The following is a 72,089-nucleotide window of genomic DNA, read 5'->3' on the forward strand; positions in this document are numbered from 1 at the left end:
AGCCCTTTCACAATGATGAAACAAGTGTTCCCCCAAACCCTGGAACTTGTTAGTCAGAATTCGCTAGCAGAAAAAGCTAGATGTGGGCAGTTTGACTCAATTAGTGGGTAGGTCTGACGTTTCTCAGCCTAAAGGCCTCTGCATGATCCACCATGGGACAAGGAGAACCAGGCTAATGGTGTAGGTCAGTGTTCTCTGCCCAGAGAGTTCAGACCTGGGGGTAGGATGTGAGACCCAAAGGAAATGAACATTGTGATAGGAGGACAAAAGAATACCGTCACTTCACCCGGTTGACACAGTGAAATTGTCCTTTGGAGTCCAACTAGCCCTCTGACAGCTATTGAATGTAGAAAGGAAACCTGGAGTCTCCTTGGGGTTCTCAATTCCCTAGACATTCTTTCTCAACACCATTGGACTCCAGATCTCTTTAACCTATTAAAAATCATTAACTACCTTCTAAGAGGTTTTGGTGTGTATGTTTGTGTGTGTGTGTGTGTGTGTGTGTGTCTGTGTGTCTGTATGTGCGTGCGTGCGCTAGTGCGCATGTGCACACAGGTGCCCACAGGCATGTGTGTATATACTTGAAATAAAATAATAGTTTACAAAGAGGAAAACTAACAACAAAAGCATGCCTTCTTTACACACTAGTAAGACTGTTTCATGCCTGTCTTAATGGAAAAATAATAGAATTCCCTCTTGAGCTTTACATCCAGTCTTTTGTGATATTGTTTTAGTTCAAGCTTGACTAAAAGCTCTGACCTAATACATAGATAAAATATGTGATTGGTGGAAAGAAATTATTTTAAAAATCTTTTCACATGACCAGGTGACCATGGGACTCCAAGACACCACATCACATTTTACCAGTAGTTTCCTGAAGATTAGCTGCAACAGGATTTTTGAGCGTGTCTCAGAACTTTTCTCTCTCTGCTACTGTTTTGTTTAACACTAGTCATCTGCAAAACATGGAATCCCCTGAATAGGCCCTGGGTTCAAATCCTAGGGAAGGGAGGGAGGGTTGTAAATGGAGAGAAAGGAGAGAGAAAGACAGACAGACAGACAGACAAATGGACACACACACACACACAGAGATCCACTGAGCTAGATAGATCTTCCAAATAATGGAGCACTTTCCTTGGAGGCATAAAAGGCAGCTTTTCTCATCACTTTCACCGACCTCATCAGGAAAGTCTTCTGGAGAAGCTGTAAAACTCAGTTATGGATAAAAGCTTTGCAAATCTCTAGTGACAGAATACATGTGACATGAAAGCCAAAGGATGGATATCAGGGGGAGGAAGAGGACCAGCGGAAAGGCTGATGGCCAGAGAGGAGGAAGAGGAACGACCACAGCAAGGTTCAAAGTTCATGCGAGATGCCACAGTGAAAGTCATTACTTTGCATTCTAATTAAAATGATAAAACTGAAAAATAGTTTTCAAAAAACAGGAGCAGACAGGACTCCCTTCACTATCTCCCATCTCCCTCTACCTTGAAGATACTTCAGGGAGGCTGAAAAACATACCCCCATCCCACCTGAGCATCTTAGAAGCATCATCAGCCACCTAGGTTAGGGCAGAGGAATTAGATTATAAAATCTAATTTCCCCTCCCAAACTCAGAGTTGACCACTGGCAGCAAATACAGCTAATATTTCTTAAAGAAACAGATTTATGTTTCTTCATTTTTGAAAAAAATAATGTCTGTTACCTATATTAACATAGTAATGTTAATTAATATGTGTACCTATATTAATATACATATAGGAATATATAGTCATACCTACATGACTATGATGTGCATGAAAAAGCACCTAGCATCTTGAGGAACGTCCCAGAGGTACTTTCCCTGGGGCTCACCATTGCCCTCAGGGGTGAGGTGGACATGTCTGTCACCTTAACCGCTGATCATCTCTTTACACTGGACATGCAGATTTCTGTCTTGAGATGTGTAAAGCAGTATTGATCGTCGTATTCACTGTCTCACAGAGCCACAAACAATATGGCACCCACACTCACTTGCTCTCCCAGTTCTCTGGGCACAAGCAACCCACTATTCTGCTTCCAATATTTGCAATGGGAGACACTGTGTACTTGTCCTACTGTGTCTGACTTACTTGACTAACATACTGTCCTGTGCTCCATCCATCTTGTGACAAGGAGTAGCATTTCATACATTTTTAAATTGCTGAATAGTGTTCCAGTCTGTAAGAACTTCATTCTCTCGGATCGCCCAGTGATGACTCAACATGCTGGCAACTGTGAACAATGTCAAGTAAACACGGGAGGGCTGGTGTCTGCTTAATTTTTTGTCAACTTGTCATAAGCTACAGTTATTTGGGAAAGCAGAATCTCAGTTGAGAAAATGCCTCTATCAGATTGGCCTGTGTGCAAATCTAAAGGGCATTTTCTTGATTAGTGATGACAATGGAGGGTCCGGGCAAGTGGTCTTAGAGAGTATGAGTAAACAGACTGAGTAAGTCATGGGAGCAAGCCAGTATACAGCATTCCTCCCTGGTCTCTGATTTAGTTCCTGCCTTAAAGTTCCTGACCTGAGTTCTTGCCCAAACTTTCCTTCATGAAAATTGTAAGTTATACAGTGAAATGAGCCCTTTCTCCCTAAGGCACTGTGGTCTTTAATACAGCAATAGCAAGCAAGCTAAAGTAGTTGGTGTCTTTCTCTCTACCCTGATTCTACTTCCTCTGAGTGCATGCTGGGTAATAGGATGGCTGGACCACAGAGACGTTCTTAAGTGAAATCACTGTCTGTCTGCTGGTCTGTTTCCCATTACAAGGGCATTGAGATGGAAGTCTTGGGATTGCCTGCCTGCTGCTGACTGGATGTCACACTGGCACCTTAGTGCACAGTGGACAGGGAAGGGTGTCTAGATTCCCATCTCTTGTAGAGCACACTGTAGCAGGTTAGCAAACAGGATCAAGAGCTAACGCCCACTCTTCTGGCAGAGCCCAGGCTGCATAGGAAGTTGAGGTCCTACACAATGGCTTTTTAATTTAGCCTAGATACACTCCCTTACATGTGGGAGTGAGACTCACTTTTAGGAAATGGGGGAACTTAGAACAAGTTGAACTCACAGGTTGTACATCTTTCACCACCATATTGAGAATCCAACTACTTAATAGCAGAAGATGCTCAATTACTTGGCTATGTGTTTCTGCCCTGTTCGGCAGGAACCCTTGAAAATGAAGACGACTTAGCATGAGACCCATGCTATCTCACACTGGACAATTTGTCTCACAGATGCTGCTATAGTGCAGACCCCTAAGTACATATGGGGGTCACCCAGGGCATCATGACTTTTTCCCTTATGTCAAGTGGGGAACAGCAGTACGTATATTAAAGAACACTGCTACAACTCATGACCAAGCTTCAAGGCACTCCATACAATGCCTGCAGAACAAATACCTCAGAGCCAGCTACTATTAGTCATTTGTTAAAGCAACTTTTACTAACATCTTCCATTTTTAATGCCATACAGGAAAAATTTTCACATTTTTATGCTGTCATACACTAACAAACAGAAGGAAAATTCCACCTGGAAATATGTGTTCCGATGCCAAGAAACTGAAGTGCCTGAGCGCTTAATGACCCCAGCATAAATCACCAGGCAGGGTTATGAAAGTTGCGGGTTTATCAGAGGGAGCGGCAGATAAAGTGCCTGGATGGTTGGTGCTTGCCTGGAACTGGGAACAAGTCATGATTTTCATGTCCTACCTTGCCAAGCTAAGGCTGCTAAGTGGAGCAGCCTAAATATTTCTAAGTGTCAGGCCAAGCTTGGAATGGAAGCAGAGCCTTTTCCAGCAGAGAGAATGGACCTGTTCTCTGGCGTGCTCTTGGCTGAGCACCAGTTTCCCTGCAGGCTATGGCGGGGAACTCCTTCAGACCTCCCCACTAAATAACGTGTATCTGGGCTGGCTCCGGACAGACACCCAGGTTTGCAGAATGCGTATTCCTAACACATAAAGAGAAGCGTGTGTCTAAGTCTGTAACAGGGCTCACACGAGTAGACATAGAGACCTGTTCACTTCTAATAAACTACCCGAGAGCGTTTCAAGGAAGTCGGCTGGATAGAACAGGAAAAAAAAACAGCTGCAGTAGCCTGAAAAGTAGATTATTGTACAGTAGATTACACCTGCAGTCTCAGTGCTTGGAGGCTGACGCAGGAAGGTCATGCGCTTCCTTCCAGGCCACCCCAGGCTACATAGCAAAGCCCTGTCTCCAAACAAAAGGGAGGTTTACTTTTTGACAGGATAACAGTTGCTAGTGTTGTAGTGACTCAGTAATTTACAGGCTTTGCTGACATCTCTGAACTTCCTTCAGCTTTCCTCTTCCAGTTAAAAGACAGTCATGGTACCTCCAACCCTGCTACCAAAACTCAAGCAGGCTAAGGAAGAAAAAGCCCCTCCAGCCACACCTGCCCTTACATCAGGAAAAGAAGCGCTCACTGTGTCCCATGTCTATCCTAGTGATAATGGAGTCTAGAAAAGTGTGTGTGTGTGTGTGTGTGTGTGTGTGTGTGTGTGTGTGTGTGTGTTGTCAGAATTGGGTGGGGGCAGTATGCAGGCAGTGGCAAGCAGTTACAGACTTCAGGAAAACATCAGTCACAGAAAAATGCTCAGCGCACAGTCACCAATACTGACGTGGAAGGGAATTTGAACAGTAATTCCTGTAAGGCACTAAGAAAGTCCTAACTATTCCCCAGACACCAAAGCTTGTTTAGTTCTCAGGAGGACTTCTGCTATCACAGGTTCACTCTTATTAGCAAAGAATGGACAAGAACAAAGCCAAGTTAACTCACACGTCTCCTGCTTTTGCCTGCTAAGCAGTGATGTCAGGGCTGTGCTCCCCTGCCACCTGCCTGCTGTTAAGAATGCTGGGCCTTCAAGTGAGAGCTAAACACAGTGAAGACGGGGCTCAAGTGTCACTCGTGCAGCTGGGTTTGTTTCCCTGCTCTGCTGAGGGAGGGCTGGAAGCAAACAGCACCTGTAATTCACTCTAAAGTCAAAGACAGCAAGTGACACATGCCACCTATGCTTCAGGACTGTTCAGGCCACCACCCTGATCCGGGGAGAGCAAGATACATGGGGAAGGGCGGACTACAAAATAGCAAAGAGTAGAAAAATGACGCATCAGAGGCTGGGGCTGGAGAGATGACTCAGGGGTCAAAAGGACTGACTGCTCTTCCAGAGGATCCATGTTTGAGTCCCAGTGCCCACATGCCCACGACCATCTGTAACTCCAGTTCCAGGAAACACGATGCCTTTTCTAAACTCTGCAAGCACTGGGAACACAGGTGGCACACACCAAAACGTAGAAAATAGTGAGATAATCTTTTTAGATGTAAGGAAGTATCAGAGGCTGGGGACAGAGGGACAGATGCTCTTCCCTCTGGTGAAATCCTGAATTGTCAGTGTGTTGGAATTGTCAATAAACTGGAATTTTGAACTGACTGATGATATGGCATCCTGAATGAGTGTCTATGGTCAGTATTACTGGCGTCTGATACTTGGTAAGCTCGGGTGCTGTCACTGAGCAAAGCATTTGGTCTTGTTCACAAGAGTTAACATTCTTTTCTCCGAAAAAGCACTGCAGAAGCAGGAGCTAAATTTCAAATTCTGAAAATGCCCCGGTGAACAAGGGGATCCCTTCAGCGTGTGCCACAGAGTTCCAGACCCTAACAGGAAGCAGCTGTCTCCGTAGTTATGACTAGTCTCCTATGGCCAGGAGTCAGCATGACAGACATGACAGACAGGATAGGAAGTACAGCATCCCCTTCCACAAGTTGGCTCACAGCAAGAGCACTCAGATGACCCTGTTATTATTTTACCCTCTGTTCTTCCTCCAGCTCAAAGCTGCTGTGTCTTGAAACCTATACATCATGTAATTTGTTAAATGCTTATACCTAACAGATTCATTTTCCCCCTTAAAATATCCATAATAGTGTACACAAATATGTGTACAAAGGCTATCATTAAACTGCTTGGATTCTTGTAATTATTTAATTACCACAAGTGCTGTTTATGGAATGTCTATTAATATGTAAAGTTCTTGGGGTGGGGAGTCAGTCTTAGAATACACAGTACCACCTAAGATAAAATGGTGCTGGGCTGAGAGCTGTGGTCATGTGACTGAACACCTGGCATCACACTGCTGCTCTATTATTCAGGGGCTCATTGGAAGGTTCTTAGTTATGAGGCCTTTACCATTTACTATAGTTTAGACTGGGAATGTTCTCCAAATGTGTCAAGACCTGGTCTTCAGCTTGGTGCCATTCAAGATGGTAAGACTTTTGAGAGGTCTGGTTACTAGGGGTGTGACTTCGAAGGGGACACTGGTCTCTTTATCTTAACCACTTGACCATAAGGTAAAATGGGGTCCTCTCCATATGCTCCCACCATGCTGTTCTATGCTTCTATCTCCCAAAGCATTACAGTCAGACAGTCATGGGCAGAGAGCTCTAATGCTTGGAGTACCAAAAACCTATCCCCTTCTTAAGTGGATGCATCACAAATATTTATTACAGCAGCAGAAAGTTAAGTAGCACTTGTTCAAATCCTGAACTTCCACGATGCCATCACTAACACTCCCAGCTAGAGGCATTCTCCAGGCCTCAGAGTTCTCCAGAAACTCTTCAGTACATCTGGGAGTATATGAATTTCCACCCACAACAACTAGGCAGGATGGCATGTGTGTGTTCTGTTGAACTGGTAGACAAAGGCAGGAAAGATGGTAGCAAATTTATTCCTCTTTCACAATCCAGAGCTCACTGATTGTTCAATATGAGTTTTGATACATGTGAGGACTAACACAGACAGACAGACAGACAGACATACAGACAGACAGACAGACACACACACACACACACACACACACACACACACACACACCCTGCAGGATCCCACGCTCTGAAACTCTGGTGATCCATATAATACTTCTATACCCGGAAATATAAAATGCTAGCTTCAGGCCAAGAAAGGTACTTGAATGTGAGTTTTTTAGTCCTTGAAGAAATTGTAGTGAATCTGAGAAGCTGGGAGGCAACAGTGAAGTTAACACATATGATGAACAAACCCAAGGAAGGAAAATTCTTAGCCAGCAGTAGAAAGGGTAGAAAATCCACCCAAATTACATCAGCAACTCATCTAGCCCCTGGAAATTTCAGACAAGGTCCTTTCCAAACAGGAACGTTAAAGGAATCATCTCCATCCCAATCTTTATTTGTCTAGGGTGACTCTTGCTGGGAGGCTCAGCACATTGAAGACTCGGCTGCTACAGAAGAGCAATTGAAGGACTCCAGCAGGCCCAAGCATGGGAAACACAGGCCCAAGCACAGTGAACATAGGCCCAAGCATGGGAAACACAGGCCCAAGCACGGGAAACACAGGCCCAAGCACGGGAAACACAGGCCCAAGCACGGGAAATGCAGGCCCAAGCATGGGAAACAAGGAGCCAACAGGTTTTGCCCTTTACTCTTCTCTCTCCCTTCTTAAACTGGTAAATTATACTCCTGAAGCTAGCCACTAAGGTCTATTCCCTTATTTGATAACTATGTTACCCCTAACTCATTCCTCAGACTGATCACCAAGGGCCAGAGTCTAACTATAGAAATTCATTATTTTGACTAACCTAATTAAAATTCCCAGTCAGAACTTACTAACACATCCTACCTCATTCTAACACAGACCTCCCCTTTCCCCTTTTAAAATTAACACTTAAAGCTATTTGCTGCTGTTTCTGCCCAATTCAGTTGCAGCCACCTTGTCTCTTGCCTTGGTAACTAAATGATTTCTTTGTGTTTGGTTTGTGCATGGAAAGTGGTGTTTGAGTGTGGTCTATTCCTAATCTGGGGTCCAGAGGGAGACACCCCACAGTACACAGGTCCCTTTAGCAAGGACATCTGGATGTTGCAGCCCTCCAATTTCTGCTACATCCAGCATCTGGAGCCCCAGCGGACTTCCTCTAGATTCATATATCTTTGATAATTTGGTTTGTTCCATTGTGATGTTGGGAAGTGAAGTCCTTAAGAGATGATTAGGGCATTAAAAACAATTCCTGGTTTTCTCCTGGGAGTTCTCACTATGTTGGGACTAGTACAGCCCTCTATTTTGTCTTTCCACGGTGGCTAATGTGCCCTTCTGCTGCCCACTAGGAGCTCAGGTAACTTGAGGTCCTTACAATGGACGTACTCTCTAACTTGCCTGTTCTAGAACCCTGAGCAAATGTAAACTATTCTGGGCACACCACCAATCTCTGGTATTCAGTGACAGCAACAGAAAATAGACCTAAACATGGATTATTTCATCAAACATAAATCCCACTCTGTGTCTTATAGTTCAGCTTGTGTGTTCTTATTCCAAAAATATCAGAAAACACACCAAATTCCATACCCAAACTAAGTTTCATTTAATGTGGTTAACCAACTTGCTATTCAGTTATTTGGGGTCTGAATATCCTCTCGTGATCTATCTGTTTAATTTGTTTTGGCTGTTTTCTCCACAACTTTCTTGTAGTGCAAGTAACAAAACTCACATACATGAAATATGTAGAATGTGATGGCTTTAGAATCTTACACACTGTGAAATGTTTGCTACAGCTGAATGAATTGATGCAGTTAATATCACCCACAGTTGCATGTGTATGCGAAATGAAGATGCTTGGATCAATATCACTCCCTGTCTAGGGAGGGGGAGGTGTACATTGGTACGGAACAGCTCTATCTTGACCTTTTCCTCTGTTGCCATTACAGGATTGCCTTAAGCACCAATACCCATGTGGCTTACTCAAAACTACTCTTTAAAAGTCTTTAGTGACATCCTTAGTGCTGTCATGAGCCTTGGCTCTCCTGGCCCTGGCAGCACTCCTTCATCCCAGGCCTCTCGATCATGAACATTCTTGGCCATATCCCTCCTGCCTCCCACAAGTGCCTCCAAAATTGGGTTCAACACAGGCCCTTCCTTAGATTCTGCCTCCTTCCTCCAAGGTTGTGTGTGGCTGAGTTGGTAGCACATCACCGTAAAGATAAGTCTCTCAGCAGCTCTGGCCATAGGATGGCAAATCTTTCTGAGCCAGGTACTACTCAGTGATGCTCTGACAAGAGCTCAGAAAAACCCTGAAAATCAGAAGAGCCAACAGTGCTGAGGTAAGAGGCCAAGTCAGCCCTCAGGCATTTGACCTTGTGGTCTCACACAACCAGAGGTTTCTGAAGTTGTCAGAGACCACTGAACCAGGTCACCCCTCCTCCCAACTGTGTCATGTCTGGAAATAGAACCACTGACACAGCACAACTGTGGTTAGTTCTGTAAACTTAAAGAAAATCAGCCCGACACCATGCCTGACTGTTTCAGTATTCTTCTACTGTATAGGAGGCCAGGGTGGGGTCCTGAGGCCTCTGGTGTAGGTAAACTGAGGTCAGCTGGACATGACTCCATTGAGATAATTCAGTGTCAGCTGGGCTGTGGTCACCTCTCGGCTATACCAGACAGTCAAGGTGGTTCCTTCATGTAGTTGGAAATTGATACTGGCTGGGGATGGTTGCTCAGCTGGAACTGTGGACCAGACAGCCTGCCACTGTGAGCAGCTGAGTTCTCAGGAAGAGGTCCCCAAACCAAGGATTCCATCAGGTGGAACTAGAATATCTCTGTCAAGTCACCAGAAGTACCTCTTCTTTCCGTTTACCAAGGTAACTGTACATGCCTGGCAGGAGAAGGTGAATCAAGTCTGTCACTTCTAGTTGGGGAGTGTGCAGGGAAAAAGGCTTTGGGGTGACCATCTTGGGGACACTGCCTCTTGTTCAGGCTCTAGCATTTCCAAGAGGCATCTCACTTAGAGTCCAGCTATAGCATACAGTGTTGAAGGATCTATAATCCCATGCTGGTTGTGTTAACTCTCAGTCTTTATAATCCTAAAAGTCATTCCACATACCACCTCCTTTCCCTCAGAAACCAGAGCCTAGATGCAGTCTAGCACGTGTCTCTGTCTTGGACAGATTCTTCTCGGGAAAGGGCCAATGTTTCTGAGGCTCAGAACAGGCTTTTCTGACGAGAAAAGTTTATCCGGAACTGTGTAACAAGTCGCCACCTCAATTAGGTGTTTAGTCAGCAGGTCAGTGACATCAAAGTTTCCTGGTGGGGTGTTGGGGAACTATGCCCATCCCAATGAGAAAGCCACACACTGCCAAGGCTGGCATGCTGGCCTCTGCACACAGCTATGCCACTGCTGTGTGGAAATGAAGAGTAGAGGGAGACGAAGAGACAGGCCCCAGGCAGCCAGAGCCTACCCTGCAGTTAGGGAGAGGGCCTGAGGGAGGCTATGAAGCTGATGCTGAGAAGAGACAGTGGTGCTTCACCCTTTAGGATCTGAAGACTGGGCCTATTGCCTCCCTTTGTTTCCCCTCAAGTCCAGGCAGGTAATACCCTGAAATGTCACCTGCTTCTTGGGTTTCCATAGACACGTAGAGAAGAACTCTGTGGCCTCAGGGTCTAGTATCATAGACTAGACAGCAGTGACTAATAGGTAAGTGTTGTTTGTACACTAAGACTTGAAACAAAGCAGAATTTTAGAACACTTCAATCTACTACATTAAAAAACTTTGAAATTATATTTTCTTTTTCTTAACAATATAAAAATATCATTTAAATATTTTTGAAAGCTATAGCATCTGTAAGAACATGTGCAGGCAAACTTCTTTCTCGATTATCTGCTTAATGATATAATTTATGCAGCATTAATGTTGCATTAGTCATTATAAGTCACCCAGATATTAAGTCAATTCATAAGGAAATGCATGGAGGTCTTGAAAATACTGTCATTTTGTGTTCTTGAAGTTCAATATCTGTGTTGTCCTGGATCAGTCACCCATGCATACTGAGGGACGGCTGTAGTAGGATCTCACTTTACCAGTTCCAGTCACTGAATTGCAGAAATCTCCCGGAAGGCAAGCTCCAACCTTTTAGCCTGCCAAGGAATTGGTCATACTCTGCCATTTCCTTTGTCTCTTCCCATGTGTATTTGAACTTTACAGATGTCAGAGCTCCAAGTGAAAATGAAGATCTTTACTGTGAATGGAGCTACTCAGAAATGAGGTGGAAAAATGCCTAGAAAGCTGGTTTGCCCACATCCAAGTTGTTAAGTTTTATTAATATGACAAAGACATGGGCTGTGGACCACTTTGTGTATATTAGATAAAGCATGCAGCCTTTAAAAACTACTTTTTTGATTATGAGAGCACAGGGGAAACCAAAAAGCACTTTGGAAAAATGTGCATATATAATTTTATGTATTTTTCCACATTCCACATATGTATCCCATATATATCCTACTTAGATGTATCCCCTATGTATATCCCATATATATATATATATGAAAACTTCTCTTGCAATTACTAATTGAGTTACTTCATATATATTTTGTAAAGTTTACAGAGGCACGTCCTTGGTTTTGTCATGATCTGGCTCCTCACCTGAGCCACACGTGGAGAATTCTTCCAGCCATGGCTCCACCTGAAGAATTTGCTCAAGTTATGTGTTGGGCTCCTGGGGCTTCAAAACCCATTTAAAGCGGCATGTGAGTCCTGCATTCATACACACAGAAGCACATTGATCCATGCCTGCCAGGATCCTCAAAGGGCTTGAGTGAGGTCTTAGACGATCTGGCTAATTCTACCAACCACGATCTTCATTTGAGCCATTCTGTTGACATTAATACAGTACTTCAATACAAAGCCTAAAATGGGCTCAGCTTACACAGCTCGATATAATTTGAACAAAATGTATTTCTATGAAACAGGATCTTTCTATGTATCACAGGCTGCTCTTGAATTTACTATATATCTAAGACTTTCCTGGAATTTGTCATTTAGCCCAGCCTAGCTCTGAACTCATGAACCTCCTGAATCTGCCTCCTGGCTATTGGATTAACAAGCATGTATCACCACACCTGCTTAAAACATCTTTTCTTTTAAGGGTTTATTTCTTTTATTATTTTATGTGTATGGTATTTTTGCCTGAATGTGTACCGCATGCATGACTGGTGCTCGCAGAGGCCAAGAGAGCAGATCAGATCTCATGGGTCTGGGGTTAGAGATGATTATGAACAGTCATGAGGGTGCTGGAAATCAAATTGGGACCCCTGCAAGAGTGACAAGTGTATTGAACCACTGAGCTGACTCACCAGACTAAACCATCCCAACTACGGAATTGCTTAAGAAATGGAGAATAGTTTAACCTAGTCAGGAAATTCAAATAGTAGAACAGATTTTTTGATACTTATATACAATATGTATTTCTTTAGAAAAAGTTAATATAATTCTTGTTCTTTGGAAAGTAAATTCCAAACTTAAAGAGGCTTTAAGACAATTGGTTCTCTTTAAAGGTTTTAAGTAAACCACTGTATTTCATTTCAATTATTAGTTTATTTACAAATTCTTGCTTTGTTGATAATTGAGTGAAAATCAGTTTGATGTCTGTGTACATCACCACACATGACAACATCAAAGCTTTAGATCAGTTTATTTGCTTGCACTCAGGAAAGGTGACAAGATGCTTATGTACCAAGTGAATGACAGGTAATGTTGAGACCAGTTCATGTCAACACTGGATGGACTCATGTTAGGGAAAATGGAAGGGGAAAACATCACTCCCAAAACCAAAACTCGGCAGATTGTGTTAGCTAGCCAGGCACTGAGGAGAGGCAGGCTCACTGCTTCTACATGTATGTAGCTGGTCTGGTGCAGGGGTCTTCCCTAGGCTATGGTTTCAATTCTGAGGTTCTAGTTACCTGGTACTATATTCAGTCCAAAATATTAAATACAAAACTCTAAAAAATAAATAACTGTGAGATTTTTAGAAAACGTGTATTGCAGTATATTGTTTTAATCATTCTTGTGTCTTGTTATAAAGTAAACTTTGTCATAGACATGTATGTGAAGCAAAAACATAGCAAATGAAGACTTTAGTACCATGTATCTGCAGCATTGGGGTCTGCTGAACATGTTGGCCATATTCTTTGTGGATGGAGAGAGTGCCATGTTAGCCTAGTAATTTTGATTTGAGTGCAGAGCAGGCTTTGAGCTGGCTACACTGGAATCCTTGTCTTCTGCAGTTATTTGTATAGAGCCTCCCTGGTTCTTCATCGTCATCCCTCTCTATGTTACTGACAAACAACTGACAAAATGCTTGATGCTATTGTCATTGTCACCCATATTTCTAATTCTAGACTGTTCCTCCTTTTTTGGTGGGATTCATGTGTTTCTATCCACTGTTTTTGAACACAGTAGATGCTAAATAAATATACAGTCTGCATAAGAGAGAGAACTTTATAAAAACATGAACAAATACAAAAATGTGGGGAAAGAAAATATGCCCTGGAAATATCTTTTTCTCGAAAACTTTGGTGCTAAAATGGTACTCTTGATTTTGCCAGATTTCAGTCAGTTGTTTCCATGATTATGACGAAGAAACTGTGCAACTCAGTGAGGATTTAGCACTCCAGTTAATGAGCTCGCTAGATATCAGATGCGTCACCCACTGACTCTTAATGCACAGCATGCTTGGGAGCAACGGATCTGCAGCTACAAGCCCGCCTTGCACCAGCCTGTGGGGTCCTGCTGCCTCTATCTACAGAGGCCTCCACCCAGCAAACGACTGGTAGACTTTTCATCTTTCTTGACAATTAATGCCTGAGTGTGGTGTGTTTGGGTTTCAGGGGAAAGGTTTAAAGCACCAAGGGAGAGTCACTCTTGTTGCATCATAAACACTAATTAGCTGGCATTATTTCCAAATAGCCTTTGATTAAAGTCTTTGAGGTAGTGACAGGAAAGAAGAACACGATCCAAATCTTCATTCATCAAACAAAACAAAGTCTGAACAGGACAGTCATCACTTGGAGCACATCGGCAGAAAAACAGACCCACTAAGCACGGGCCATCATTCAACATTATCTTAAGGCAAGATAGGGAAATATCCAGACTTGGGTATGGTAGTGGGCTCCAAAGCACCTAGATTCAGCAGGGCTCGGAAGAATTCCTCAAATAGCCCATCAGAAGCTCTGTGTCTTCAGCAGATGAAGATGGACCAGATGGCAAGACAGGGTCTCCTGCTGGAATACTTTCACTAGCCTGAAGCTGCAGAGAACAAACTGCAACCCGCAGAAACTACAGCTCCTACCTCTGCCCCGCCCCCTCCTGTTGCCCTGCCTCTTGCTTGCTCTCAGTGTCCTGGTAACCCAGAGTCCTTGGCTGCTACTCCAACTCAAATTCACTCTGTCCACCTTGTTCTGCCTCTCCTTTTGCATCTTAGTAAGATCAAGGGCAAGACTGATGGCAATAAATTACCCTCTAATGCAAAAGCACTCAGACCTGTGATTGCATTAACTGAGTGATCAGAGTGGGGCAATAAAGAAAATCAGGTGAGGAAAGGCCCATGCATCGCTCCATGTATCTTTGAACAGAATCACTTTGCCTTCTGCTTGGGCCTAGACAAGATCCCTTGGGTTTAGCCCAGCAGAGGGAGGGTGGTGGCGCGGGACAGGGGTGGCACTCCTCCATGCCAGACACTGTACTTGCTGCAGAGGATGAAACAGGGAAGACACCCACCTCCACCCCCACCCCACTCTCCCGTGGTCTAGCTGAGTCTAACAGCTCCAGGGATATAAGAGTCGTGGGAAGTTCAGAGAAAATCAATCCAGGGCTCCCAATCAGCTTTTATTCCTAGCTGCACCTGCCCACTGCCAGCCACAGCTCAGAACACAGTGTGGCTCTGCGTGCTTGCACTCCTCTCTGGAGCTGGTTGGAGTCTCCCTCCTGCCTCTGACCAGTTCCCCTAAAAAAACATGGTGTGTTTCCTTGTTCCATATAGTAAGGCATTCTGGCACAATCAGACTCCAGCAGCTTTCTTAATGAAGCCAGAGAGATTTCTTCACCTAATTTTTTCCTAGTCCAGACAATAAAATTGTCTGAAATCACATTAGTCAGAGGTTTGAGCATCACCATCTGACCTCCAAACGCATTAGATAATATTAAGATCTCACAGTTTGCTGCCAGTAATTGACCTAACAACAGTGTACTTACAAGTACACAGTTGGGAGTGAGTGAAATCAAGTAAATAATAAACAGTGAATGAAGGATACAAAAAGGGTAGCACAATCACTGTACTATGTATATGCCACCAAAACAGATACCCTATTCAAGACTCCCATAAATGCCTCAACGGATTGCAGATCAAACACAGGCACAAGTGAAGTCTTTGTACCTCTGTGGCATTTGACCCTTCATTCATGACTAATGTTCTCACTGTTTGTTAATGGTGAGCTGGGAGACAATTTGCAACAGTCTGGTGCATTAAAGTAAAAGTAAAGTTTATAAAGATCCTTGCTCTTGTCCACAAATTACTTCCCCCTAAAGCAGTGGTCCTTAACTACCTGACTGAAGACACTTTGGTTGACATATCTGAAGTTGGGTGAGGGTGCTACTGGGCTCTAGGGAGGTCAGAGATGCCATTTCAACATTCAACCATGGCCAGGGCAGATACCCACATCAAATTTTACACAGCTGAAGGAATTCTCAATGTAAAGATGAGTGAATATATTGGTTACTTTTATCATTGCTAGGGAGGGAAGGAGGGAGGAAGGGAGGGAGGGAAGGCGGGCAGGCTTTTTTGGTTCATTGGTTGAAGGTACAGGCCATGATGGTACCTTCAGCACAGGAATGTGAGGCAGCTCACAATGAATTTTCAGAGAACAATGAATGTTGGTGTTCTGCTTGCTTCTCTATCTGATTCAGTTCTGAATACCCAGCCTGTGGATGTTGCTACCCACATTTAAGGGAGAGGGTCTTCACACCTTAACCTACTCTCAAAACCCCTTCACAGACATGCCCAGAGGTTTGCCTCCTAAGTGATTCTAGATTCTGCCAACTTGACAACTGGTATTATTATCTACCACAGTGACCAACTTGTTCTGAAGATTCCACTGCATATGTACAGCACATTGCCCCCACCCTTGTCCGTGCTTGTTCATGACCTCATCTCCTCCAGGTCCCTTGCTGAGGTTGGTTAGTATTCAATACAGAATTAGCTGTTGGAAGACCATGTTGGCACTCTAAACCATGGCTAGATGCTGGACAGCTTTCAACTTTTAGTTCTACAGGAACATATCTCAGCATGGCAACAAGATAGTGGAGTTGGCAGTCAGATTCACACGAACCTCAGAACATTCTAAGCCCTTGGAGTTGTCAGATGGGATCCAAGATAGAGTTTGGAGGGACTTTTTCTTAGTTCAGATCAATAAGAGAACTGGTTGCATTAACCACACTGAACACATTACATATGATATGACAATCCTTTTTGAGGAACACCAGTGGCCGGACACCTTCAGATTCTCCTAATGAGTGTCCTTAGGTACAAGTTACCATGAATACATACAGGCTTTAATGTTCTGGCCAAAACCCAAGAGTTAAGAGTATTTGTGCTATGTACAGTGACAACAGGAACAGTCAAAAGAAGACAGTGTACAGAATCCATGTGACACAGATACAAGCAAGCACAAGTGTGATGTGGAAAGAGAAGGAATCTTACATAAGCTGGGGAGTCCCTGTACCAAGAATGATCACTGTCTTATATGTAGGTCTTACAGATAGAGAGAATTGGTCATGATGGTGTGGGCCTACATTCTTGGAGGCTAAAGCTGAAAGATCAAAGTTCAAGGCCAACCTGAGCTACAGAGCAATGTCAAAGTCAAAGTCAGCCTGAGCAATTCATTGAGACTCTTTGTCAAAACTTAAAAAACAAACAAACAAGGATGGTAGAATACTTACTAAGCATGCCCTGGGCCCTAGCTTCAACCCTCAGTATACCTAAAAACAAAACAACAGTAGCAACAACAACAACAAAATCTCTAGGATTTAGCTATCATTTTTGAGCCCCACTATCAGAAGCAGTATCCCCTGCTGTTGAGTGACAATAAGACCATTTGGTCTATAAAAGTCCCCCCACTTCCCCAAGGCTGGGCTAGTCACCACCAAGAACTTTCATTCTTACCCATAAAGTTTCAAGGTAAAATAATAGTGCCTGGGATACACTGAGGTGTCTCCTGGAACCCTCCGGAGTCCATGAGAAGTCATCCACATGGGAAGATGGTGAATCTGATGATTTTTGAAAATGGATGGAAGCCCGGTGAAGTGGGAGAGCTAGGATGTGAACCTTGGCAGATACAAACCCCCTAAACACCTTGACTTTCTGCTCTAGCTCAGAACTTGGTTAATAATGAAGCAGAAACCTCCTAGTGGGCCTAAAGGCAGGAAAGAATCATTCTTCGGATGACAGATTTTCCCCTTTGCACTAGGTACACTCTGCTTCTTGCTGGCCCAGCTCAGGGGTTGCCATATCTTCCTTTATAGGAAAAAAACAGGGCGCCTAGGACTCAGTGAACTGCTTCAGCCGAGACCTGGGACAGATCATTCTCTGTGCCCTCGCCCATTCTGAGTGAGTCAGCACAGCTGGGCCCACCCTATAATCACAGAATGATTTATTCTGGGTCCCTGACCCACAGCAAAACATTAGATAACAACCAGTCTATTAGAGATGAAAGTGTTATTTTTAGATTAGGTTAACCTAGGAAAAAAGGTTGACTCAATTTTGGCTTACTGAGATGACCATGATATGTCTATTAACAGCTCACCTGTTTGTATGCTTAGCAGGGCACAGCTTAACATGCATGAGTCTCCTCTCCTAACTTTGTGGCATTTCAAAATGCCCACGGAGACTAAGATACATAAGAGTCACCTCTACAGACAAGTAGCTTTCTCTTTCCTCTTAGAAAACATCTTGAAATTCCTTCCAAACGCTGCACTGAGCCAGACCTGTTGGGATGGCACAGGCTCAGTACATTCCACACTCCGATATTGCTTCACACTGAGCGGCATCTGCTTCTCTCCTTCAGTTCTTTCTGACAGCGGAAGATGACAGACAGACATGATGACACTGTGTGAGAGCGACAGCACTGCTGGGTGCCAGAGTAAGATTTTAATTAAGAGTTCGTTTCCCAGTTCCCACATGGAGCTAACCTATAAAGGGGGAAGAATACGGAACAAGGCTGTTTTTGTTGTTGTTTTGTTTATTTGTTTGTTTGTTTTTAGAAAACTCCCTTTCCTCTTTGCTTTGAGTATTTCAGTAGCTCTGAAGATTAAGTAGATGGAACAATTAACCCACTTTACAGTTTACAGAGGAATTGAACTCACACAGGCGACCCTCACAGACAATTTCATATTGGTCCTGGAAGGAAAGCCCAATTTTTCCTCTTTTTAATGTCAGTACTGTGGCTTTAGAGATATGTATTTCATTATTTAACTAAAGTAAATGAAGCTAAAGAAAAACAAACAGCTCTAACCTGATGTAGGTTGTTGATGAGGGACTGTCGTTGCTGGCTCAGTCAAACAACGCGGCTAAGACAACTGCTACAGCTGAATAAAATAAGAAGCTGGGCGCTCAATGGCAACAGACAGCAAGCAAGCCTGCCTGTACTTCAGGGTCAATATTCCAGGGAAAAACCCGAAAAGAAATAAAACTTCCACGTCTGCCGGTCTTCCTTACTTTTTCTCCCTGAAGCATTTGCCATTTTCCAAGCCACACGCCAGAGTAGATGGAAGCAGAGACCCAGAGCCTCGGCAGCTGCTCCAGCCAAGTCATGGAGAAGTCAAGAATTCAGAAGAAAGACATACAAAAGTAACAAGAACACATACACACACACACACACACACACACACACACACACACACACACTTGCTAAGAAGCTCTGCAAAATTAGAGAACTATGAAAATAACAAGGAAAAGATACAGTGCATTCATTAGAATTATGTCATGCTGAAATCATCAGATATTTGATACTCTGAAAATCAGAAATGGAGAGAAATGTTAAAAATGACCAAGGATGAGAACTAGAGGTAGAGATGCAAACTAATCATATTCCAAGAAGCAATAGTTACACTGAAAGCTGACTGCAGACTTCCTGGAATACCGTAAAGTGTGTGTGTGTGTGTGTGTGTGTGTGTGTGTGTGTGTGTGTGTGTGTGTGTGGTGTATGTGTTGGAAGGAGTTGCTTGTGGATATGTGTACACATGTCTGGAAGTCAGAGAAAAACTAGGATATCTTTCTCAATCCATGCACCTTGCTTTTGGAGCAGCAGCTCTCATGGGCCTGAAGACCACCAGCAGTTCGGATGACTGAGCAGTTAGGATGACTGACAGCAAAGCCCTAGCCATCTACCTGTCTCCGCCTCCCCAACACTAGAATCACAAGCAACCTGCAGCATGCACCGCCATGCCCAGAGTTTTTAGATGGGTTCAGATCTTCCTGCTTGCATGGTGAGCGTTTATCAACTGAGATACCGCCCCAACATAATGAATAACATCTCTAAAAGACTCAGAAAATAGCTGTGAATTTCTACATTTATGACTGGGAAGATGGCTCACAGTTAAGAATACTTGCTGTTCTTACAAAGGACATGAGTTTGGTTTCTAGCCCGTCATTCAGTGACTCACAGCCACTTGCAACTGGGGATTTGATGCCCTTTTCTGGTCTCTAGAGCATTTTGAACTCACGTGAACACACATGCGCGCGTGCACACACACACACAGAGAGAGAGAGAGAGAGAGAGTAAAATGTTTTGTAAAAAATCTAGACCTAGAAAAATATCTTATAAAATGTAGACCTAACAAATCATTTTAGTCACTTCTATTGACAAATAGCATAGGTGATAAAGCTATAAATTTATGTAAAAATAAAATGATTTATATTAAATACCTTTATCCCTCTGTATATACTCTTTCCTACTAGGATTTAGACCTCCAAGAGCAGTCCAAGTAAGGAATAATAAACTATTTTGAAGAGAGATCATATAAGAGTAATCTACTTGCAAGTCCACAGGCTGCGTGTGACCAAGAGTAGCCATGAATTCAGTCCAATGCAAAATCAGAAACTGACTTGAAATACCTTGAGTTTTTTGCGATTAGTGACTGGATGGCATGATCTCGTGTGAACTTTCAAATGACAGTGTTGTGTCAATGCTTTTATTATGTTTTTTCTGTTCCTATTCACAATTGTCAGGCACCTTTGTCTTCAAATCTACAAAATGCTGTGCCTAAAAAAAAAAAACCAACAGCATTTCAATGTAAGTAAACTGCTTAATTAAAAACATGAAAATTAACTTCAAGATTTTATATAGTGTCACCCAGAACTGGGGCAGAGAAGCAAATGCCCTGCCTCTTGGCATTGCATTTCTAATGTTCTAGTGCTGGGCAGAAAATGCTCATAGTGAGAAAGTAGATGCCCAAGTATTCCTTTGGGCACGCAGGAACTGAAGAGCAGTAAGCCTCGGAGCATGTCTGCAAACACAATGAATGCCAGGTCTTGGGAAAGCTGGCATAGTGCCTAGGAAAACAGCGACTTTGGCTCCAGACACACCCCCAGACCACCCTGAATAGCCATTACTTCCTCTTGTCCAATCTGGGAAAAAACTTGACCTCAGTTAATTAATTAACTTGTTTATTTATTGAAACAGCATCTCATTATATAGATACAGCTGGCATTAAACTCATAGAAACCCAACTGCCTCAGCTTCCACATGCTGGAATTAAGAGTGTGTAAAATCATACCAGGATCCTCCATCTTTTAAAATGATTATGCCAATCTAGTACCTACTTCCCAGAGCTGTGAATACCTAATGAGATCACCAATATGAAGAGCCTAGTACAGAGCATAACTCAAAGTCAGCACTGACAATACTAGGCCTTGTTTTTCTTGCAATAGACACTGAATGGCAATGTATAAGCTGTGACTTGGGCAACAGTACCAGAGAAGCCCATTGTTGGTGTGAGAATCACTAGCAGAAGCAGCAATCTAGGTACACGTTGGCTTCCCTATTCTGTGAGCTGTGAAGTTCGGTTGCCTTAGAAATGGGGTAGGTGTTAGTTATCCATTTAGAAAAAAAATAGTAAGCATACTGCTGAGAATTTATAGGAAAATGCAATTAAGTACCATCTGAGCCACTGACACTGTGAACAAAGATTCTAGCGACAAAGGATTTATTATTGCCAAGTTCCTAACAAATGAAATTTCCTGTTAGTTGGTTTTTGTTTGCTTTGTTTTTGTTTTTGTTTTTATTTTTGCTTTCTAGCCAAGGCTTGAACAAAATGTTCCAAATGGCATAGTAGGGAAAGCACCCTTGTTGCAGACCAAAAGCTCTCAAGGCCAAAGGAAATTGGAAAAACCGTTAGAAACCTGGACACAGGTAAAACAGACAGATGTAAAGTGGGAAAGAATGGGCACAAAAATTTAGGGTAAAATCTTGGAGAATATGCATTATGTTTTTTCAATCTGCGCCTGGTGCTCCATGCTTGTAATCCCAGCATTCAGAAGGCTGAGGCAGAAGGTTTGACTGGAGTTTAAGGCCAGCCTAGGCTACATACCAAAACCCATCTCAAAATAAAGAAAACAAACAAAAACAAGACTCTGACCATGCTCCACCCAGCAAAGAATGTGAGACATGTAAGATGGGATGTACAAGTCCAGCCCCTGGACAGTGAGTTAACCTGATTCTTGGGGAGGAGTCTGTGAAGGTCACAATGACAAGATAGGCAGCACCAATAGATTTTCAAAATGCAGAAGTTACTAGAGAATGACAGGGATACTAATCTCAAGGATATCTATAAAATGAAAGTCCAAAATGAAAGACATCCCCAAAGAGGACAAATGGTTTCATTGTTCAAGCCCAAATTCCTGAATCTAATAACACCTGCCATAGAGGCTTATGAGAAATGGACTTAACAGTCCTGGGCTCCAGAAGTCTTTAAAAAATAATGGAGTGACATCAACTTGCTAGAATCTTCTGTGGAGAGCAAATTCAGTCCCGGGAGATATTGTGGTAAAAATACTAATCATGAAAGATAAGTGTGTATACATAGATGGATGGATGGATGGATGGATGGATGGATGGATGGATGGATGGACAAACAGATGGAGACAGGCTGGTCCTGAAGTCAGTGAAGATGCACCAATGGAATATCATGCACCAACAAAATCAAGCACACGGCACATGCAAAAGGTGGAATACAGAGACTCTCAGAGGGATTAGGTCGTCTATAGAGAACACTGTGGTCTGACGCCATCGGTGGTCATGCCTCTGCAGGACCACCACCTTATTAGAAGGTCAAAAGAAGTAAAAAAGATGAAGTAAGAGGTGGACAGGTGAAGGACGGAAGATGGGAAAGATGAGGCTTCAGAACAACAGCAGAAGGGCGCTGACCACCACTACCACCCACTAGAGCAGAGAGAAAGACATGCTCACACGGAAATCAAAGAAGAGAACACATAGCAACAGGGACATGAGAGTGAAGGAGTCAATGGTGGGGTGCAGGAGTCAGAGTCCACCTCCTGCCTCAAACACAGGTGGAGTTGCTATGCTCATTCTCAGACCATGGCCACCAGGCAGTACAAGGCAGAGGTTCCACAGAGCAAAGAAATAAACAAGATGGGCTCTAGGACAGTTCCACCAATGGAGGAAGAGTTTCAGTTAAGTGACAGTGCAAGAAGAAGCCCAAGAAACCCAATGATTCCCCTGAACCAGCTATGCATGTTGGGAATTTAGGGTCATCAAGGTGGCTATATTTGCATAATAGAGCAATGGAGAGGAGTCATCTTCTGAGAATCCTGGAGAGATTCCCATGGCTTCTCGCTGTTGTCCCTGCTCTATGTTCAAGAGATCTGCAGGAAAGAAGGGCTCTGCAGGTGTGAGGGCTCCTGTCTGACTATACTAACTACTAATCCATGTGTGGAGGTAAGGATACCATCTGTAGTGGGAGGAAGAAACAGCAGAAAGGACCCCCAACCATAAAATTATTTTCATTGCTGCTCATAACTATAATTTTGCTACTGCTATGAATCATAATGTAAATGTATTTTGGAGATAGAGGTTTGCCAAAGGGGTCATGACCTAAGATTGAGAACCGCTGATCTAGAGTGACTATGATATGTGATGGGCTTAGCAAGAGTAGAGCAGAGGCAGGAGGCTGTAGTTAATGACCACCAAGGACTACTTCCAACTAAAAAGCTTTCAGACTTAGAGAAATGCCATTCAGCCTATTAGACATCTTAGTTGTATGCACAAAGGCACACCAACAACCTTCCTGAAACTGGTTTATCCTCCAGAACTGCTGCCACTTGCTACATGGATGACTTTGGCACGTCTCTGTGTTGCATTTGCTTATCTCACTGACGGACTCAGGGTTAGACTCCACGGTCCTTTCCCAGGTTACAGTTAGCTAACCTCTATCATATAAAACCACACTCTCTTCTGCTCAATGGGAACTACAATAAGAGTGTAATTAGTGAAAGGTATGCTCTCCCTCCTTGAGGCAGACCCCATAACCTTCCAGAAGTTCTATATCTGTACCTGTAACTCAAAGTGAAAATGTCAAGCACTCTCTGAGGCAGGTGATGCTAACCTTTTGGGATGCACTCATGGTAGCTCAAGCCAAGATTGTTAAGGGTGGCAAAATCCCCTGGAACTGTAAATAGTTTAAATTATTTGCCTAAGTGAGTCAAAATATAGGTCATTGCCAAAGAGAAAGCTGATCTCTTGCAAGGTAAGAAACCAACATCATGAAACCTTAATGTCTCAACTGAGTGACGAGAAATGTCAATCCAAGGGCACTGTGCAAAAGACACTGGGTGTGTTGAGGCCTGGGGTGTCTTGTTGTTTCAATGCTACTCTGTTTCTGAGAATAATGAGATTATCACAGATCTTGACTTCATGTTATGACCTGATAGAAATCCAATCCAAACCTGTCCTAGAGCATGTGATAAACCAGAGCAGCCTAGAGCTCAGTTGTCACCACCTTTTCAAATAAAGACATCTTGATTAAAAAAATTATAAGCTAGCCTTCTGCCAAAGATTCAAACAGAACATCAAAAGGATAGGGAAAGGTGTCTTTCTGGGACCATAAAAGACATGTCCCAGACCTGGGGACAGTTGCATAAAACCATTTGGAAGAGGTTCCCAAGGCCTAGGACAAAGAATGGCCAGAGCTGAAGCTGCTCCCTGGTGAGGGCACCAGTCCCATTTGGAAAGAGATTCAAGATACAAATGATTGTGTATAGAAGCACACCTCTTCTCTCCACGTCAAAACCAGCCTGTCCCAGCATGTGGGGAAAATACAGAGCATGCTGATCTCAGATATGAATCTGGGTCCTATGGAGAGTGGCCAAACAATAAGGTGGCATCGTTTCTGCCACTGACAATCTCCTGGGCCCCCCTTGTTCCTTTCAGGATTAGCTGGAACTCTGACTAGGCTCTCAACAGAAGGGAAATCAAACTCAGCCTATCTCAGTGTACACATGCAATTCCCCAGTACCTGGTGAAAGACGCAGGAGTGAGAAGTAAGGTGAGAGGAAGCTAAATTTTAGCATCAGAAGTCTTCATAGGAAAAAAAATCAATGAAGGCAGAACCTTATTGTCTAGCAATATACTAACAGTGACCATTAATAGGCAGGGCCTACAGGAAGTTAAGTCACTAGAGCACTATCCTTGATGGGGATATTGACACCCCATCCCTTTCACTTCTCTCTTTACTTCCTGGTTACCTTGGGGTGAGCAGCTTCTTTTTCCATATGCTTCCACCGTGACATATTGCCTTGCCCCTGGCCCAAAGGCAGTAAGGCCAGCCAATCATAGACTGAAATCTCATGAGACAAAATATTTTGTCCTGTTAAGTTGAATAGCCCTGATTTTTTTTATAACAATGGGAAATTAGTTAGTACAGGAAGGGTATGTAATGATTCTATGCTTATGCAATGTTATTCTCTCTCTCTCTCTCTCTGGAAGTAGAGATCGTTCATTCATTACTGATATATGTCACTTTCTCAAACATAATTTATCTATTATTATTTTAAACAAGGGAGCTGATGAAAAGTAATGGTTTCTTTTATCTTTGAGGAAAGAAAAGGACCAAGATTCTAGATTTTTATCAATGACTTCTAGAAATTTCTGTCCATTTAAGTTATTAGGAGTCTTGACATTGTTTTCCACGGTCCATAAATAATTGGTTGCCCCTATAGGAAGCCTATGCCCTTTTTATTGGCTGTGTAGCAATAGCGTCAGTTTGGCAACAACACATTCCCTTTTATGACCCAGTGAGACAGTTTCTCATCCAGCTGAACCAGGGGCTTAGCTGAAGAAACTAGTCAAAGTGCACTGAGAAAGTGACAAACACCATTCACTTGAGCAGACCCTGAGGAAACGCCAAGGGCTCACAAGAGATACATATTGATGGAGTGTATGCACCCTCATCATCAGAAATGCCAATCCCAGGTCAAGTAGCAAGCAAGCCGCAGGGACAAGAGATTCTACTAGAAGTTAGGACACATGGATACCAGCTCTACCATCCTTACTAACAACCTGGGGATGCTAAGAAGATCAAAGCTCTGAGGGGTCTCTCCCCTGCCTCATCTATAAAGACCCTTTCAACTCTGGATTAAGGCATGTCTTGCAATTTCTGAGTCACCTGGCCACCATCTGTACTATGTGGAGATTACTACCTCTTTTTCCAAATGACAGTCCAGCAAACTCTTAATTGACCATGACTAAAGCACCCATGACTGGCAAAGAAGCTGAGACTGAGTGGGGAGAGCAGCTGCTGCGACAATAGGGACACAAATCACTTCCATACACTACTGATATCTGCGAAGTCCTCAGTCTTGCCCCCAATGCCCAGAGAAGACCTGGCTGCCACATACCAGTGAAAGGATAGATCCTACACAGGACAGGTCCTTAATCCTATCTTCAGAAAATGGCATCACAGAACAGTGCCTACCTGCTTGCCTGCCACGTCGTCTCCATGACATTAATGGCCTTTAACAGAGGCAAGAATGCTCCCGGAGACACTGTGATTCACTGCATGTGTACAGTTGGTTTCTTCATGTTCTCAGAAGCTGACAACAGTCACATTTCTTTGTCCTCCCCTCAAAGAATAGACAGGGTGAGCTATGTAACCCTAAAGAGCATGAAGTAAGCCATGCAAAACATAATAGACCCAAACACCATGTAAACAGCTGCACAGAGCTCACAATGCCTTTGTTGAACCCTATAAAGACAATTAAGGCAGTGAAGCTGCAATTATGACAATTAAGTTTAATGGAGGCAATTAGGCCAACAAAAATAAATGAGCATTCTTTAGATACCTTTCTTACTGTTCTTGGGATCCAGAAGAACAAAATAAATATACAAGCCCAAAGCCTTCTTACAGAAAGTAGGAGTCTTTCTTCCCTGCTGGCTAGTGTCATGGGCACAGGAGATATACAAGCTGTAGAAGAGGAGTCAGTCACTAACAGTCTTTCTCTGCTGTGGACATTAATAATGCTCTACATTATTAAAGGCATGCCAGGCAAAGATGTGCTCACTGATCCAATAGTGGCATGACTGTTAATGGGGATAACCAACTGCTTTCTGCTTGGATCTGAGACCCACAGAGAAAGAAAAAAACACACACTTGGTACCAAAAAATTGGTCAGGAGCCTATGACTGGGAACTCACACGCCCTAAGGGAAAATGTACTACTACTGATGCTTTGCTAAGTGAATGTGTAGCCAGACTGTCTCCTAAACATTTACGTTTTACCCATTGATGAATGGTGCTCTGAGTCTGGGTCAGGGAGGCCTCTCCCTCCATCCCAACAATGGGTGAGGCTTAATGCAGGAGCTCAAAACAGATCAAAGCATTGAGAATAAATGACTTCTGTGCACTCATCCCTAAACCAGATACCTGCATCACTCTTTCCAAGGGCCAGGAAACACCTCTGAAGAGGGTGTGGACAGACTGAAACACGGTCTTATGGGTATAGCATAACCATTAGAGTCGTGAACTCCCACAATAGAAAGACGTGGGTATAGGAGGGTGACTGGCTGGAGAGAGGAGCATGAGCAAGAGTAGGCGAGAGGAAAAAGGGAAGAATAGGGGTGATATGATCCCAGTACATTCTATTCAAGCACAATTGTCAAAAAGTATTTTAAAAAGGAGGAAGTTGAAAGTGGTACAGAGCTCAGGGGTACAGAGCTGGAGCTAAGAGAGCAGGGGTTGTAGTCAAGAAATAGGCATTCATCAGGGTCTCCAGGTAGTGGCCTTGCAACTGATGATAAACACATTGTGTTTTTATGCCCAGAAGAGATAAATGGAAAGATGTAATAGGGAGGCCCTGGACAATGATATAGGCCTCTGACATTAGCCACAGAGACCACCGATGACAGCCATAGGATCCTCTGACAGGGGCCATGGAAACTTCTAACAGATGACCACAGATGCCCCTTCTGATGCCTATGAGATTCCTGTGACAAAAAGGGTCATTTACTACCCTGCCTACCAACATTTCCCTCCTGAAGTGCTACCCACTCCAGAGTACTTTAGAGGATGCTCATGTTGACACCAGGAAGCAAAGTCACTAAGAGTGATCCTTCCTAGTCAATGGCTGAGCTCTTATTGGCTGGACCTTGGGGGTTTGTGGGCCTTAATAAGGAAAGGAAGAAAAAGGGAATCTATGATCTTAGCATATCATATCCCACACTGGCACCCTCTGCTAACATCTAGAAACAATGGGTTTCCCTGATACTTGAGAGGGATAGTGGTTTAAAGTAGGCATTCAACTTGCCTGTCACCTAGGTGAATTGTTTAACTTCCCATGCCTCCATCATAGTTCCTACTTGTGTGGCTGTTTAGGCAGTAGAATATGTGTTAGTCAATATGTGTGCACACACGCAAGTACATGAATATACTTGAAGCAGTTCCTGCAGTGTTAACTGGGAACTCTGTACACCCTTAACTACAAAGGTCTCCCACTCATACCACCCCCTACTTGACCGGCTGTGCTGCTCTGGGAGATGACATTCTCCACTGCCATCTCCTTTCCTTGGTAGGATGGGGTTTCATCAAGCTGCTCACATAGTTTATCTAAAAAGAAAAATCTCTTGCATCAGTGATCGCTACATCTTAGGAACTATATGACGTTTCCCATTATGTTTGCTTCTAATAATTTGACTGTATATTATCTCTTACCTAACTCAACAATTTTTTTGCTTCCTTCAAGCAAACATTTTTCTAATCATGCCTTCTTGTCCAAACCCCTACATTTCCACCTATAGTATGTCTAATGATAGGGGCAAGTCCCCTGCCTTCGCTAAAAGACACATCACTTGAATCCCTGCTTATTTATGCTCAGTCAGGGCCATGTGACAAAAGCTTATTGCATGATGAATGGCAAACTTGCCTTGCATGTTATAGATAGAGACATAGAGAGTATTAGGGACAGCTCTAAGTATCCTGCATTCCAAGGAATGTGAACCTCTAGACTCTCCCTCCTTCCTGGAGCGATTTTCACCTCCTCAAGCTAAGGTCTCTCCATCTTCCCATCCACTGGGCACTGATTCAAAGATGACAGATAAGCTATTGGTGCTTGGAATACACTGAGAGTTTTCCTTGTGTCCACCAGGGAGCTGGGACATAAAAACCCATGTAAGTTGTTCTTTGAGTGACAGGTCTGCTCCTTAATCAGGCATCTCTTCTCATCTATATCATAGATTCCTACAGGACAGTCTCCAGTGGCATGTATGTTTATGTATGTGTATCTGGCCCACCTACCATCTCCCTATCTCTCCAGCAGGCTAACTTGTTCATTTGTAGTTGAAGTAAAATCAGACTAACTTCCTCTTCATCAATATCTATCTCTTCTCCAAGTTACACTTTCTGTATGAAACTGTCAATTGTTGTTAAGAATCCCTGAAGAAGTTAGGCATGCCTTTAATCCCAACACTGGGGACCCAGAGGCAGATAAATCTCTGTGAGTTCGAGGCCAGCCTGGTCTACAAAAGTACACAGAGAAACCTTGTCTCAAAAAAAAAAAAAAAAGAATCCCTGAAGAACTCTATTGATTGTTATTGCTGTTTTCTCCCTTTCCAACTAAAACAAAAATGTACAAAAAAATACCTGGAGCATTTATCTAACGGCTGGAGACTGTGTCTGAGCAGGGAAATCCTAGCCCTGACAGCAAACATATACTTACCCAGAAAGCATGGCAACCACTGGCCTTCAGGTGCCCCCACAGATTCAAACCAGAGCTGCAGACCGGAAGTTCTCACCAGTGTCAAAAAGCAAGTGGCAGAGGGCAAATTCATATACAGACATCGACGATGTGACAAATATCTGATGACTGACCTTGAGGGTCACTCTGACTGTACAGGCCAGGAATAGCCTGGGTGACTAAGAGGTAAATGCAGATAGAAATTCTTTCCTGCCTAAGTGGGACCTCTGTTTTGATTAGAAAATCTTCTGCACTGTACTGTGGCCGTGATTGTGTAAAATGCGTCATTGCTTCATGGCTTTACCTCTGCAACTCAACCTGTCCCATGCGTTCTGACAGCTGGGCTGCTTATAAATATGTGTGCCAATGATGAGCGCCTTAAATGTCTCCCTTTCCTAATTCTATGACATAAGGATGGCCCCCACCTGGTCCTCATTCCTCCTGCTTTCTAGCCTCTTTGAAGGTCGATGCTTGTTCCTGGATAAGTGAAACAAAAACCATCCTCCAACACAAATTGACCAGTATGCTCTCTGCCCACAAGGCACGTGGGAGTTAAGAAAACATTGATGTTCACTGCCAACCCTGAACCAAAGGAAAAAGGGTCTCCTCACTTCCTGTATCCTCTACTGAACTTCACGAATGCAGCCCACCCACCCGCAGGACCTTTAGAACAGTTGTCCCACTCCACAGGGCCTGTGGAGTCAGTTAAATTCAACGTATTGTCTTCTTCAGAACCATCTTTGCTTTTAAACTACCTCTATCCTTCCAACCACCCAGCTGCACCCATTGTTCATCCTAACTTCCTCCTGGGAAGGTTTGCCACCAGGCCTCTGATGTTGCACAACTCGGATGTTTAGCAGACTCCACTTTCTAACCGGCTTCAGTTGTTTTATGATCAATACCTCTTGCCTCAGGCTCTTTGGAAACTTACAAGTCAATAAGCTCCCCCTCCCCACACTCCACCCTTCCCACCGATGTGTGTGTGTGTGTGTGTGTGTGTGTGTGTGTGTGTTTATATAAACTGCACCTCACTTTGATCTACTCTTGGACGACAGTAACTGGGTGTGGCAACCTCTAAGTTGACATAGCATACAGTCACACTTTGCAGAGTTCCCCAGCGCTCCCTCTGTCTGGAATCCCATTCTTACCCCCTGCTTCCTTATCCCCAGTCCCTGGATGCACTTCACTTTGATCTATTGTGTTGTGGGATTTGAAGGAAAGAAAAGGAAATGCTGAAGCCTGGGAGAGAAGCCAAAATAATCTGATGATGCAAGAGATATGGAGTGTGGCACTGGCTGTCCTTGCAACATGGAGTTCCAGAAAGAGGCTCCCAATAACAAAAGTTGTAATCTATTGAAGGCATACAAATCACATGCAACTTATGTACATGTCTCAGGTAATCTGCACACTGGGAGTCATTTTCTAAAGAAGAATAACGAGACAGGATAAATGAGAGGAAAGGAGTTCATTTTGGGTCATAGTTGGAGAGACCAGGAAGTCTAAGAACAATGGGCATGGAAGCCAATCAGTGTCTACTGTGGGTAGTAGGAAGGCAACCTTACATCTACAAAAGAGGGGACAGATACACGGAGCACACATTCACAACTTTTGCCCATAGTGTGTTGCTGTAGTTGTTCCTTTTCATATTAATTATCACTATTAATCTCTGTGCCTGGTTAATAAACCAAACTTTATTACAAGCATGAAGGATACTTGAAGGAAAATCACTGTGCCTGTAAGGTTATACTATCCATTGAGAGTCATGGAAAATCTGCCCTAGAGAGAAGGATGACCATATTCCTAGACATTTCCAGGAGATTGAGGCAACAGGATACAGGCTTAGGGTTAGAGGGCTGGGGAAAGAATGTCAGTCATAGGGACAGGGATGAGACAGCTGCCAGGACTGCCAGGGAGGGGAAGCCCTTGAGTTTCAGAGTAAGTGACATGACACTCCTGCAGAATTGCTTCTGGCCTCACCAGGGTTTTTGTGTCCTTGTGCTGTTGGTGAGGAAGAGGGTGGCTGTGAGAAACTCTGATGTAGTAGTTGTCTGCTGAGCAGGATCATCAGTGTGGTCTTTACCCCTAGTTGGGCATTTAACAATAAAGATATGGTACTTCCAGTTAAACTAAGTTATGATTATTATGATTTCTAATAAATATTCCTAATGTACTTTTTTGGATATGCTTATGCATAAACACTATTCATGGTTTATTTGAAATTCCCGCTTAACAGCATTCTATAAAAATAAAGTTCCTTAGCCGGGTGGTGGTGGTGGTGCACGCCTATAATCCCAGCACTAGGGAGGAAGAGGCAGGCGGATCTCTGTGAGGTTGAGGCCAGCCTGGCCTACAGAGCCAGTTCCAGGACAGCCTCCAAAACAATACAGAGAAACCCTGTCTTGAAAAACAAAAACAAAAATAAAAATAAAAAAGAAAAGAAAAGAAAGTTCCTTGTTCTTTTATTAACATCAACTGCTTTAGATCAGACATTCAAAATGTGATCTTGGAGGACATTTCTTCTCCAAGCCATCACAATCCAATATAAAATTTTCTGTGTCAAGTCAATCTCCCCCTTGGCATCTAGAGAACTGTCTGTGGGAACACTCTCCTTTATGCTAGCCTCCTTCATTGAAATCACCCAACAGGTACCAACATTCCAATGTGTGGAAGAACATGGACCCCACTGTAGCTGCAATTCCCCCATGGAAAGCATGTTTTAATGATTTGTTTCCTCTTTTGAGATTATGATATAATCCTATCATTTCTCTCTTCCCCTTTCCTCCTCCAACCCATCCCATGTGTCCCAAAACTTTCTCTCATTCAAATTCATGGTCCTTGTTTCATTAATTGTCCACACACACACACACACACACACACACACACACACACACACTCCTAAATATATAAATAAATGCAGCCTGCTCAGTCTGTAAACTCTGATATAATGTTCCTTGAATGTGTGTGTTCAGGGCTGAGCATTTGGTATTAGATAATCAACTGGTGTGCTCGTCCCTAGGGAAGACTATTGGCCCCATGCCAACATTCCACTGTTGCCTGTAGTTCTTTGTTTAGGGTTGAGGTCTTGAACTCGTGATCCTCCTGCCTCTGCCTCCTTCAGCAAATCCTGCCTGTGTGCGTCACCACAACAGGCTAGGGTTGAGGTTTCACAGGCTTTCCCCTTCTGCTGCCACATTTAAAACATCTGAACTTAGAGGAGACACTAAATCATAGCACAGATAAACATATAACTTGCTTAGGATTCTATGCGCTAGGAAGTAGAAAAGGAGAGGTGCGTGTCTGGACAGGGCTGATGCTAATATGCTGTGCTGCTCTGCTGTGTAGGCTGGCCAAAATTATGCCACTGACATGAGTGTCAGTACCTAAACCCTCCACTGCCCCGTCATCCCCTCCTCCGGGGCATGCTACCAGGTAACTGGGGGCAGGACGCAGCTGTCCATTCAGAGAGTAAGGGAACAAAGCCATCCATCCATGCAACTGACAGGCCTCTGTGCTCTGCAGGCTCCTTTCTGAGGTGCCTCAAGCTAAGGCCAGCATAACGCCTTAGGTGAAGGTCCAGATTTCCCTAGCACCCCCTCCCCAGTATTACTCTTAGAAACAATTCTCCTGTGATACCCACATAGATGACTAACACAGCTGTTTTCTGTGTGTCAGAAGAGCCTGATCCACTACAACCTACATTTCAAAGCCCATTAGGGTAGTTGGCAGCCTGAAGGGTTTTCCACCTATTTGGAAACTACAACATTTGACAGTGGTAGCAAAATGCAGATGTTCCCAGTAAGATTTTTAAGAATAAAAAGAGAAAGTATATGCTGAAGAAGGTCAGAACAGAGGGTCATTTCCTAATAATAACAATAATAATACTCCAAATAATAATCTGCTGAAGGTCAAAGCCAGATTCCAACCCTTTGAAGCACTTCAACCTTTATCTATGACCCTTTTGATCTCCCGCTTCCTTTAAATCTCCAAGTGATTAGCGGCTCATTCAAAATGTATCTTCTATGGTATCTCTTAATTGTTGGCTTGCTTAGCAGCCACAGTAAAGGGCCACTGATGTCAGCCTCCATTCCTGCATCTTCCAGGTGGGGTTACCTCACTCTCACCTGGACACTGGTGTGCAGGTGCCTCACACTCCCCAGCCCACCCAGCATGATTGCTGGGCCAGGGCCATGGTCCTCACTTCATATGTTCTGGTCATGTAGCAATGATTATCCACCCAAACAGCTCAGCTACAAGTTCCTGTCTGGCATCCATGACCCTCCCCCCAATATCAGTGAGTTTCCCACAGCCAAACTTAGCAACTATCCTTCCCCCTATACCACGACTGAGCTTTGGCTGCATGGTCTTCTTTTATGTTTCTTGTTTGTTTGTTTTTTACTTTTCTCCTCAATATCCTGAAGCCCTTTAGCCCTAGGCATCTATTTGAGTCACTGGGACCTGAAGTTAACATGTGTATGTTCTTCATCAGATCTGTCCAAACAAACACACTTAGGAAGGTACTGGAACCTCATCAGGACTTTTCTGGATGTCACTCAGCCAGGAGATGTCCTGCTGGAAGACACTCTCAGGCCCTCTCCTGTTGTTCATTCTCTGGCCTGTGGCCTCTGGGTACCCTTTATCACAGTGCACGTGGTTCTTTCTGCACCTGGCCAAGCTCCGTAAGCTGGACTATTAGCTGCTTTCAGGCAGGAGCTTCAGCATATCTCTGTGCTCACCACTCTAGTGTAGGTTTCAGCCATGGTCTGTTCCACACGATGCTTGCATTCTCATAGACAGAGAGAGGCTGGATTCATCCGCATATTATATATGCATGATTTTCTTAAATATTGGCTCTTATCAAGCAGCAGTTCAAAGCATTGCCCACTACTTACAATGGCCAAATCATAAAATCAACATAGGTGCTCATTCATCAGCAGGTGAATGGGTAAAAAATACACAATACAGTATTATTCAACTGTAAAGAATAAAATAAAAAATTAAGTCACCTGCAGGAAAATGGACAGAACTAGAGATCATCATGTTTAAAAAAAAGCTAGACTAGGGAGGCTAATGTAGTTTTCTCTACATGAAAATCTATATTTCTTTTAAAGACATTAAATAAATAGAAGAAGGACTATTAGGGAAGAAAATGGACCAGAGGTATGGGAAAGAGAGACATTGCAAAGTAATACAGGCAGTGAATGAGATCAAAGCACATTATGTACAAACATAACATTAGGATGAAACCCACTATTTAGATAAGTAATTGTCAAACTTTATCTCCATCACTGAGACCGCAGAATGTGCTTTTTTAAAACAAGCCTCAGATGCACCGCACTACACAGAAGCACTGATCTTCATTCGGACATGTGTGTTGGGTAGATATGGGAAGCTGAGACAGGTCTGGTAGAACCCAAGATTCAAAAGGCCAGCTATGGAGCCCAAGTCTCCGTAGAGAGTTAAAGGTAGTGAGAGCCTGACACGCCTTGCCTTTTATCTCATCCAGCCCCAACCCTCCAGGACAAGATTATTTACTCCCTGCTTACATGTGGGGTAGAGTTTAAAGGCAAATCCCGGGAGTCTAATTTAAATATCCATGTTATTTCAATACTAATATTAACGATTAATGGCTTCAATTCTCCAGTCAAAAGACATAAGCAGGTTGATGGATCAAGAAACAAAATCCATCTATCTGTTGTCTACAAGCTATAAACTACAATCGCTAGTGAGGTGCAAACTCTAAGGGGTAGTAGTGGCACACACACCTTGGCAATAGCCAAGAGCTCTCAAAATGGATTTCAAACCCACTCAACAAGAGGGAAAAATATGCCTGGTATTGGAAATATAGCAAACTATACAGGGCTAGAGAAGTCATGGATCCTAGAGAAAAAATTTTAACAGCTACTTTACTAAACAAGCATAATTCATAAGTATACTCTATTTGTCCTTATACCCACAATTAAGTGACGTCCTCACCCCTCAAGGAAACTTCCATTTGCAACAGGCAGAAAGTGAGAGAAGTATTTTTTTCCTGGGGAAAAGCATATCAATTGGTTGTCTGATAGGAAATGGTTACCCTTGAAAATATATACATGTGAGTAACATTATACAGGCCGAAAACACACACAACAACTGATGAAAAACAGAGGCCATGAGGTTGAAAGAGAGAAAGGAAGAGTAAATGGGAGAGTTTGGAGAGAGGAAAGGGAAGGTAACTACAACCCCAATTAAAAATATTTTAATCAATTTAATTAGCAGCAGCCAGAAGCTGAGAGAGAAGAGAGCCAGCCCTAAATAGCTGTTGATGATGCTGATTTGAGCAGCCGTGGAACTGTTGACCCACCAGAATTTAGTACTTATAATTTGAAGCTTCAGATCTATATTTCATAAGAGAAATATGAAAACAGTAAAATCTTTGCCTTGTCCCTGGAGGAAAACACTGTAAGGCTTACCTATCACTAATTAGTTCCCTGTTCTCCAGCAAAGAGAACTAGGTCCCCTCTACATATGTGTGCCAATTGTGTAGCTTGGTCTACCTGTAGCCTCCTAACAATGGGAGCAGGGGCTGCCCCAAATGCTTTGTCAGGAACTGTGGAGAGAATTTTCAACATAGCAGACTGCTTTCTTCTGCTTTGTCATTTAGGATAACAGCAGCACACTGCTGAGCACAGACTACTTGCTCTCTCTCTCTCTCTCTCTCTCTCTCTCTCTCTCTGTCTCTCTGTCTCTGTCTCTGTCTGTCTGTCTGTCTGTCTGTCTGTCTGTCTCTCTCTCTCTCTCTCTCTCACACACACACACACACACACACACACACAGAGAGAGAGAGACACCAGGTGAGCAGAACTGATATCCTTGGGCTCTTACCTAAGGTATACCCAGTATGCCTGATCATCTGGAGGTGACCCTTCTAGGGGTTACCCAGCACTAGATACAACGATCATTGTTTTGTGACATGCTGGTTAATCTGCACCAGCACTTCAGTCTGATCCAAATAATTTTATAGGACAACAGGCCTCTGAGTACTTAGCCTGGCCTTACTCACAAGCCAGTGTTTCACACACACAGAGGGTTTCCAGATAAAGTATGGAATACCCAGTTAGCTTGGGATTTCAAATAAACCATGAATAGTGTTTATGCATAAGCATATAACAGTACATGAGGAGAATTTATCAGAAATTTGAATTTTTCATTTAATCATAAACTTAGCTTAACTGGAAGTACCACATCTTTATTTGTTAAATGCCCAACTAGGGGTAAAGACCACACTGCCACCCTCTTCCTCACCAGAAGCACAAGGACACAAAAGCCCTGGTGAGGCCAGATGTAATTCTGCAGGAGTGTCATGTCACTTACTCTGAAACTCAAGGGCTTCCCCTCCTGGCAGTCCTGCCTCATCCCTGTCCCTATGACTGGCATTCTTTCCCAGCACTCTAACCCTAAGCCTGTATCCTGTTGCCTCAATCTCCTGGAAATGTCTAGGAATATGGTCATCCTTCTCTCCAGGGGACATTTTCCATGACTCTACTGGAGTCTATAGCCTTACAGGAGTAATGATTTTCCTCCATGTTTACTTTATACTTGTGATAAAGTTTGGTTTATAAACCAGGCACAGGGATTAATAGTTATAACCAATATGGAAAAGAACAATCACAGCAACACACTGCAGCAAAAGTTGTGAATGTGTTCCTGAATAACCTCTGTCTTTTGCCTCAAATGTCTTCTCGTACTGTGGGCACCACTCTTGCGATGAGGTGAGATCATACATTAGCCACACAATGAGATGCATGAGATAAACAACAGTAGCACCCTGAGAAACATTAGACTACTGTTGTCCTTTGGAAGACATGCCAAGTACAAGAGCTGTTTATGTCTGGAGTTTTCCATGTAACCTCAAGTAACTGGACCTAGAAAGGGAAGCCATCAGTACCCAGAATGCGGTGCTATCACATGATCAACGTTATTGGCTCATGGTTGGTTGGTTTGTTTAATTCTTTCTCCCTCCCCTTTTTATCACCTCCCCCATCAACCTGGAGTTTTTCCAGACCCTTTTGGTGTCTTGAACTCCTCTCACACACTCCTTATGGCAACCTGCAGCTGTTTACTTTGCACTCTTTAGTCTGTGTGGATGTGTGCCATACTTTCCTTTGCTCTGACTAATGAGAGAAAATTAAAGTTGTAAGAAACATACAAATAAGACGAAAATCACAACCTGCATCCAAGACTTAGACGTTTCTTCTCTGCTGTTCCAATTGTGCTTCTCTGTGCAACTTTGTTACTAATGGTTACCTAACTTCTTGTTTCTGAGAAGCAATAGGCTTGGGGACAAATGGCATTCTGCAGTCGTGGGTGACTGTGAGCTACCATGTGAGCTACACAGGTCCTCTGTAAGAGCAGCAGGTGCTCTTAACTACTGAGCCCTCTCTCCAGAACTAAAGTGCCTTTTTGAAGGATGAGGATGAGGATGAGGAGGATGAAGAGGAGGAGAAGGAAGACTGGATTGCAAGCAAGGCTATGTTTTCTGCACCCTTCCACTTCTGAGAGTTGCTGCAGAGTCCAGATGTGTTTTATGCAAAGACAGGTCTGGGCCTTAAGTACAACCGTAACAAAGATGCCTGGAGTCTGAGACATGCACAGTGCTCCCTTGCAAGACACTGGCCGTGGAGCAGGCCCCACCCCAGACAGCCTACATCTTGGTCTTGCTTTCCTATACAGAAGTGCCCCAGTTTACAATCAACTTCACAATCATGCATTTGTCTTCATTCGAAACCATATGTGGAGTTTGGGATGTGGATCTTGTCCCAGACTAGCAGTATGGTAGGTAGAACTGCGAGTCTCATAATCATAACTGTGCAGAACACCTTGTGACTTAGCAGGGACAGGGAGCAGGGGAAGACTGAGCAGTAGTTCTGTGGCTTGGGTGTATTTTCCCATTTGGAAACTTCCAATTAGGATTTTACCCTAGAGTTTATAGGACACGATCCCACTGTAAAATGATGAGCTTCTATGTCCTGACAGCATGTTCTTGGGGTCCCACCGTAATGACTACAACCTCAATGCAGCTATTTAACTTGTCAAAATGAGTATGTGCTCTCAAATTTTGGTTCAGTTATGTGCTGCTGGATGGCCATGTTTGTACAAATTGTTTATCCATGCCTCAGTAATTCTTAAGACAGTCATGAGAATCGATGAGAGGTCTAAAAGTTTAGTATGCGGCCCACTGGGTGCATGCTTAAAACTATTCATTAGTTTTTCTTACAAAATTCCATTTAAATCCTCTTTGTTTTACAATATAAGTTACTTAATAAAAAGATATGTAAAAGCAGTTTTTAGACTTCAATAATTTTCTATTTTAATAATAATTTTTATTTGTGTAAAACAATAATGTATAGCCAAATAATATGAAATGATGCTAAATACTTATCTCATCTGCTATGAGTGTTGCTTTGTTACTGTGAGGCGGTTTAGGAAGTAGGGCTTGGAGGAGGTCCTTAGGTCACTGGAGATTTTGAGAACCTCATACTCTCCCTTATCTTTTGCATTTCCCCAAACCCCCACCATGATGTTTGCTCCATCATGTGCTCCTCCAGGATGTACTGCCCCACAACAGTACCAGAATCAACCAGGTCAAGTGACCATGGACTGGAACCTCTGAAGTTGTTAGCTAGAATGAAACTTTCCCCTCTTTCAGTAGGTACAGGAACATCTAACAGACTCTGCTGGGATAGGAGCAAGGAGCAAAATGTTGCCCTGAGTTTATGTGATGTCATACTTTAGGGAGCTATGCTGGCATTATCACCCTCAACTGCAGTACTCCCAAACATATACGAGTCCAAGATCCAGAAAGACATTGGGAACTGAAGCCATTCTCAGCTGTCTTCCAGCTTGTCGTTGAAGTCTTACATGCTTCTGCACTGCACTGGTACTGAGGGATCTTGCCTGTCCTCAAGGACCTCTGCTGTGTTTCGTCCAGGGACCCTGATGGGGGAAAAAGGCACTCCTGGGGGTCTATTGGAGTATACATCTGCAGACCAGTCCCCTACTAACTGGGCAACTGGACTCTACTAATTCAACCCAAATGAAGTTGGCATCACTCTGTGGCCAGTGACCTGGCTTGCTGTGACATTTACACTCATTATTCTTTTTTGTTTTTTGTTTTTTTTTTTTTGGCTTTTTGAGATGGGTGCTCTCTGCATAGTTTTGTAGACCAGGCTGGCCTCGCGCTCACAGAGATCCGCCTGCCTCTGCCTCCCGAGTGCTGGGATTAAAGGCGTGCACCACCACTGCTCAGCTCTCATTCTTTTTTAAGCACTGTGAAAGGACAAAAGGAATATCTCTCTGTACAGCAAGCAGTAAAGTGTGTAATCCATAGAAATCATGTTTTATCATCTTCTTATTTTAGCTACAAGAAATGCCAGACAAATAAGCCTTTCTAAAATGTAGCAGCTAACCTGAATCAGAACCAAACAGACTCAAAATGCACATGTTCTAGGGCTTGTGGGTCCTTCAATGGCCACCTTCATCTCACCTTAACTGTCTCATAAAGGAATTGAAACTTCCTGACCCTTTGATTAGAAATCTTTGATGTGTCCAGATAGACAGCCTGTAAGAACAGAGGCTTTATAGAGGAGAGCCCACAGCACAGAGGACAAACGCTGAAGAGGTTACCTACTTCCAGACCACATTGTTTTTTAAAATAAAAGCTAAACCCTGTAATTAGAAACTAGAGCTGTGACTAAGTCTCTCCAAACAGCCAGGGAACCACAGGAATGTGTCTGTGAAACTTGCCCGTCAAGTGGTTCATGATATGTCAGACCCACGCCCAGCCGTGCCCACTGCTCCAGAAGATCTGGCTGCCTGTGAGAGCATGAATCGGGGGCTAAGCCTGAATCTTCTCTGGCAGATAAAGCAGCTAAGCTTTGGTTAGCTAAAAGGCTGTGTTCCCAACTCTACATCCAGGGGCATGATGGCAGTAGCTTAAAATCCGGGCAAACTAACACCTTTGAGATAGGCAAAGGGATTACTAGGGCCTCTCAGGTCCTCATCCCTCAGAGCCAGTTGTTAAACATTTTCTAGCATGCCTTGTTAGATGTTCAGTTTGGTTCAACTAAACATCCCAATTTCCAGATTCTGCCTGAACCCGTATTTCCTCTTCATGATGACTGACTTCTCATGTTGAAGGGGGCTTTCTATTCGTTTCATTTAAATATATGCTTAGTATGACTCTGTTTACAGAATTTCAACTTTTGATGTGATAAGTGAGAACCATTTAATGGAAACTGTGCTTTGCATTTAAATATGGACCTATTCCCAAGCTGGTGATGTGGTCTCATCCTAAATCATGATGCTGGATAGTTAGTAGGCGATAACAGGGAACTGGCCCTTGGCAGCATGCTGTGGCTAAGTTGTCAGGCACAGTAAATGGCTTTTATTTTCTACTTATGAGGGGTGAGATGTGGCCCATCCTAGGAGGAGGATTATCTGCACAGCTCATTGCACATGTATGTGGATATGGCATGTATAATATATATACATAGCATGTATTTCTATGCTCATATATTTGAAATTAGCAAATATTTCATGGGAGAATAGAGGCCTAGCCTGAATTGAGAATCAGAATACATGAATAAACATGCTTGCTTCCAAGCACATTCATGAACTTTTCTTCTAAAACCTGCCTTGCTTTTTGCCCAGGTCTCCTAGTTCCTCTTCATTGTCTTACTATTTGGTTTGTTGTTAGTTCTTTTTTCCCTTCTTTTCTTTTTTCTTTTGCCCTTGCTTTTCTCGTTGTTCTAGAAAATTTGTGACATACATCATCCACTATCTGCTGTGTGTTATTACATAGTCAAGCTTTAAATGGGGCCCAGAATCCAGGCACAGAGTCAAATGAGCAGGGAGAGACGCTAGGCAGAAGCAATCACACAAAAAGCAGGATTCACCATGTGGATATCAAAAGCATTGGTCAAGAAAAACAGTTGTACCACAGCCTATAACTCATTCTCTCCAAACTTTAATTATAGCAGAATATTATATCACATATATTTTAGAAATACATAGATCTGATAGAAAGCCAAACAAGGAAAGGTATCACCATAAAATTAGAAAATGGAAACAATGTAGTTCATTTAGAAACAATATATATACACCTTTCCAACAATCCCTTCAATACACTTGAAAATCAAATTTAAAATTAACTACATCTACAAGTCAATCAGATAACATTTTACAATGAAAGCAAACATAGGACAGTGGGGAGAGGTCTGAGGATATTAAAGCAAAATACAAAGGAAGAGTCAAGGAAGTCTAAGATTATCTATGAAGGTAATATAAATGAGAGAGCGAAAATAATGGGAAAGATAAGCAAATTGTAAAGCTATTTATTTGGGATGACCATCAAGATAAATACTCCCTCATGAACCTGAGAGAAATTTAATACATAGTTACAAAGCAGATTAAAAGAACACAAACAGAATCTATGGTACCTGAGCATTAAAGTTTAAGCTTAAAAAATTTAGCAGTTTTCCAGAAAATATAAAATGCTACAATATACAAAATAAGAGGAAGCAATATAAAATGTTCCTCCCACAGGAAAGACTTGGTAGTAAAGGCTGTCACTGATAGGCCAGCTGGCTCTTGGGAGTTAATTTTAATGTAATATGCCTACAGCATACAAAAGATGGGATTTCACTGGCTTGTTCACCAAAATTAGTGTAGTTTTAACAACAAAAACTGATAAAATTATAACAGTACCCGAATAACTTGATAGATGAATGACATTTATGAGTTAAATCTCTGCTAAAATTCTAAGTAAAAGATTCAAAATTAAATAAATCTGTAGTCTGGAAAGAATACAGAAGTGTTCAATTTCAAACCAAGAATGATGTTTAGCTAATTAGCCCTGTAAAGGAAATTCAGCAACTCAATTGTTGGTCAGTGTTGCCCAAGAAACAAGGAAGAGGAAACCAAGAATCTGTCAGAGGGATGGAGGAATGTAAGTTTAACAGGAGAAAAAAATGTTCAATATGTAATAAGGGACACTCCCATAAACCTAAATGCAGCATTGAAAATGGGGGAAAGCTGAAGCTACATCATTCAACAACAGAAGCCTTCAGGGATACCCACACTACCCCTGCAGAAGACTTCGGGGATTCTTGCCCTGCTGAAGATATGATTCTGTGCACATAAAAGTCAAGATTTCTGGATGGAAAGCTATTCAAATTAAATCAAAAATTTGCTAAAGTAAATACACAAAAGTTAATAACACTTTATGAGCTGATAAATCCATGAAAATGGGTACTGGGGAAATGCTGTATTTGTCACAGGGACAAAAATTCATAAAAAACAGTTTAAGATCCCATAAGAAACACTGTTCACCCGATGTGACGTAAATTGTAAAAATCTTATTGAAGGATGCAAAACAAGATTTGAACAAATAGAAAAATAGATTGTTATTGCAAGAAAGGGTTTGGTATTATAAAATGTCAATTCTTTAAAAATTGCTATGCAATACAATGGATTTAGGGGAAGTTGCATTGAATAAGACAATCCTAACATTCATATGCAAAAATAAATGCCAAAAGTAACAAGCAAAAAGTTTTAAGCTTGTTGAGCCAAGTAAAAGTAGGAGGCCTGGTCTTACCTGCTACTAAGTCACAGCAGAAAGTCACTATAACCCATACCCAAAATAAATAACATTGGCATTGAGAGAGACAGTAGATTAAAGAAACAAAATAGAGAAGCCAGGAACAGATCTCAGTTGATACAAAGCATAATAGGGACACAGTTGGTGTTCCAGTGCAGTGGGGAGAGGCAGGTTTATTGAGCAAATGATGCTGGCACAGACAGTGATCCATCTGGCAGAAACATTTTGGGTACCCCCTCACACTAGGCATGAAGCAAACACTAAAGGAAGCAAAGGCTTCGATGGAAATAAGGTAGCATAACAATAATCTGGAGCAAACCTTAGAGGGGTATTTCAGAGTGAAAAGGTAGGTTTTTACCAGACAACATGGGAGGGCAGAAGGAGGTGAGCTCAGGAGACAGCGAAATACATTTTCTGTAGCTTGTATGTAATATAATATAAATACACATATTTGATGATAGAAAGGGTTCATTATGTAAGGGGAAAGGCAAGTCCCTTCTTGGTATCCATGAGGGATTGTGCTCCGGAATTCCTGCAAATAATGCTTACAGGTGCTCCAATCCATGGTCTTCACACAGAGCCCACGCAAAGCCTCCCCTGTGCTTCAACCCCCTTCTTAATGACTCGGACCGCAACATATGCTGTGCCCATAGCTGTTACTCTTAGAAAATAACGGCACAAAAAGTCTGTACATGTGTAGCGTAGACACACTTGCATTTTAAAGAGTAACTTTGATCTGAGTTTAGTTGAGCCTGTGGATGGAAGAAAATAATAAACATAGTATTAATAATAATAAATAAACACAAATGACAAAGAATCCTTTAGCACCAAATATCTGTAAAGTTTATAAAGAAAATATAGACAGAGAAAGGGAAATTTCCATAATATATACAGAGCTTTCATGAATTGTTAAGGTAGAGACACAGAATCCCAAAATCAAACAGGCAGTGAAATGAGATGACGTCACAACACAAGTCCAGATGGCCAGCACCATATGAAAAGACGCTCATTTCCCCTATGGTTAGGAAAGTGGGTAAAGTTCAGATCAGACATTACTCCTAAAAAGCCTAACACCCCCATGAAAACATGGCAACATCACTCAGGCTGGGGTGCGTGAAGAGCTCGTTTGTGGTCCCAGTGGGTACATCAGTGAGAGTTGGTAAAGAACTCATGGTCCCAGCAGAAATGACAATGGAAGTTGGTAAAGTTTTCAGAGGGTTCCAGTGGGAATATCAATGGGATTTGCAGGAAATGTCATGGTCCTGGTACAAAAGTCAGTGGAAGCTTAAAAAGAGAATTTCCCCCAGAGTCCTGGTTAGGACATCAGAGGCTGCTGTTCAGCCAAACATCCTAGCAGTGGCTCTCCAAAGGTACCTTGTCTTCACACCTGGCAACTCATAGTCAGCAATCCAGTCTACGAAAATTGTTAGTGGATCATCAATCACAACAATGTTTATAGTGGACTGAAAAAATGAGAGGAGAAGCAAGAAGGGAAATCTAGATATTAAAAGAGATACTTGAACAGATTTTTATAAAATATGCTGGCAAAATATTATACAGTCTATGAAGAAGAGTTGTAGAGCTGTTTTCTAGATGTCACCCCAAATCTGGAGGGAACCCAGATGTCTGTCACAGGAGAGCAAACAGACTGAAGCACGTATGCTCATAAAATAAAATGCTGTTCAGAGTGGGAAATTTATGATATCGCAACAATTTGGAGGGTTTTCAAGAGCATCACATTGTGTGAAAGACTCTTTAGACAAAAGAGAAATAATTTTTACACATATGAGAAAGAGAGAGAGGGAGAGAGAGAGAGAGAGAGAGAGAGAGAGAGAGAGAGAGAGAGAGAGAGAGAGAGAGAGAGAGAGAGCATTCTAGATGCAACAAAAGAAATCCAATCCATAGTAGAAAAAACTCAGAGGTCATCTTGGGTGGGATTGGAGAGGAGGTGACTGGAAAGAGCAGGGAGGGTTCCTTTGTATTCTGTGTCTATGTCTTGGCAGGGAACCGGCTACCTTTATCAAAACTCAACAACTGATACGCTCAAGGCGGTAGGTGCAGATTGTGTGCAAAATTTATCTCTGAAAAAAAATAAATATTGCACTCTAGATAATGAGATACCTGCATTCACTGTTTAGGGAGAATCACACTCACTTTGCAGCTTCCTTAGATATTTATCAAAAGACGAAGATGGTTAAACAGAGAGATAGATGGAAAAGTAAGTACAGGTTGAACATCTCAATCGGATAGAGATCAAAATACAAAATCTTTGAGCATATTACCATAGGGCAGAACAGGTCACTACATAGGAAACCTTGTTTCATGTTCAAAATTATTAAAAATAGTGTTTGATATTGTTTTAGAGTCTTATATAAATGATGTTTATGAAACACAAATAAATTTAGTATTCAGACAGGGATCCCAAGTCCAGAGATGTGTTATTAGGCATACACAGATACTCCAAAATCAGGAAAAATATTTTCATGTGTCCCCTCACTGCTGAGGGGAGGGACTCTCTCAGACCTACTAGTTCAAGGGGTAGCTACCAGAAAGGCAAAACATAACAAATACTCTGTGTGTGTGTGTGTGTGTGTGTGTGTGTGTGTGTGTGTGTGTGTGTGTGTGTGTGTGTGTGTGTGTGTGTGTGTGTGTGTGTGTGTGTGTGTGTGGAAATACCCTGCTTAGTTGCATGAACACAATGAATAAGAGCTGAGACCTAAAGGCAAGATGTTAGCAAAGGGGCAGGAAATCTGCGAGGATAAGTGCAAGAATAGCAGCTGACAGCCACTAGCACAAGGAAACAGAGATCCAGGTCTTGTTCATTTTCCTACAGCTCTCTGTGCTGCTTTAAAATTCTCCATTATGTAAAATGAAAAAATAACAAAATAATTTCTACTGTGATCATTTGACATTTGTGTAATTTAAAAGCTGTTTTTGTTTCTGGGTAAATATAAAAAAAATAAAGCAAGGAGAAATTGTTACTCTTATTTCCTAAAAGGTCCCCTCCCAAATCCGTTAGCCTCGGGCCCTGTAGGAAGTCTCCCTTGACAGCCTGAAGGACTCAGTTTATCCTCGCTGCTGGTCTCTGCATGGCACCAGAACAGACTCCACTCCAGAAGAGGGATTCTTCACTACCAAGTTCTGCTCCTCTGGGTCTCCAGTCACTGGAACAGAACCTTTGGAACCTGAAGGCCTTGGGCTTCCCCAGAACTGAGTAGAAACCAGAGCCTGTTCCTGTGGTCTGAGGACCTGTCTGCAGCCTTGCCATGTGTCTGTATGGGTCTCAGTCTTCTTAAGTAAGACACAATTTGGGGTGACTGTCCCCAACTAACCAACCATGTCCCTACCCGGTAGTCACTGAATGTGTGTGTGTTTAGAGGAACCAGTCCCAATTAGGATTCTAGGGTTCTGAAGAATAGAGCTTTGAGCCCACAGGATAGAAGGGCAGGGGCAAGGACTGTCCCCAGGCCTCCAGACTCTGAGCAGGCCTCCAAGAACTGAGACCAGTAGTGTAAGGCTGCAGCTTACCTGACTCTGCCCAGGGGAAGTGGGACTATGACTCTCATCTCTGCCCTCCTCAGTAGCACCAGCTTCCTGAGCTCCTTTTCAACCAAATCCTTCAGGGGAGCTGAAAGGAAGCTATGAGGCTACATGCTTCTAGGATGAACGGCACACATAGGTATCTAGGTAAGCAAGACTATTTTCTCCTATCCCAATCCCAGGAGCACAGAGAAGAATCAAGCTGATACACACAAATGCTATATGGATCTTGGGTGGGAAGAGAATTGCTGGTGTTCCTGCTTGTTTATGATTCTTTTCTATATCTGGGTGGGTCAGTGGTCTCAGAGTGTTGTCTCAAAGTGCTGTTTCCCAGCTTGTGACAGTGGCCTATCCCTAAGAAGGCCTTGGTCAAGGCAATATAATAAATACATCAACATACTAGTCAAGGTACCAGTAAGTAACATCTGTAGGCAATGGTTCCTTTTACACAGGTGACACCCCAATGACACGTCACCCTGCCAGGTGACTGAAATGGCTTTGCTTCACAAGGTTACCTAAGTGCTATTTTCCTTTAGCAGAATAAACCCAATAATTTAAAACAAATGTCTCAAATGTCATTCATATCTTCTACCTAAAGTAGCTGTGGAATTGGAAGCAACCTAGGGCATTTTAGCCCTCCATCCTGATCTGTGTAGCGTAGAAACAAAGACCACACATTTAGGAGGAGGACTGCCTGATGTTCTAGCCTCATGACCATAAGTGGATTAAGAGAGATAAACCCCAGCCTCAGCCATGCAAAGAAGATAAAGATATTATTGTTGACCTCAGGAACTGACAGAGATTTAAATAAGATGATACCAACTGGGGATAGCTCACAGCTCTGTTATTGTTAGGTGTTAAATATGAACACTTTAAGATAATTTTGCAGTTTTTCTAAAATGCAAAGCAGCTGCCTATATATTATGTTTCTGCCCCCAATTAATTACTGACAGGACAGTAATGATGCTGTTTAGAGTTACTGTGGCTCATTGGATAAGATGTTCCCAGATGATACTCATAGATGAGAATATGAAAGAGAGATTGAAAAGAGAGAAGAAGGAAGGGAGGGAGGGAGGGAGGAAAAGAAGGAGGGAGGTAAGGAGGGAAACAACCATCACAGCTATAGTGTCCCTGCAGGAAGGATAGTTTTTTGATCATAAAAAATAATACTTAAACCAACTTGGTTTTTGTCTTACTGTACAGTTAACAGCAAAAATGTACAGAATGTCCTTAAGCCTGAGTTGTATGACCAGGTCACTTATTAACTGCTCTACTTATCTAAACATTTGCTTGTCTGTGGCCCGTGGTCATTGTCTGCCCTGGGCTGGCCCTGCCCCTCTCCCAGCCTGTTCAGTCCCTAGCTGTGTGGAGTACTGTGAACAGCAGGGGCCCAGTCTTGTCCTTCCTGTATCTCTGAAGCCATGGGGTTCTGAGCTAGTTAACTGTTTAGGCATTTTAAGCTCAAACCTCTTTGTAGTTTTCTGATCAATCTCTTGACTTTTTCTGTCTCCTCATCTAGAAAGCTCGGTCTCTGAGACCATAGTCTCCTCCTGTATCAGTTTCCACACACTTATGGGGTGAACTCTGCCCCTTCTTAAAGAGGAAGTAATTTAAGAGGCTACAGGGTACAGCTTTCCTTGTTTAATCTTTTAGTGAAAAATGGACATGTATCGGTACTATACTGTATAATGCTCTCTGATTACATGAAATACAGGTGTCACCGTTGCCTTGCAAATCAGGTAAGGACACCTTCAAGGGCTGGTAGTGGAATCATCGCAGCTTGTAGAAAAATAGCTTTAAGGAGATGCATGCAGCTCTCCCACTGGCAAGGTACGCGACCTGGTTTCAGAGCTAGCTTCCCATTCCTGCCAGGCAGCCATGACAATACAGCCCCAGTCCTAAACCCAATTGGTCCTAGGAAGTATCCAAAGACAGACTCAGATGCAGAGACCAAGACTGGATGATGTCATTATAATGGGATACAAATCTAAGCAAAATACCAGTCTGCCAATCAAAACATCTGCCCCCTGGAGTCACAGAATGTTTTCCTCGCATGTATTTTAAGTCAGGCATTGATAATGTACTTTTGGTGGAAATCTATAGTCTATAAGATATAGTAACAGAGAAAAGCACTTTTGTTTTATGGAATGGTTTGTGATAACTAAGTGTCCATTATGTGGACAGTTGGTATTGCAGGCAGTTTTATCCCTGTAAAAAAAGTGAATAATAAAATGGTAAGACAGAAGTTAAAACTGCAGAATTTGATATTTGAGTATTTGTTCCAAAACATGACCGACTGACTTACTGAGCAAGTCTTATGAGGCTTCATAGGACTCCTTATATGCCCAGCTTAGTTTTTATTCTAAAGTAGGTTTAACAGATATATTTTAATAAGGTACTGTCTAAATCAATGGTTTGTAAGAAGGAAAGATCCATGCAAATATATGGCCTCACCACATCCCTTGGGTAGGAGCACATACATACAGTAGGCCTATTCCATTTGTGTCTAAGATGTACATTATATGTCTCTCAAGACTAACACCTACCAAACACTTCATGAGAACTGTATTGTGCAGTTTCTTACACACCCCATCATAATCACCTAACATAACTGGATGTCCACTTACTGACTTCAGTATGGAGTACTAGGGTAGCCACCTGCTTAGGAGCAAGGGACAAAGCATAACCTGTGCTTCCTTCATGTGACAAGAGGGCCAATAGCTGGGCACTCACTTCCCACAACTTCCATGCTGTGAAAAGAGCTTACATGTAGGATACTCTCACAATGTGCCAAACACTTGTATCCATTCTACGCATACAGCATCCCTAAGAGATTTATGCTTGCTCCTTTAAAAAGAAAAGAGTCCTGATGACCCACACTTAGAATCCCAGTGTTAGAGAGGCTGAGGCAAGAGGATGAGCTAGAGTGAGACCCTGTCTTGAAAATAGCAAGAGATAGAGCAGGGCACGGGGTGGGGGCAGAATAAGAAAATGATACAGAGACAGAGAGGGGGCAAAGAGACAGAGACTCAGAGATAGAGTCAGAGAGACAGAGACTAAGAGACAGAGGCAGAGGGAGACTTAAATCACTTCTGAGGGTTCTTTCTCAGAAAAAATAAAGCAGTAAGCTGGACTTAGAACCCAAACACCCTGTGGGCAATCTGTCCATCTCTGTTGGGCAAAACTCTGGAGCCACTGAATTCCCTGGTCAGAAATCAGTGAAGATCTTATCTTAGCAACTCATGTAACTGGTCTTTTCTTTAAAAAAAATACTAATGGCAAACAATTCTGAATAGCATTGCCCACAAGACATTGACTAATTTAGAACATTGATAACACATTTTGAATTAAATGGGGCTGGAGAGATGGCTCAGCCATTAAAGACTAGGCTCACAACCAAAAATATAGCAATTAAATGTTAGCTATCTTCAATAGTTTTATGGAATGCATATGTTGGTGACAACATAGGCCTGTGCATCTCAAGAGAGGGAAAGGGGCGAAATTGGTCTCCAGGAAGTGCCCACAGTGTCTGGAGATATTTTTGGTTGCTACAACTAAGGGTGGAAGCACTATTAGAACCCAGTGGGCAATGGAATACAGTGTTGCTGTTCAACCTCTGACAACACACTGAAAACTCCCCCCAAACAAACAGTTATCAAGTCCAAAATGACAATAGTGTTGAGGTTGAGAAACCTCAGGAAAGAGGTCAGTTTGTATATGTGTAGGAAGATAGGTGAATAGATGGATGGATGGATGGATGGATGGATGGATGGATGGGTGGGTGGGTGGGTGGGTGGGTGGGTGGGTGGGTGGATGGGTTGAAAGATCCACAATCCTCAGATTGTGACTGAGAAATTACTTTGAGTCAGAAGACTGATCCAAAGTGTGTTATCTTTTCAGTTTTGGTGTAGTATTGTCTGTCATTTGGTTCCCTGTTGATCATGCAAACTAGCATGCCTTTCTAAGTAGGTGACAACATGACCAGTCATACTGAAGAACAACAGAATATCTCATAAAAAATGACAACAAATGATCACCATCACACAAGCTATTTGCAAAAAGAGAGGGAAATGCAAATGATTTCTTCAAGACTCAAGAACTATTAAATTTTTTAAAAAATGTATCATTCTTCATGGAAATAAAGAACTAGAAGGAAAAGCAATTGTGTTTCTGTGCCTTTAGACATGCTGCATTTAGACATTCTAAGCAACATACTGGCAAGTACTCAAGACAGAAGGTTTGCCATAGGCTGAGCAGGTCTAAAGTCCCACTGTGGTGATGTGGGAGGCAGGAGACACTAAGCAACAGGTGTAGCAGGAGGCCATGTAATTCTCATGAGAGGCTATTTGAAAAGCCTTGCCCTCCCACTGTCTGACTTCCTTTCACACATGATGTCACCATGATGCCATCTACTGTGCCATAGCAGAGCTAGGGGAACCTCGCTAGGCACAGAGTCAACTGAGCCACGTGGCTTTCCAAGGAGTTTCAGCTTCACATAACTTCCTTTTCTTACAAAGCATTCAGCCTTAGATAGTTCATCATAGCAACAGAAAATGGACTAATACGGGATATAAGCAGAATAAACATGGAGATGTGTGTTGCAACTTGGAAGCTGTAAGTCAAGGACTGTTTAGCAAGGGTAAGACAATAGTAACACTGGTAGGACGCTGGGTCTTGAAGGATGAGCCAAGGGAACGGAAGAGGTAAGGAGACAGAGCAGCGCCGCAAACACCACCATAGCCCAGGAAAGGATGAGAGTGTGACCCTCAAAAGTAAACCTCCCAAGGGCAAGGGTATCCAGACAAATAATCTTTGTCACTAAAATCACCATGATTTGAAAGCCATCTGATCACCTTCACATATGGAACACATGCAGAGAAATACGGAGTGGGCAATAAGATGAGTTGGAGGCATACTGGATGCACCACTGATTTGAGAAATAGAAAGGCAGGTTTGGCAGATAACTAGGTGTATGCTAGTTAATCAAAGCAAACAAACAAACAAAACAACAACAACAACAGAAAAATGGTTTCTTCCTAATGAAAACTATTTAAGAGTGCTCTCCAAAAAAGGTGAAAAGAAACCAGGCATGCCAGCATACATCTGCAGTCCCAGTGGTCAGAGGGTGACACAGGAGGCTACAAGCCTATGGCCAGTTTTGGATACATAGTGAGACCTTGTCTCAAATTTTCAGAAATAGGACTTCTGAGATGTCTGAGATGTTAGGGTCCTTGCTATGTAAACATGAAGACTTGAATTTAGATCCCCAGTACCCATGTATAAAGATGGAGAAATGGGATCTCTGGGTCATACTGAGTCAGCAGTCTAGCCTAATGGTGAGCTCCAGATTCAGTGAGAGGCTCTGACTCATAAAATAAGGTGAGGTGTAATTGAGGAAGAAACTCAACAATGACCTCTGGCCTCCACACATGTGTACACATATGCAAATGCACTTGTACACATATATGCACATACACATGAACAAATAATACAACACAGAGAATTGAAAGTATAATTAATATAAGGAAAAATAAGGATAAGTAGCTGATAATAAATACCATCAATTTTCTTTTATCAATAGAAAGAATGACCATGACCATTTGAAATGTTCAAACATCCATGATCCAAGAATGACCAAATATTGAAATTTATTTCCTAATCTTTCTGAAATGCCCAGAATCTTCTGACTTTTTTCCAATGAAAACAAACAAGTCTACAAAGATAGCTGAACATCATCACAGATAGTCATCCCCAGCTATTCTGGTCTTTCTGCTTTCTGATTAGGATTAGATCTTACTACTTAACTACTCCCCAAAGAGTTTACACAAGGTGTTTGGGGTGAACTCGCCAATAGACGCTTACATTCTAAAAGCTAGAGTATAGTGATGACTTAACAAATTTGATTTTATGCTGAGGGGAAAAATGATAACGGTGACCTGAGGTGGTAAGTCACATGGACTATAACACTCAGGGCACCAGTGACTGCAGGTGAGAAGTGGCACAGAGTGTGGCCCATTTGGTGCCTTCCACAGCCTGGCCCCAGCATTCACTTACATAATCATCCTCTGTAAAACTTGCTTCACTTCAAAATGCAACCACTGAGACTGCAAAAGCATTTCCATATCATAAACAAAATCCAGAAATCTGAGTCAAGATTACCATCATTTTAACTATTCTTATGGCTGGAAAAGAAGTGAGTCTGTCCACCTAGGAAAACTGCCTCCTCCATGGAACTTTGATGCCAAACTCACTTTTCTCAAAAATATATAGGTAGTCTCAAAACTCATGGTATGACACACAACTAACATATTGATACGTATAACTTAAATATAGAATGTTTAAATGTGTATTGAAAATAAGTTATACAATCTATGTCCAGAAAAAGAATATTGTCTTAACAATCATTGATTTCAGCCACTAATCACATATGTGTACATATGTATATTTGGGTATTTATAGATACACGGACATATATGCACATATGTGTGAATATGTATATGTGTGAGTTCATGCTCACGGTTGTATACATGTATACACATATAATTAGCCAGTGAGGGCAGCATCAGCAAAGTGAGCCGCATGAAACCTCCTTTCAACTCTGATCTTTAGAACAACCAAGTATCAGAGTCATTGGTATTTTGTCTCCAGTTCTTTCCATTCTTAAGAGCTTACACAAGGTGTTCGGTACAGTGTTGCCAATTTATGTTTATAGTTTAAAAGTATATTAACCAAGAATAGGGTACAAAGATTTGGTTATGATAATAATAATAACAGCAATATAATAGATGTAGGTGTCAATAAACTTGTTTGTCATTTTCCAAAAACAAGCCCTAGCTTTAGGAACCTTCAATCCCTTAAACAAGAAAGAGCTTCCCTGGGAGGCCTGGCTAGAGATGACAGACATTACTGTGGCCTCTCACCATCTTAACCTGCAGCCTCCAAGGTCCAGGGAGGTGGGCTATAGAGCACCGGATAGTGAGGCTAGACTTGGCCAGGACCCTAAGGATGCTGAGTACCATACAGAACTCTAAGAGGAAGCAACAGAGCACTGGAGCCATAGTAGGCAGCACTAACTCAGAGAGACATGATTCACCTGTTTAGGGCCTCTGAACTGAGCCTCGGTGGTGAGAAGCCCAGGAAAGAGCCACCAAAAGTGTCCAGGGCAAATCCTATGATTCTTCTGTGCCACCTCCCGCTGAAGAGTCTGCTAACTTTCACTTTCACAGCCATCAGTCATCCAATAGCCATCAGCCTTGATGGAACATCAAAACACCAAGCGTGCCAGACCTGAGAACACCAAGGTTTCAGATGCCAGCACTATGGTAGAGGCCCCAAAGCCATCAAAATGTTATATTTCTTTTCACCCAAGTTCTTCCTCCTTAGAGCTTAGGGACAAATGACAGTGACTTCCAACACATATTATTATCTTCTCTTTATTCAGTCTTATAACTAATAGTACCTTCCACTCTACCCAAACTATGTTTATATCTTAGGATTACAAAATCCTTTTTTTCACATGGTAACTAGCAGCTGCCTAATACTGGCTTCTTTCCAGCTCTTACGCTGTTGTTGGGTTTTTGACAAGAGTCTGCCCTGCAGAAATGGCACCCAAAGAAAAAAGTAACAATCAGAACACCTACAACATTCAGATCGTATTGAATTTAAACTTAGATTCCAAATGTTCTCTAACACAGAAATAAATATACCCTTTCAATCATCTCTCCTCATCGGTTGACCTGAAGTTCTTAACACAGATCAACTGTTGTCAGAGCAAAGCCATGTTGGAGAGGAGAGAAGGAGGCACTAATTAGATTAACTCAGTTCAAAGCAAGAAAGCAAAAGCCAGAAATGGGAAAGCAGTGTCTACGGTCTCTGCAAAGATAATCGTAAACAAAATTCTGCCTAGGTCTTTGTTAAGTATGGAAAGTCAGAGTGAGTAAGGTTCCAACGAAGGAGGGCTTAATGCTATGAATAAATAACTACAAAGACAGAAGGAAATACTCACTCACACCTGCCCCCATACTGGCATATCTCTGTTGGAACACATCTACTCCTGGAAACAGCAAGAAACGGTAGAATATCTAACCCCAGCCCTCTAGCAAGACGTGTGCCATGCAAAGCTTGCCTGAGTGCTTTGGTTATGCATTTCTTCCTTATTCTTTCCCCCCTCATTCCTGATGCCCCGACATTGCCCACGTGGAATACTCACCTATGCTGGTTCTATTCCCTCATCAAAGACTGTACAGAAATCTCACCATGGGTGGGCAGTTCCAGAAAGCTTTTAGTGTTCTGTCCAAACGACATTTGTATTCTAACAAGAGCAAGAAGCCAACTGGTGACTAGAGGGGACGGCAATGTTGAGCTAAGGGACATTAGAGATGACCTACTGTGGCACTAAATGTTGCTGGGCCCCTGAGAGATGGTAATGCTGGCTCAAGACCACACAACTGCATGGAAACCACATCAGGCAAGCACCAAGGTCTCTGAAACATCAGGACACTTCACCAGACTCCCGGATACCTTCCTCTTAAGTGTTAAAAACAAGAACTACTGAAAGCCACTTACCCACCCATTTTAAGGCTATCTCCAGAAGGCACTGTCACGCTCAGGATGGGTAGAAACAAAGTGTTGGTCCAGGTATCCTCTCTGTACAACTGAAAAGGCAGTATAGAATACTGCCAGATATTCCGAGCACCCCACAAACCGCACTCTGTGCCTGACCCTGTCCAGACACTAGGGAGGTGTAGATAAAGGAGATGAGTCCCCTGCCCTGTGTTGCTGATATTCAGATGACAGAGAAAGACTGAAGCACCAGGCAAATAAGATATAGTGTCATGCCACAATTGACTCTGCCAAGGTTGAAGGGGGAGCGTGGCATTGCCTGTGCTCTGTAAGGAGCCTAGGCCTCAGCCTGCTAATCCACACAGTACTTCCTCCTGACAGATGTTAAGTGCCTTCTGAGGACAAATATCCCATGGGTCACTCAGACCTAATAATCCCACCACTGCTCCTCTTTAGCCCCTCATAGTGGCTCATAGAGCAGCTCACTTGAGCCACAGGAGAGATAACAATTCATCCCAGGCTGGGTTAGCCTTTACCCAAGAACACACACCCTGTGGTACAGTGTCGCTCCACTTCACCATCCCGAAGAGACCACCTTGGGAGCTACTGTTCCGCTTATACTTCCCACAAGACTAAACACTGGGAGGACCAGCTTGCCTGGCCATACTCACTGTTCAGTGTTTTTGACAAAAGTCCAAAAATGCAAGTTTCAAGCCACAGATACTAATATGCAAGTTTTTATCTACAAAGCTATATGGATCTAGCCACAGAGTATCCAAACAAGTAAAGTGAACCCATCCCTTACCCCAAACAGTACTTTGCAGGTTGTGGGAAAGAGTACACTGACCCTGGCCGTCACTTTCAAAGATGGCTGTGAAGACATAGATTACATGGAAACAAAGCGAGTTCAGAGACCTTTGCGAACTGCAGAATGAACCGGGACCACAGGCTGGCAGAGCTGAGGATTGCACTGCTTACAGTGCCATCATTGTGTAATCAGACTCTCTGTCAGCGCTCTAGTCCCAGCCAGCTTCACTGACTTCCAATAACAAAGTAATCATTCTGTAATCTGTGTGTTTAAGAAGCCTCAGACACAAGCAAGGCCCTATGCCATTCCCTTGAAGCCATCAGCACAGAAACATCTAGAACAAATCTCCTTCCTAGGAAAATGCTTTTCAGCAGGGTTAACACCAACGGGCAAGCAGAAGCCCTTCACACACTGCTTGCCTGAACTCAGAGCAAAGAGCTAAAATTCCCATCGGGAATTAATATTTCATATGGCTTCTTAGGAGCTTGAGGCAGGAGGATTGCAAGCCAAAAGCCTTCCTGGGAAACAGAGTAAATGCAAGTCCAGTATGAGATGTGTAACAAGACTTTGTCTCAGAGTAATAATTAAGAGGACTGAGGACATAGCTTAATGGTAGCTTGTACCAAGCCTCATGTTCAGTCCTCAGTGTTGAAAAACGTATTATAATTTAAAAAGAAAAGAGAATGTATACAGCATCCTCGTTGGAAATGCATTCGAAAAGAGTCAACTTCTAGAACATTGCAGACTAACAGCGTAGATGGGAGGATGTGGACACACTTGTCTCTTCCTAATTAATGTCCAATCACTCTGTCCTTGTATTTCCTTTAAACTTACCCTCCCAAGGGTCAGGATCTAAACACACAATGACCATTATCAAGTAGAAACAGACATCAAGTTTGTCCTTTCCCTGTCTAGCGCCTTTATCTGCAGTTAATTGGGTGGTCAGTGGAACACAAGCCTTTAGAGGCTGGATAAGCTGCACGGGGCAAAGCCCTCCTATTCTGTTGATGAACCTCTCTTAAGAGAGTTCTTCGTGAAACAATGCCCTGGCAATTGTAACTGTCTGCCACCTCTGCATAGCTCACTCTCCAACTTGCTAGACCACAGCTGGATGGTGACCTTCTGAGTATTTCAAGCCTGAACTCACCCAGCTTCCTCAGAGAAAGGACAGTCCTGAAGGTGATAATGCAGGGATTTTTTTCATAACCTCCCACTGAAGTTTCTAGAAGCCTGATTTCTACCTGAGCCCAAGACCCACCAATGCTTGTCCACTCTTCTCCTTTGCTCTGAGGGAGGCAGGACCAGTTGCTTCTCCTTCCTCCCAGTGACGTGCCTGTGTCCTGCTTATTCCCCTCTCTGTGGTGGGGACTGGGAAGGTGACAAAGAGAACAAGCTGCTGTGAGAACTTCTTTCTCTGAAACCGGGACTGACCGGATGGAAGTTAATTTGGTCAGATGGCTCCCTGAGGAAATCTGTCACCAGATCAAATACCAAATCCAACCCAACTGACAGTGAAGCGTGACCATCACAGAGGTTGAATACACTCAGCAATGATGTAATATGTATGTAAACTGTTGTCACACAAAAGAGTATCTAAACAAAAGGAAAGGACTCAGACGAGGTGACATTTGAACAGGACCTTGGGAAGATAGTAATTGAATAGCTAAGTCAGCAAGATGGCTGAGCATCAGGCATCCAGATCTACTAAGCAAGAAGGCTTAAAACTTCAAGATGTGAACTGCAATTAGGCAAGACCAGGCCATAAATATGGAGGAAAGCTAACAGGGAAAGAGCTACCAGAGAGGAACAACCAGGCCACCTCAGATGTTGGCAATTCCCAGAACAATGACCAGCTCCTGTCTGTGAGAAATGGAGACTTGATCAGTGTGATCAAATAGCTCTTCTTTTGGGTGTCTGCTCTAAGGAAAAGTGTGATTTAACCTAGAGAAACTCACAAGGACTGCTGCACATTCCACAGGTGTGATTTTTAAAAAAAGGCCAGAACAATCATGATTGGTGTATTTTTTTTTATTTTTTACTTTTAAATAGCTTGTTTTGCATGTCAATTCCAGTTCTCTTTCCCTCCCCTCCTCCCACACCCCCCCATCCCCCCCAGCCTCCCACCCTATTGCCAATTCCTTCCACATAGGGGATATCTAGAGTCTGTCATTTCACTCAGGGTAGGGTCCAGGCACTTCCCCAAGAGTCCAGGCTGAGAGAGCATCCCTCTTTGTGCTATGGGCACACGATGTCTGTTTGTATTCCAGGGATAAACACTGATCCACTGCTCAGGGCCCCATAGGTTGCCCAGGCCTCCTCACTTCACTGACACTCACATTCGGGGGGTCAGGATCAGTCCCATGCTGGCCTCCTCGCTGTTGGTCTGGGGTCCAAGAGCTCTCCCCTGTTCAGATCAGCTGTCTCTGCTGGTTTTGCCAGCCCATTCTTTGCCAATTTGCTCATCGCTCCTCTCTCTCTGGGAGCTGGGAAGAAAGAGAGGGGGAGAAGAGGAAGAGAGAGTAGGTCATGGGGAAACAGGAAGGTTGAGTGGGGGGGGAGTAGAATAGGGGGAAGAGGGAATCATAGGTTAGAAGACAGATCAGACACCAGTGTGACCTCTAGTGATCTAAAGGGATGACACCAATTGGCAAGCTAAGCAATAGTGGAGAGACCACCTCGAATGCCCATTCCTGATAATGAACTTGATGTCTATAACCATCCGGGAGCCTTCATCCAGTGACTGATGGAAGCAAAGGCAAACATCCACAGTTAAGCACTGAACTGAACCCAATGATTAGTGTATTTTAATGAACCACTATATCACTTTTATTTCCAGTGAAGCAGGGTCAATGATTTTATCTGTGAGTCTCCAGTTAATAACTGAGACCCTATTTACCATCATGTCTCAACACCTAGAAGAGAGCCCCTGTTGTGCTCAGATCTCCTCTATTACCACATAAACAAAGTTCTAGAGCAGGGGTCAGCAATTTGTGCTGTAAAAACGAAGTGGTATTTGGTTCTTGTTTTGTAGATCAAGTAGTGTGCCCCTCAGCGCTGTCCTCAGAGGGCAGCTGCAGCTGTAGCCATGTCTAAATGAATGAACAGGCTCTGTTCCAATAAAACTCTATTCATAAAAATGGAAAGCAAACTGGATGGAACAGGACATAGTCTGCCTACTTCAGTTGTAGACAAAGGCATTTGTTTTTAGTGATTTGAAAATGGGTCTGCTAATCAATAGTTCCCTAGGAACACCTGGAAGAAACTTCTTGGGGCTGAGTTGGAGTAATTTACTCATCCTTATAGACAAATGTGTCCACCCACTCTGATAAGCTCAAAGTAACAGAATGCCAGAAGCGGGAAATCTTAGGAGAAATCCCTATTTATGTTCAAGAAACTACTGAATGAGTGCCTTATGCAAGGCTCTCTGATTCTCTTACTCTGACCTTTGTGTCTGTGGATTGGGTTTACACTACATGATTCCAGGGCAGAACTCGATGTACATGTCTTAACTTCACCTTTGTGGGAAGTGAGCAGCTTTCATCTTGGGAACTAGAAATGGACCACTCACAGAGTGCAACCAAGAGGAATATTTAACAAAACCATTTTACAACATCCCAAGCTATTGATGCCACAGATCTGGCAGGGCCTGTATCAACGACATCCAGAGAAGCCCTTCTCACCAAAGCCAGAGCCGCTCCAGGGATCCAAAAGATGCTCAAGTTGAAAAGAAATACTTAGTTTCCAACTTAGCATTAATGCAAAGCAATTGATCCCCACCTGAAGTTCGGCTTATCGATGTAGTGGGGCCTAGATACTCACATCTGGAGAATGACATTCCTTTCGATAATATTGTACCCAAGGCCCAGCTAAGACACCATTAGAGATCTACTTCCTGTTGATTTCTCCCAAAGTACTACCAGTTGGTTCCAAGGACACAAGACTTTTCCAGGCAATAGTCATTAAAATGCTGTGCACTTAGAACTTGTCACAGCCAGCTTCCCCCTACCCCATGATCTGCAGGGGTAAGACAAGAGCTGGACACAATAACACATCCCTGCAGTCCCAGAACCTGGGAGGCTGAGGTAGATGGATCAAGGCCATCCTGGGCTAGACCTTGTCCCAAAGAGAGTGCGGGGGTGGGAGTAGAGAGAAAGAAGAAGTAAAGGAGAAAGAACCAGAGCAAATGGTGCTAAAATACGTGGTGGGCCTACCCCAATACCACCTGGGCCCAGTGCCCTTCCCATCACTGAGCCTGTTACTTCAGGGATCTTCAGGAATTAGGATCATTTTCAGAATGGAGATGCCTCAAGTTCACTTTACCGAATTCACTTGTGTTGTGACTTGTGTTGTCTGTTCATGACTGCAAAGTAAGGCATGCAGTGGCAGGGCAGTGGTGGCACACGCCTTTAATCCCAGCACACTGGAGGTAGAGGCAGGTGACCTCTGTGACTTTGAGGTCAGCCTGGTCTATAGAGTGAGCTCCAAGACAGCCAGGCGGTTACACAGAGAAACCTTGTCTCCAAAAAAAAAAGTGATTACGTGGCAACACAGCATAGTGCAGGTCTAACACCCAAATAATCCCTGGAACACTCCTGGAGTCAAAAGCCAGACCGTTAAAAGCGCTGACACGGTAGAACCCCGAGGTACACTGCACGACAGTACAGCAGCGGTGTGTGCTCCCCCAACTGCAGACTGGTTGATGGACATGCCATCAATAAGCCATATGGCTTGCACCTTCACACCTGGGCTCACACTCAAGCGAGAGAAGCTTTTTAGGTGATCAGAACAAACCAGCACCATTATCCACATTTTCACTCAAAAGGCTTTTCATGGTCAGATGGCGTCTTCAAAAGAGATGGAAGTCATCCCTGAGAGGTACTCCCTCAAAGTTGCTACTGGCACCCAATTGTTGGAGACTGCTAGGGTACCTTAGGACAGGTACAGCTGCTATTTCAAACATGCTACATTCTTGATTAACTTGGTCTCAGGGTACCAAAAACATTTTAAGATCTACATGAACAGTGGGGACCTCCCCCCATATAACTTTGGGAGTAAATAAATATGAAATCAATAATGTAGAATGTGGAGAAGTCTACTTTACCCTACCCCTTCCTGACCAAAAGTAAAAAAAAAAAAAACTAAAAAGCCATCTCAGTTGTTAAATTTATACCAGTGGTTCTCAACTGTAAAGAGCACTCACCTGCCAGGAAGAACCCCACCAAGTGGACATTTGCCAGTGTCAGAAGACATAAGTCATTGTGTCCATGTCACACGGAGAGTAAAGACTAGAGCTGCTACAAGATATCCCACAGTACATAGGACCACAGTCACAATAAACTACTTATTCCACTCCAAAGATCAGCTACACTGAGCCTAAGAAGCCCTTACTGACAGGACTACTGCAAAGCAATCCACGCAGCTCACAGACAGGACAGCTGCGGTTGCATCCACAGCACCTGCCCCACAAGTATGATCTTCATGGCCACAGGGTTTAGAGAGGAGAGACCCTGAGCTGCCTGGGGCTGAGAACAGCAGACACTGAGAGCTATCCTGAGGCACTGTCCGGAATGCCTGATAGTTGTAAGGAGAGGCAGTGTATTCCAATATGGATTCAAGACAGACTCCACAGCAAAAATGATACTAGCTGTCTCTGAAGGGTCTTATGGTTTATCACCATAACATAAGGAGGGCTGTGTAAGTGGACATCCCTGTGCTATCTAATGAATCTGAGTATTTAAATGCTGAATGATGTACAGTAAGCTTCCATGTAGCCAAAAGTAGATATTAGTTATCAAATGAAGTTATCAGTGATATACACATTCATTTTTTCTGTATCCAGGTCAGAGTGGGAACCTCAGGACACAGATACAGGCTATAGAGGTTTCAAGAACCAAGAGCCTTCCACACTGTCAGAAGCAGGAAACATCAGGTAAGTCTGTGTGTGTAGCCAGAACCCACATGTGGGCTCTGGAGCAGTGGATAAAGAGCTTGCTGTACAAGCCAAGGACCTGAGTTCAGATCCCAGGACCCACATCAAAAGTCAGACACATGGCGACCACCTGTAACTGCAGCACCAGGGTGGATCCTGGGGGCTCCCTGGCCAATCGGTCCAGCTAAACCAGCTAGCTCCAGTCCAGTGAGAGACATTGTCTTCAAAGCTAAGGCAAAGAACTGAGGAAGATACCTGACATCAACCTCTAGCCTCCACATGTACATATGCAAGTAAGCACACTCACACACATGCAAGCATGCACACACAAACAACATACAACATGTTGCATTGTTATATATGTGTGCAGGTAAACAAAATGTTATTTTTTTAAAGCTTGCAGTGGTTCTAGAAAAGTGAAAACTTCACCAGCTGGTGTCTCTCAACCAGGGGGCCTCTGTCTACTCAGTCCCCTAGGCTCTATCTTCGGTCCCAGTGCTCAGGAGAGGCTCTGTGAGCTCAGGCACCTCCCTTAGCATCTACAGTGGCATAGAAGTAACAGGCGTCTCTGTGCACATTCACTGAAGGCCAACGGGGCTTTCTCAACCTTCAGCAAGTCCCACTCTTCAGTAACATTTCCTAAATATGATCTCTGCCTACCACTGAGCACCTCAAAAGTCTAGCAAAGTTGATTATTGCACAGGGCAGAAAAAATATTTCTTTCCTTGGTATCTGGAAACATAGGAACACCATGAGCCTGTCTGTGGAAACCTGGCCTCATAAAAAAGGAAGTCAAGAAGTAGCATATTCATTCTCATTCTCTCCTCTCCTCTATTTCTCCCTCCCTTCTTCCTCTCTTCCCCCTCTCTCCCTTCCTTGTTCCCTCTGGGAATGGGAAAGATGCCCTGTTCCTACATGTCCAGGACACTGGTTCACACACACAAAGACAGCCCATTGGCAGACACTTACCAAGGTCAGCAGGACAGGAAGTCCCTGCCAATGCCTACAGGTGCTGGGCACAGGGAAACATCCCAGGACCTCAGTCACACATCAGTACCTGTTGCAAGCACCTGTGGCTCTGAGTGTAAGCATGTCCTCTGGGTCATCCAATCTGGATCAGGCTCTGGGAGTCATATCTGAAGAATGAGTGGCATCTCATGGCCCAACCCACCACAGTCAGCTCCCTTGGGATTCCTAGGCCAGTCCCTCCAAACACTTCCCGAAGTAAGGATCTGGTGCAAGTTCACAATTGCTCTCCCTCCTAAAGGTGTTTTAGGCAGGTGGGTTTCTAGGTTCTCCATGATTCTCCAGACAGTCATATGCATTCAACACATTGGGAGCTCAGGAAAATTCTGGAGGAATAAAGCTACCATCTCCCAAACATGTGTAAAACAAGAACATTTTGTTTCCTAATGTGAACTCCTTCATCCTAATCTTTCAGTCGTTAAGATACCAAAGATGACTTTTCTATTCTAATGCACTTGTCCCATGTATTCAAATGTGTGATGTGAGTTTTCCACACACATATTGCACAGTGGTTAAATGAGTAAGGCAAACATTACATTTGTCACACTGCGACAGGTGTAAATGCCCCGGAACTTCTTAAACTCAAACTTTGTGACATTTTCCACCTTCTCTGTTCCCCTTACTCCCCAGAAACCACAGAGCCACCATGAAAGCATGGGACGAGCAGAGCCCACAAACATCAGAGTGTGCTCTTTGCAAGCCTGAGAAGCACCACAAGTGAGGCAGGAGTCGGTGCAGTGCCAGTGAGGGTGGCCCAGGGCACAGATGCTCATCTCACTATAGATATCCCAGGATCCTTCCTTCTCATAGTCTATGCAACTGGGTTCCTACCTCACTCTTGTGTTCTCCTTGACTGAGCACTGTTATTCCAGCGTTAGGGTTTATTTCTAAAAATCACTGTGTGGCTCAAATAGCTCTTCCTTTTATTTTCTTACCTCTCACTACGATTTTGCAAATTTCCAGGCCCAGAAGCTCCCAGCTATCTTTGCCCCTCCCCCATGAACCTTGTAAGCATCATTTATCCTTCTTCCTATATAACAGAAGTTCTCAACCTATGGGTCACGACCCCCATGGGAGGTCACATAACAGATATCCTGCATGTCAGATATTTACATTATTATTCATACCAGTAGCAAAATTACAGTTATGAAGTAGCAAAAATTAATTTTGTGGCTTGAGGGTCACCACAACATGAGGAACTATGTTAAATGGTTACAGCATTAGGAAGGGTGAGAACCACTGCTCTATAAAATCCTTTTCCTCCACCTCTACAACTCCATCCCTGTGGCCTGCTACCCCTCACCACACACACACACACACACACACACACACACACACACACACACACACACACTTGTTCCTCGTGTCCTCTGGGTGTTCTCTCCTCTTCCCAGTTCATCTCTGTCAGAATTAGGCTACCATCCCTCTCCCCTACATGACATGATCCTTAGACAAAGTTCCGTAACTCCACATATGTCTTTAAACTCAGTTTCACTGCCACACCTGTTTACATGGACACCAGGATCCTCATATCCCTAGCCAGGGTGCTACCTTCTCTCTCTATTCTTGGGCCTGAGGCTCAAGTCAGTCCCCACCCTCTTGCCATGATTTCCCCTCTGAAAACCTCATCCTCTGCTTTACTCCTAGGACAACGAGCATACAATATTCTGTGCTGCCACATTTTAATCTTTGGCTCCTAAAAGATGGAGATTTCACTCTGCTTTAGCTCCTGCTTGCTAAGCACAGTAGGAATACAACAATGTTGACAATGGGCAGTGACCCCATTCACCCTACAGGACACTACTGTCAAGTTACACAGTCACCACACATCAACAGGATGTGTTGTTCTGAGCTCACTCCTGGAAACAAATCTGTGCAAGAAAAGAAGTGGTTTGTTGACCTTTCCACAGATAATCTCTGTAAGTACAAGTGTTTCTGGTTTTCTAACTTGCTAGAAGACAAGTGAAACCTGGTGCAACCAACAGCAGCTCCTAGGAGATTGCATACTTGGGGACACCATGTTCTAAGTGTATTGTGAAATTATAATAGCACCCATTAAAATCGCAATGCTATTTTACCTTTAAGTGCTTCCCATCATACCAAAAGAAGTCATGTTTCTCCTTTTCTTCCTTACGGGCTCTGAGTCAGGTAGAGTGTACAGAGCACTTATGGCCCTAAGCATAACTGCAGATGTTTCTGCATCTGCTGTGCTGCTCTGTGATCCATCCAGAACAGCAGCCTTTCTCTCACAAAGACAGTCAAAACAAAACAAAGTCAGGAAAATAGCAGCTGTTGGTGTGGATGTGGAGAAAGGGCAACCTTTATTCTTTGCTATTGGGAATGTGACTGGAACAGTATTCTGCAGAACACTATGGACTGCTATGTGATTCAACAATCTCATCATGGGTACATAGCCAAGAAAATCCAAGCAGTGTGCTGAAGAAGCACCTCCACCACCAATGTTCATTGCAGCACTAATCACAGAAGCCAGGATACGTGCTCAACTCAACATACTTTGTCCACCAGTACAGCAATAGAGACGTTATAGTGAACATATGAATGGAATATTATTCAGCCTCAAAATAGAATGAAGCTGAAAGACATGACGTTCACTGAAACACAACAGATGCCAAAAGACAGCTAGCACATAGCCACACTAATCTGTGGACCCTAACGATCTTTCAAAGAGGGTTGTAATACTAAAAGCTGTAAAGGAAGAGGAGAGAGAACCTGGATAGTAGACACCAAAACATGGAAGGGAGTACTAACTCAACAGCATACTGAGATGACTACACAGTTCACAGCAGCCTGCTACATGTTTTATGAAGAATACAAGTAGGTTATGTGTCAGCTCCAAACAGAAAGAACGATAAATATACAAGGAAAGTGAGATGTTAATTACTCTTGTTTGATCAATGTGTTATGTGCATTCCTGGGCTTACCACACAATACATCAAACATGTGCAATTATTACTTGTCAACTTAAAAATGAAAGATTATAAACCCAAATAAATAAACAATATAAATCAGACAACAGTGTCTGTGGGTTACACTGAAGCGGCAGCAGCAGCAGCAGCAAATATTAGCTGAACTGAATATCCTTTTGGAAACACTGAATTTAAATGTCACCATGAGCGTCCTTGGCCAGCATTCTTTTCTGCACACATAATGAGAAAACTAAGCCAGGGACAGCAGTATACACCTAGAATGGTGGTCCTTGGGAGGCTGAGGCAAGAGGATTGCAAGTTTGAGACTTGCCTAGGCAACTTAGCATGACCCTGCCATGACTAAACGGAGAAAAAATAAGAAAGCCAAGACTTACAGAAATAGAAAAACCTTACCCAACATCACCCAAGGTCACCTTGGCAGCAGATGGAGCACATTTGGACCCCGCTGAGTCTGATCAAAGTCTTGCTCCTCATGAACTTCTTGCAGTTATCAATAACAGCAAAAAGATCCAGAAATATCCCCACCCCCTTAAGACCTGGTAAGCCCCATGGGTAGCCCTGACTGTATCTTTGCACAGATATGCCAAGAAGCAGACCCTGACACAGAGGTTTCCCCTTCCAAGAAAGAACAGTATGCACAAACATGTCTACTTTCTAACTGTAGGTTGACAGCAACCCAAAGACTCCTATGCTGGAGCTGGAAAAGGCCAACACTTGTGACAGAAGGTACTCTAGGCCACCTTTCAAGGTACCATGGAAGAAGCAGACTTGGTGTTCTGGAGGCCTCTCACCTTGCCACACAACACACAGAACTTCATGAGCAAATATGACATTGACTATAAACCGAAGCTTTAATAGACAAAGCTAGAAACAACCACATCAACTCTGTATTGGAGCCCAAACTCCTGATGTTATAAGAGAATAGCAGCAGAGAGACCTTTGGCTTTCACGACTTTGTCCTAAGGATTAAGCAACCCCGGAGAAGTAACAAATGTTTTTGATGAAGCCCTTAGGGAACAAATATACAGATATATAGTCACTATAAAGAGGCATGATATTTTCAAAGCAAATGTCTCTTGTAAAGGAAATAACTAAATCAGAGTATCAGCTGAATCTTGACTGGGAAGCTCAGAGTTCAGATATAAAGGGAGCCATGGTCATAATGTAGGTGATTCACTTGCTGGAAGCAGGAAGCTTGCTCTTAAGATCTGAACATCTGCATCTTCATTGCTACCCGAGTTAATAGTTCTCCTGGTATTGTTCCTTGTAGTTCTACAATTAACCTTTAGTCATACCATTTTTCCTTACATAAGACTTATCCAGATTGTACATAAAGTGTGTGTATATATTCAAGGCCTTTGATCTGGAGCCGCCATCCACACAGGACTAATGCCTTATGGTTGTGAAATTCCAAGGAGGCCTGAAGTTCTCTGTGATGTTGGAGACAGAAAAATCATTATGTTTTGCTGTGTTATTCCAAGTGGCAGTGCTTTCAATTTAATTAATGGTGGTAAATGACTCAGTTGAGTGATTCTTTTAAGGATGACTGTTATATTAAGACAAATAGATCTATTCCTAGACCTGTTAAGTACAGTATATAAATGGCCTGAACATTTGATCAAATTGTATGGTTAATCCTCTAATTGCCTACTGAGAGACTGTTGCAGGAATAATTATCATACCTAGTCCTATTCATATGCATTGCTAATCCCTTTAAAAATCTTTAGAAACTTCTTGGCTCTACTATATTCTGAGGCTGAAGAATTTGTAGGTTTGATAGACATTTACAGAAAAATGCCACCCAGATCACACATATATTTGTTTCCAATGTGTTTTCTGAATTGAATATAAGTCTTCAAAATGTTTGCTGAATCATTTGTCTCTGTCAGTGAGCCCTGTACTAGGTTAAAGGGTGAACACTGAAGCAAAGCAGGCAGCATGAGAAGAGGCCATAGTCTTCCCTGAACTTGAGTATAGTTAACTATTGTCAGTCTCAGTCACTGCAGAAGACACCATGCAAGGGAACTAACTTTATGCTCCTACATGTCCTGAGCTTCTTCACAAAAGGACTGAATACTGGTGTTCAAGACATGTTGGCAAGGCTTGTTGCTACTCTGAATGAACAAGAAGATAAGTGAGAAGAGATGAGGATTATGTTGGTCTTAACCCGAGGGGGCCAGAAAAGGATGTATGGATAGGAGAAATATGGAAAGGCTTCATGGAGAAATGGGGACCTGGAGATGGGAGACAGGAATCTAAGCAACAGAAGCAGTGAGCACAAAGTTGAGAACATTTCTGGGACACCATTTCAGTCCATTTCCCAGTGTCATAACAAAATGCCTGAGCCTGAGCCATCTAGGAAAGAAAGTCACTTAGCCCAAGGCTCTGGAAACACAAATGTTCAAGGTGGGTAGCCACATGTGAAGACGGCCTCATTCTGTCATGACCTTCCAAGACCTTCTGTGATGGAAGGTTATAAGGATGTGAAGTGAGTGGGTATCATAGAGGAAGAACAAAGGAGGTGACTTGCTTTTAAGCAACCCATTCTTGCAGCCTGAAGAGACAGACATCAATCTATCTTAAAGGACCTAGCTTCCACTAGTGCTACATTGGCAGCCAGGTTTCCATGGGTTTGGATGGAGTATTCTCATGCAGATCACAGTAGACAACTCCCACAAGATGCTTCAGAGACAAGCAATAATGAGGGTTACCTGCAGTGTCCCCAAATTAGACCGTGTGGACTTTCTCTACTGAGCCTGAGCCCCAGTGTCAGTGACACTGCAGCATGGCCCAACACAGTGGCCAGAGAGGATGGAGGCTTTCCTCTGCCGTGCTCTCCATCAGAGCAGGAAGGATGCACCTGGAGAAGCAGAGGTCTGTGGGTAATACGGGTAGGTATCTGAAACTCTTATTTGGCAACCACTCTCTATTCCTTTTTTGTTTGGGGGCATTTGACTCTGCATGTTCTGATGAAGGCTCAACTGTCAATTTGGTGATGCTAGTCCTTGCCACCCAAGTATCAATGGCACAGGAAGGGATTTGGACCAGTCAGTCCTATCCTGATATGACTCAGGAACTTACGATGCAAAGAGATAGATGGAACCTGGTACCCTCTTACCACAGATTCCCCTAGCCTACAGAAATGTCACTCATCCAGTCTAGCAGAGGTGACATCTATCCTTGATAACAGGACTATAGGTATACTCTTGTATTCATATAACCCTGTGCCCAGCCAGAATGTCGTTTTTAAAAAACTGATCCTGTCCTTGCAGTCCATGGCACTAGCCCTCCAGCCCTCATAGAGAGGCTGTTCTTTCCCTTTTACTTTTGAAAACATTGGTCTTCTTATGGAATTAATCTGATTTTGTTTCTGCTGCAGCTGAGAACTGACTGGAAATAAGGCAGACAAGCATAGGGAATAACTTAGCAGCCTGGAACTCCGCTTGACTTCAGTTATTCACACAAGCTTCTGCAAATGTCCATGGTAGCCTGAGACCCTTACCTGCAAGTACTACATTTGCACATTCCTCTCCAAACAATGTGCCTAGCAACCTACGACCCCCACAGGCATCAAGCCATATGCATACCCTACTCTGAACAATGGTGAACGTCTCTTCTCCCGTTAATAACCCTCAAACTTAGACTGATTGCATTCAGTCCTTCTTCACTTATACCCAAATTATATCCTCTAAGAGAACTGTTAAAGAAAACACAGTATTTACCATCATATACCTAGAAATAATTTGGCATGCAAATAATTAAAATTAGATATATTATGGGAAGGGATATGTACAATAGGGAAATGGATATATAACTTAATCTGCCAATCAAAATAAAGATCGCCAAAACTGTGGTCTTTAATAACCAAACTTCCCTTAAACACCATAAAATGAAGCTCCAAATAATAAACAGAGCCCTTGGGTTCCCTCAGCCATGTGGGCTGTTGTGGATATTAACAGCATATTCCTTTCTAATCTTTAGTCACTTTAACTTGGATAAAGTTTCCTTTCTACTCTGCGGTCTACGTGTGCATCTCTTTCATTTTTTAATAGGATGCCAAGAATCCAGAAATGCCAGCTCCTGCCTCAGGTGACAGGGAGGGTAGATGGATCCTCAGAGAAGGAGCAAGAACACTGCAGATCTGCTCCTTACAGGAAACTGCAGGCAGGGATGGAACTTTCTTTTCATCCAGTCAAGCAATTTTCAGTGAGTTCCAGGGAGAAGGGAGTTCTGAGTCCAAATCCTGCCGTGCCTGCCTGTGTTCTAGAAGAATCAGGTTTCAGAGAAAACAGCTAAGAGAGATACTTTTGTCCTAGAGTGTTGCTAGGGGCAGTGCAGGCTCCGCTGCTTGGATCCCACCCTACAGGTGTGAGCTCTGCGTTTCCATGGTTAATTCAGATTCAAGGAAGAGTCGGGGTATTCTATTAAATCCTCAAGCTTCTGCATTCCTCTCCTCCAACACTACAAGTCGTCCCTGCTTCAGAGTCTTTAGGTAACCTTCTCAGGAAGCAGAAGCTGCAAATACCATGAAACTTAAGAAGCCAAGACAAAATCAAGAGAGCATAAGCAAAGCAATGGGGGGTGGCAGGCAGACAGTCAAAGATGGACGAGGCCTTGAGTGAAGGTGAAAGTCAACATGGGTGAGGAAGTTCTGGGTACTGAAAACAGCACAGAGCAGTCAGGGGCAAAGATTGTTCTTTTCCCAGTGGCAGGGACCAATATAAAGGCAAACCACAGTCTTGTTTATTCATATGCACTCTGTAAAGTTTGCACTAATTGCAGACTCTTGTGGGAGTTAGTGTCTCTAGGACTATTATCCTGGGCACAATAGCCATTAGGCTTCATAGAGCGTGTCATGTGAGATTAGTTGTTTGATTTCATCACGTAACTGAGCCTGCTCGTTTGTCCGGCCATCTCTTGTCCTGCCAATGTGCTTATCTGTCAACAACTTAGAACCAAGAGCTAACATTAGTTCAGCACAATGAGGCCTATGATAGATATATTCTCAGAGACTCTGTGTCTACACACACACACACACACACACACACACACACACACACACACACACGCTTGTTTCCTCCTCTACCCACTGGACTATTTTAGAGAATGCAAATACATATAGTGAATAGAACACAAAAGGAAATTAGGAAAAAGTTTCATATCTGCTAAAATTTTATTATTATGTAATAAGAAATGGGTCGATACTGAGGAAAGTTAAATTAGGAATTATGCAAGAGAAAAGTGTGGTCTGGATAAAAGGTCCTTTGTTGTCTTTATGACATTAAGAATTGTCTACAAAATTATATTCCAAATAACTAAAAGAATAACAGGGAGTAGTGATGTGTGGGGAGGAATAAAAGGACCTTCTAGGCAAACTTCCAAGCATCACAGGCCTCAACCAAGCAGCCTCTGCCATGGAGTTGACAATAGTTGCAGACTTGGATATTCCCATGTAAAGCTCAGACCATTTGACTTGCAGAATTTCTTTCCTGACAGGGTGGGCTGTGCTCCCTAATGTACAGAGTGCATTCCAAGGCTTTCGTGGATGTCTTAGATAAAACCAGGCCATACAAATACTATACTCCTTCCTCTAGATGCATAACCATAATCACCTTTAATATAAAAGTTGGGTGCTATAAGAGAAATATCTACAACTAATTAAAATGAAATAATTGCAACACATAATAATGTTACATGATTGTGGTGTCTCAGAAAGTTTTCCTCCAGCCACACTGTGCCTGTCTCCTTGGGATGCAATGCATCCAATGCCTACACAAGGAGATGGAGAGAGGCATGTAGCTTTAGGCTGCCAGCCTCACAGTACGTGATACTTAGCAGCTGTTCATTTCTATAATTTTTACTTGAGTTGATCACAGGTAACTAAAACTTCAGAATATGAAACCACTTAGGGGCAACTATTGTACTATGAATAGGCAGAAGGAGCCAGGAGGGTAATGAGGCTAGGGCTGTGGACCAGCTGTGCATGAGATCCTCAGAAGTGTGGAAGAGGCAGTGACACAATCACGTTCTCCAAGTCACTCAACCCACAGCCAAGAGCCACCATATTGGCATAGAAAAGCCAGAGGAATCAAGGGATCAGAGGGCCCTGTTATTATTGCTGAGCTGTGGGTCATCGCTGGCATCGGTTCAACATCCTCAATGAAACATCACCATAGGCATCACACTGTGAACCTCATCCTACCACAAAGTCTTGAAGAGTTGCACCAGCCCACACCAACACACCAGCAGTAGGGGGGCGGAGGATCAAGTGTCTTTGCTGGGGAAGGTAATGGGTTTAGGAGCCTGATGTCTTGAGCTGAATTGTCAGCTCTGATCACATACTAACCATATGACCTCTGGGCAAGTTACTCAGCCTCAATTTAGTCACCTCTAAAATGAGGGTGACCTAGCATAAATGGTTGTAGACCATTTATGACATGACACATGATGAATATTAGCCTCCTCCTTGCTCTTTGACAAATTCAGGCAAGCAGTTCCTTTCTTCAGGCCTCCCTTGTCT

This window comes from Mesocricetus auratus, unplaced genomic scaffold (genome assembly GCF_017639785.1).
Source record: "Mesocricetus auratus isolate SY011 unplaced genomic scaffold, BCM_Maur_2.0 Super-Scaffold_100013, whole genome shotgun sequence".
Taxonomy (NCBI): domain Eukaryota; kingdom Metazoa; phylum Chordata; class Mammalia; order Rodentia; family Cricetidae; genus Mesocricetus; species Mesocricetus auratus.